Here is a 65884-nt window from a genome sequence, read left to right on the forward strand (position 1 = left end):
CTGAGCAGCAGGAGACGTCGACGGGTGATTGTCAGGGCCAAGGACAAGGTTAAGGTCACCAGAGTCATGACAGCCTGTCACGCGCCAGCAATGCAGATACCAACGGCATTAATGACAATGTGGTTTCAGGTGAGTGCTCCTGGACACCAGTACTGACATTGGTTTTGTCCGCTGGGGACTCTGGTTGTAGAGGTACATGACTTGTACAGGTACGTCTAGCTGAGTCCACTGCTCTCCAACCATAATAGTAATACAGACATCTACCAATGATATCACCGTGACATTCGACCATCGTAGAAATTCTAGTATAAGCCGCACCAATCTTTTTGGGCGAATTGCTGCGGCTTACGTGATTGTATACTCCGGAAAATACGGTATTGTTTTCTTGTGCATGTTCTTTGGTCTCTGAGACGGAGCTGTCATCCAGATTCTGGCTCACTCCAGACCTGTCAAAAGACAGCCAGCCCATTTTACCCGTGTATCAGTTGCTGTCAAACAGAGTGCCACCACTAGCACTATCCTCTGCTCTGACTCTCTACAGACAGTCTACCATGGTTTATGCTGGTCCATCCTTCTTTGCATACATGTACATGATTGTACATGTAGGTACTAGTACTTCTACTACAGTACTACTAGTCAGGGGCTCGACTCACAATGTCTATGGTGAGGTGTAGCAGCTGTTGCTAGGGTACCACTACCAGTCGGCAGTCCTCTGGCAAGGACAAAAATAATATTCGCCCCGAAGCATTTGGAGGGATCATGGATTACCGGTATGTACTGCTAGCTGGCCAGGTGTCACAAATGCAGGATACACGCACGTACAAGTACTAGAAGTAGGACTAGGAGTCAAGTACAGTAATCTGTGATTTTATACTGCTCGGCACCATTTCGAACAACGTTACGTTATAATGCGCCATTGCATGTACATGTCATGTACATGTACGTGTGGGGATGCACAGTCAGAGTACATTGTACATGATTGTACTGCCCAGCATTCAGTCGAGCATTACAGTCATAAGAATGTAAAAAGCAAAGCCTGCAATGCAGAATGTGTTTTCGACTTCCAGGTAATTACGAGTTTATTACTAAGTAGTCCTCCTGTGCATGTAATTCGAAGTCACCACACTTACATGTACATGTACGTGTACACGGAGCAAGGAGAGAGGAGACCGCCTCATTGGATGTCTGCATTTACGTGTACCGTTAGTATTGTATATTATGTACATGACTGTATACTGTGAATGCCCGATTGGGCTCCTGGATCAAATCCGAACTTCAGGAGTTGCTTCAGACATTGGAGAGAATCTTGTCCGTGTGGAGAAAAATTTGAAACAATAAGATCTGGCTGATACATTGTAAAAGCAAGACCTTTACTACTTACTAGGGACCGGCGGATTCTGCTCGAAAAGGTGGCAGATTCTGCTCGAAAAGCCGTGAAATTGGCAGAACCATACAAAACCTATGGCGGGCAATTCCTCGAATTCTGCTCCATTTCTTTATCCACATACCAAACATGTATGAAACCTACTAGAAAAAGTACCGAATTCTGCCAACTTTTCTGCCGGCAGAATCCGCCGGACCCTACTACTTACACCCAATACTGCGTGCATTTGTGGTGAGGCAGAAGCTGAGTGCAATAGTTGATTAAGTTTGAGTGCATTGGATTATGATTTAGGGCAGAAACCTTTCAGGGACATACCAGGTTCACATGTAGTGGGCCCATGCGAGCAGGGAGTCGTAAAATACCGGTATTTTACGACTCCCTGTGTGGGAGCAATGCTCAAATTACCAGGGTTACTTGTGACTTGATGAGCTATGACGTGGTGCTGGGGTCTACTCTGAGTCTTCTCTATAGCAATTCATCAAGTAGTGTGGCGACCAGGAGACAGAAACTTCAATTATTAAAGGACAAGGAGAATGAGAAAACGTTTGAGATGTACATGTACATGTCCGTGTTTCTCTGTGTCTGCGAATGGGTGCTTTCACATTTCAAGTTCTCATCCTTATTGAAGTACGCAGTGTACTGCTAATGTGGACATGATTAGAGGAATGAGTGGAAATCTTTAGGCTAGAAATCGTGACGTGGAATTGTGCTGAAGCGATTTCTGAAGGGTTCTGGAGGTCACATGGTCACGCACATCATTTTGTGTTGTTTACAGTCATTTCTGCTTCAAAACTACAAAGTTTTCAAGTTAAAACAAATCTTTTCGCTATCAAGACTTTTAAAATATTACCTCTGGCGTCAAGATACTATTCCTCCAGGGAGATGTATCCGCATAAATGTTACGCATAATCGTTCCTTCGTCCGAGACTTTACAAGAAAAAAATTGGGGAAAACGTGAAGGTAAATTAGACTGCTACTTTCTAGACCACCAGGTCATCGCTATTTTCACCTCGTTCAAACCGTAGTTAGGCACCGGCATAATTATTGGCATAATTTGAGGGTTGAAAATTTGGAGCATAACTACATGATTGTACCACAGTTCTAGTATGTACCGGTACATGTAGGCTACACTAGTGTGTACGGTCTACAATGCACCTGATCAGCTCTGGTGGTCTGCATGGTAAAGGGTTCGGAGGTCATGCAGATAGTGTTTTTAATGAAAAGCAGGGTAGAAATCATGGCAATACATTATTGTATGCTCGTCGTCTTCTTCAAAGTTCTTTCTCAAACTGATGCAGTACATGTAGCAGAAGATGCGAGTGAATCAGCCTTCATCAGGTATCCCGGGGCGGACGAGATGTGATGGGTAGTCCGCAAAACTCTGCGTAAATATACAAGTCATGACCTCTGGATTTTAGCAGCCATGACTGTGCAGGATATGGATATTGCTCTATGATAATTGAAAAAAAAACTGAGGTTTAGATGATGTTCGATCATGATGGAAGGAGAGGTGGAGCTACGGGAGAGATGAGCTGATTATTCGCAGGGTGAGGTTGACATCGGTTGGACGGGTATGACGATTACTGAGATAGTTGAACGTGATAATTTTCCAAGGGAACTCAAACTAATTTGGCAATGAAAAAATACTCAAGGTCAACTGATGAGGGGTGAATTCCCTGAAACACTGTGTATTGAGCAGGGAGTGGTGCTTTCTTGCAGGTTTGCCGAGTCGCAGGTGCGATGGACTTCTCGTGTGCTCTGGATGGCAGTCGTGAGTCAGTCAAGTGTCAAGTCAAGTCGGCGGAACAGCGCGAGCTCCAGTGTGGGAGCAAATCCATTCCTAAAAAACTCATCGCCGAGGCCGCAACCATTATTTCGTACTGTTGTGCCCAGCGCGGGCTTGCGACTAGCTGGTTTGGCGGTGACAGCGTTGTGAATGACGGAGGGTCCTCTTCGTCTGTTCTCACCGTCCAGGAGCGACACTGACGCACGCTGCTATCTGGTGTTCACGAGGTGTTCGTCGCGCTGGAAACGGAGCGTCTCTGTAAGTCTGTATCCCTGGTGATGTTTGTGCCTGGAGAGCACTATGATAAATTATTATAAGTGGTGCTCTTCAGACTTCAGGCACAATCTTCTTCAGCCTACTCAAGCTCAACTGATGAGGGGTGAATTCCCCGAAACACTGTGCATTGAGCAGGGAGTGGTGCGTTCTTGCAGGTTTGCGGAGTCGAAGGTTCGATGGACTTCTCGTGTGCTCCGGATGGCAGTCGTGAGTCAGTCAAGTGTCAAGTCAAGTCGGCGGAATAGCGCGAGCTCCAGTGTGGGAGCAAACCCATTCCTAAAAAACTCATCGCCGAAGTCGCAACCACTATTTCGTAATGAAAAATAGTTTAAAGAAATTAAAAAAATTCACGGTTCGCGTGAGACTCGGCTGGAAGCCGGGTTTTCCGCATCCGTAGGAACGCCACCACCCTTCAAGGATCAAGGCGCAGATGCAGCTCCTAAAGCGGTGGTGGTGGTGGTGCGGTTTAAAAAAAGAAGCCAACCAATGAATACTCAGAATAGAAGAAGTACATGTCATGTTTTCTCTTTTCCATGTTGATCTCTAGCATGCATGGACACCTTGGCATGGGGATACTCGTGCATTTTGTTGTACTTATGGCCACTTGCAAGTACGAAAAACGCACAATTTTCCGAACTTTGAGGCTCCATAAGTACAACAAAGTGAGTATGTACAGTGTATCCCCGCGTGCCAAAGCATAATAAGGATTTTGCGAGCATAGTGCGAGAATCCATGAAAGCACAATTCCATGATTTGGCGAGCATAATCCGCCGGAGCCTAGCCTGCCATGCTCAACCGAATTTAATAGAGGTCTCGGCATCTTCGAATGGCAGGCGCGCCCAATTGGGAGGAAAGAATAAGCATGGGGAAAAATAAGCACGGGAGAAAATGAAAGATTTAGAATAGAGGAGAAGAACTAATTTTGGCTACTCAGGATTGGCAATACCTTGGCTTGGGTCAAGTTGGGTGGGAGAAGCAAAGGCATAATCCCTATTAAAAAAAACAGATGATGGAAGTGATAGGAGAGTGTCAAATGATGGGTGGTTGGTTGGTTTTTATTTCACTTCGCACATTCAAACGGGATGACGACCCAATAAAATGACGGCGAAGGCTTAGCCTAGAAGTGGCTATGGAAGAACATAGTAAAAGCTATGGAAGCACATAGTAAGAGAATAGGATACTAATAACTGCGGGTAAACGGGGGAGAGAGAGAATACGATGTATCTGTGATACTACGTGCGGGTTACTGAACTGCACGGGGAGGGAGAGCAGAGCGATCAGCAGCAACTCGAACTACTCCCTACAGGCGTATGGTACACATGCATGCTTAAACTCAGGTAGCCGGGTAATTGTGCGGACCTCACCAGGGAAAGCGTTCCACAGCAGAGCACCAGCAACAGAAAATCTCCGCTGACCGCGGCGGCTACGGTTTGCCTGGCTAAGTAGGCCATTTGACTGCTGATGGCGGGTAGGGGTGCCTTGTGCCGGGGTCAGAAGCTGGGCGAGCACAGGGCTGGTGCGGGCGTGGATGCACCGCCAGATGGTGATCAATATTTTCTGCCTGTAGAGCTCGCTGACACGGTACAGGGAGTGAGCAGTGAGCAGCGGCTGCATGGCTGTCCGGGGCGGGTTGCCATCGATACAGCGGATGGCTCTGTTTTGCGTGGTTTGCAGTCGTTTCAGAAATTCAGTTGACCCTCTCGCATTGCGGCTGAGAAACAGCAGGAGCCATAAAGCAGGCCGGGCATTATGACCGCCTTCACATACACCTGACGAGAGCGTCTTGATAGGCTTCCGCGTGCCCGCCACAAGGCGCCAATTTTCTTGGCAACCTTGGTGACCACATAGTTTACATGGGTGTCCCAATCTAGGCGATTGTCAAGGTGAACGCCGAGGTAGCGCGCAGAAGACGCTGAGGGGAGGAGACAGTCGCCGCTTTTGACTGTTACTTCCTGTACATGCTGCTGGGGTGAGATAGTCAGAACCTGGCTCTTGGTGGCGTTCAAGATGAGGCCTCGGGACTTCAGCCAACCGGCCGGAGCAGTTGCCGCTGTGGTGAGGGTTCTGGACGCTTCCGCCGCTGAGGCCTGGGAGTCGTACAGGGCTATGTCATCTGCAAATTGTACACTTGGCACAGGCGAGGAAACCAAAGGGACATCGCGTGTGTATATACTGAAGAGGACAGGGCCGAGAACAGAGCCTTGGGGCACTCCGCAGGTGCAAGCCAGAGCAGGGCTGGTTGAAGGCGAGATGAGGATCTGCTGCTTGCGGCCGGACAAGTAGTCGACGAACCAACTAAGGGCTTTTCCAGAAATTCCAACCGCAAGGAGGTCTTGAATTAACTTGTCGTGGTGCACTTTATCAAAAGCCTTCGACATGTCTAATAGGCACAGCCCTGTGGTCTTGCCACTGTCTCTCGCCTTCTGCAGATTATCAGTCAGCACACAGAGGGCGTCTTCCGTGGAACATTTCTTGCGGAAGGCAAATTGTGTTTCGGGTAATGCCTGGGTCAAGTCCAAATGACGAACTAACTGGTGTTGCACTACCCTCTCCAGCAACTTGGACACTATTGGGAGAAGGGATACAGGTCTATAGTTGGTGGGGACTGATGGGTCACCGGCCTTGTACAGTGGCACGACAGACGCCAATTTAAATGCGGATGGAATGGTTCCAGTCCTCAGCGAGGTGCAGAACAGCACAGCAAGAGAATATGAAAGCAAGTCAGCACACTGCTGTAGCAGAGAGCCCGGTATGCCGTCACTACCTGTGGCTTTCCGCGCATCCAACTTCTCAAGGAGACGTCGGACGTCAGCAGGAGTCACAGGATCAAGTTCGGTCAAGGAGACGGGTCCAGCGGGACCGTGCGGGGTACAGAGTTGTTCAGGACGGTTGGGATCGGTGACAATGGAGTGCAACGTGTCGGCCACCTCGCTGATGCTACAACTAGGATCTTGGCGGCGACGTGAACGCCCAGTGACTGCATTTAGAATGGCCCAAGACTTCCTAGGGTTGGCCACATTTTCTTCGCACTGACGGGAGAAGTACTCGTTTCGCTTGCGCCGATACGCGTTCCGAGCAGTGCTACGTGCTTGTTTAAACTCTGCATACAGTGTGCCGTTTGTCCTATCCTTCCGCCAACGGCTGTGCAGCCGCCGTTTACGCTGTTCGAGCTGGTGCAGCTCTCTGTCAGACCAGGGAGGTATCGCCCTCCGGGAAGGCTTAGAGTTGTGCAGCGGGGCATGCTTGTCCAAAACGTACAGGAACTTAGTGTGCCACTCTTTCCACATGCGATTTACATCATTGTGATCCGAAAAATCATGTAGAGAAGCCTCAAGGATATCTTGCCGAAAAGAGTTAATGTCAACGCCACGTATATTCCTGGTCAGCCGCGACGTCGTGGATGACGCGGGTGGAACGTCAACGGCAAGCTGAATAAAGGCTTCCACAGCGCTGTGGTCACTAATATCAGTGGGCACAACCGTTGCTAGGGACACTAGCGCCGGGTTGGTCAATATGAGATCGATCATCGTGCCTTCAGGGCACTGTGGAGTTTCACGGGTCGGCTGCATGACGATGTTCTGGAGGCCAAACGCAGCACAGAGGTCGGTGAGGTGTTTGTGCTGGGGTGCCGGATGGGCTGGGTCCATATTTACATTAAAGTCTCCAACTAGGGTCACGGAAGAAGACTGCACAGCTGCTCGTACAATATCTGCTTCCAAATCTGCCCAGTAAGACACTGGTTCCCCCGGTGGCCGGTACACGCAACCAACCAGGTGCCGACCTGGTTTTCCGTTTATTTCTACCCAGACTGTTTCTGTAGATTCAGAATGCAGATCTGGGCGGGATCGAACTGGAAGATCTTGACGGTAGTAGAAGCAGACTCCGCCACCCAAGCGTTGAGTGCGGTCTTTTCGAATCAGATTGTACCCGTCAATACTGAGCTCTCCGTCTGTAATCTCGAGATCTAGCCATGTCTCTGATAGACCCAAAATGTCGTACTGACGCGTGCGGATGATGTAATAGAGATAGAAGTGGGATTTGGCTACTCAGGATTGGCAATAGCTTGGCTTGGGTGAGAGAAGCACAGGCATAATCTTCTGCCCCGCCCCACTTCCATCCAATATGCCACCGCCCCCGCTGTGCAGCATCTGATGGTTCTGTGGTATTCAGTAAAAAAATCCCGGAAGAGGCTAGAGGCGGTCAGTTGCCCAATCCCAGTCAGACTGCCGCAGGTGGGAATTCCAGGTCTCAGTCATGCAGCGGGGGAAGGACCGAAGAACATCGTTCCGAGATTGCCGGAGGTGAGACGGCCGGTGGCTCGCAATTGTGCAGACGCTGGCTTGCTGATAATCAAGCCAACCAACTAAATAATTAATTATTCAATGCACGGCAACATGCCTAGCTGCACATAATCATGCGGGTCACATGCCATTGGTTGCAAAAACCGGGGGGGGGGGGGTATGAATGCGCCTCTCTCGACGTTGATCACTCTCTGCAGGTAGGCTGGTTTCTTCTGATTCCCACCTTCCAACCCGGCAAATATTTAGATTTTGATAAAAACGATTCAAAGCCTCTCAATTATTTTGTAATACTTGAAGTATAGATATAAGAATAAGAATAATGGTTATACATTCACACAAAACAAGCTTGGTGCAGCACCAATCACGGCAGGCTGGTTTCTTCTGCTATTCATTCCTGGTCAACTGAGCAAGAACCTCCGCTCTCGACAGCAAGGACGCTGAGGGATGAGTCATCCTAACATCAAAGAATGCGTCTTGCTGCCGAGACCAGAAGGTCCAGAAACCCCTTACACAGATATCCAGACGAGCCTCCGGACGCTGGTTGATCGTGGCACCAGGGAGCGCTTCACCCTGGAGTGGGAGCAGAGGAGGCTCAATAGGCACATCGGGGATGTCTCCACTCTCCGGCATTGTACCGGAGAGTGGAGTCATGGCTAATGCAAACATGGCCAATGGCTCACCCTGACACGTGCCCTCAGCCCTCAGGAGAGAAAATCATGCCGCCGCCAGACAGAAATGGTGGGATGGATGCACGATACGCATTGGCAGTAAGGTTGGCCATTGCCATCGGAGGACAAAGGTGGCTGATGTTGTGCAATGCAGCTTTCGGACTAATTTCCTTGGATGCATCTTCGAGGAGAATTTCAGTCTCCAAACTGAAATATCGAGACTGCACCGAGACACATGTCTTGTTGTGGCAGCTTCACCAACTGAGTGTATGCCAACACATAGTTGATCTTGTGGAACAACAGCAGCAGCAGCAGCAGCAGCAGCAACGTCCGAAGAAACACATGTGAGAATGCGCGATGATCCTTCGATCCACGCCAGCAGCAATGGGACAGACGGGGTTTTTGTCCAAAGCCACCAGACCCGCAACTACAAATGCCTCCAAACCGGCACCTCTGACTTGATCAGTGCACAACTTCCGCGTGGCAGCAGCCATGGCAGCAGTAGAATTGGGCGATTGCCCGAGATGAATGAATTTGTTAAGTTCCTGGCGAAATGTATTGGGGATATGATTTTGTGCGAAGGGATTCGGGAAGCACATTAAAGCGGTCAGCGCCAAGGAATGAAATAGATTTGTATCCAGCTTGAGCCTGCACAATGGGTAAAGAAAGGGAATTATTGACTTGGCCGCGGGTGACTAGTATGACCAGTGTTATACAAATAATAAGGAAAGCAAAAGGACATACCAGTTGAGAGTAACTCTCCACCACTGTGACTAGATAATATGCACAGTCAGAAAGTGCAATAACTAGTTTTCCTTTCTACATTTATTATTGGCTCAACATCCGAGTTTCAAAACTGCACACCTGATGAGCCGTCACATACCATGCGGCGAAACGTATGTCGTGTGAAACAACTTGTTTTGTAGTCAACTAGTCCATCACATTCACAATCAGTCAATGGCATGCATGAGGAGTACTGTAGGAGTCTGGCGTTCGGCTTGTACAATTCGTTTTCGCAAAGCTTCCCCCTTCTGTACTTATCTTTGATATTTCTGAGCCACCCAAGTTGGGTGGTGTGCTGCTTTGCTGCTTCGAATTGCGGTTAGACCGCTTTGTCAAGTATCTTACTGGTCTCGTCATCGTCCAGTAACAATCAACATTCTTTGTTCCCTTGGGACTGTAGCTTGTGCTCGTTTTCGTTGCGCTTACCTTCCCCTCCTTGGCCTCTCCATAACCTTGAACCTTCCGAGTTGGAAGGCTGTTGGTTAGCGCTACGGAGATGTGTTGACGCTAGGTGTCAGGACGTCGAATGTCACAGTACTCTGTCAGTTTTGTGCCTAGTTATTGCACTTTCTGACTGTATATAGTATCAAGTCACAGTGGTCGAGAGTTACTCTTATCTCATATTCATACATGTATGTCCTTTTCCTTTCTACATTAAAATTTGTTATTGGCTCAACATCCGAGTTTCAAATAAGTAAAGTTTAGGAAAGCAACAACATTGTCACAGGGTGCGACAGAGCTCTCGGCCATTGAAGAAAATGTTGACTATCACCATTGTCACGAAAAAGAAGGAGACATCAAGCAGACGTCCCTTCAAGAATATCATCCTGTAGAAGGGGAACAGAGAGAGAGAGGGGGTGGGACTCGGGACATTTAGGATGGATGATGCGAGCTCTGAAGCACTGTAGTACAGTATGCTGTATGGTGCACCGGTGGCAGTGAGGAACTCTGTCCTCAATAGCGTGTCCTCCGCCAGTGCAGTACATCTTCAAACCACAACTACAGACTGCGCTGTTCGACGAAATCCAGTCGAGGCACTCAAGTACGCGCCGGGCGTTGCAGCCCTAGACCTACTACATAATCATTCATAACGTTATTGTTACATGTAGATTGACAGCAAGAAACAAGGTGGAGGACACTGTGTTCGGAAACAGTGACCTTACTACAACCTTCCGCGGTTGGCAGAGCCCCGGTCCCTGCGGACCATTTGAACCATATGGGTGTTGAACCCGGTTCTGACCCTCATTATGCTAGGAGGTTGGAGACTACTCCTTACGTCCGTCGTGCATTCTTTGATCGCTCCTGGATACACGACGGACGTAAGGAGTAGTCTCCAACCCCCCCCCCCCCCTAGCATAATGAGGGTCAGAACCGGGTCCAACACCCATATGGTTCAAATGGTCCGCAGGGACCGGGGCTCTGCCAACCGCGGAAGGTTGTAGTAAGGTCACTGTTTCCGAACACAGTGTTCTCCACCTTGTTTCATGCTGTCAATATAACAATATGCGTGAACTATAACAAGGTTTATCTAATGCTAGTTTTGAACTAGTATTGGGTTATATCAAGAGTAGATAAACAAGAGTGTGCAACTCCGGATCTCTCCTGCACAATCTGCAGATACCCCGCGCCCACGGCGGAATTTTTTGTTTACGTCACCTTTTTTCAGAGAAACGCGGATTCTGCCGCAGAGCAGTGTGAGAGCACGTGCTGGGCACCGACCTTGTAGTGTAAAGCCCAGCCAAGTGCACGAGGGAAAACTCTCCAAAAGGCTCGCAGCGCGTGCGTCGTCGAAAAGATTACGTCAACAAAAAATTCCGCCGTGGGCCAACCCATCCGCGAGTTGCACACTCTTGTTTATCTACTCTTGGTTATATAATACCGGTACCATACATAATCATTGTCACGTGAGTACCTGTGATCTACATAGATTTGTGGCGCATCAAACCCACAGATCCACCCCTAGCCCTCATCTGTTGAGCTTGAGCAGGCGGAGGAAGATAATTGTGTTTGTAGGGCACCACACAAAGTGCTCTCCAGACCAAACCATCACCAGGGATAGGGATACATTCAAACTTACAGAGACGCTCCGTTTCCAGCGCGACGAACACCTCGTGAACACCAGATAGCAGCGTGAGTCAATGTCGCCCATGGTGGTGCCGAACTAACGCTGAGGACCGTTACGTTGTTGCCTCCAAACTAAACCATCTAATTCGCTAGCCGGCGCTGGGGACATCAGGCGCGTGCGCCGGTGCCGTTCAAGGGGGGTTTCCGGGGGACCTCCCCGGGAAATTTTTCAAAAAATGAAGCAAAATCCTGCATTTTGAGCGAAAAAACGGGGGGTTCCGGGCACCCATACGGGGCACGCGCCTGGACATAACATCAGTGGGAAGAAGAGGTTGGTGCGACTTCGGCGATACTTTTACCAGAGAATGGTGTGTTACTCCCTGCGTAACGTTAGTTTGGTATGTACGGGCTTCTAATCATTATTTTGCTCAAATCAGTCTGCACCACTGCCAGGGAGTCGTCAACTGTTACTTGACGACTCCCTGGTCTGCACCACGAAAATAAAGTATTAAGTACCTCTGTGTATGAAAACACAAAAGAGAAAAAAAAAGAAGGCACTACATGTATATGCAGAGAGAGTGTGGCGAGTTGAGCATGCCACTTTTGTTCCAGTTGTGATGCTTGCGAGTGGAGGAATGGGAAAGGCAGCAACAACCGTCTACATGTACATATACAAGCGAGTGGCCTCCCCATTAGCAGCCAAGAAAGGGTGATGTGACGTGATGTCTTTTCATCAGGGCAAGATATCATTCTCCCTCTTGTGGTCCTGCATCATGTGCCTTCGTGGATGCAGAAGGCCTTTAGCCAGTCATCTGTATTGTATTTTGTATTTTCAATGATTGTATATTTTTTAAGGATTACCCAGAGGCTCTAGGCCTGTCAAGGGAATCTCCTACTCACAGACGTTATAGTATTCAGGAAAGCCACAGAATACAAAGAAGAGAAGAAGACACAGCAAACTCTCTCTCTCTCTCTCTCTCTCTCTCTCTCCCTCCCTTCCTCCCTCCCTCCCTCCCTCTCTCTCTCTCTCTCTCTCTCTCTCTCTCTCTCTCTCTCTCTCTCTCTCTCTCTCTCTCTCTCTCTCTCTCTTTCTCTTCTCTCTCTCTCTCTCTCTCTCTCTCTCTCTCTCTCTCTCTCTCTCTCTCCCCATCCTTCTCTGGCTCTCACTCTTTCAAACAGTCTCTCTTCTCTCCCCCATGGTGCGTAATGTGCGCCTTGATCCCGAGACCATTGGCATTGGTCGGGGGAGCGCACTTCGCCTCATCTGCACAGCTTTTATACTAATTATAGCACCTAGTGGTCTGCATTCGCCACTAATGTGTAAAGGCATAGTGGTGGCCTGCGGAAGCGAAGGCTATAGCTTGTGTGTTTCTGAACATTCAAGTGATGCTAACGCGGATCCCGCGAATATTATTATTATTATTATAAATTATAGCACCTAGTGACCTACATTACACGCCCTTCGTAGTCTCCTAGCCCTATGTTCTCTTGCTGCACTGTTGTTGTTGTTGTTTTTGTTGTTGTTGTTGTTGTTGTTGTTGTTGTTGTTGTTGTTGTTGTTGTTGTTGTTGTTGTTGTTGTTGTTGTTGTTGTTGTTGTTGTTGTTGTTGTTGTTGTTGTTGTTGTTGTTGTTGTTGTTGTTGTTGTTGTTGTTGTTGTTGTTGTTGTTGTTGTTCTTGTTGTTGTTGCTGTTCTCTTCCATTCTATGTAGTGTAGGCATGTGCACTTTCTTAAAAAAATACATGTACAATGTACATGTACATAACAAGTGCGTAAATGCAAGGACAGGTGTTGGGATACCATCATGATAATTACGACTGTCACTGTTGTGAGTGTATGGGCGAAAAATGCAGGAAGAGGGAACGTTTGAATTCGTGGAGACAGGTCATAGTCTAGTCATTAGACATACATGTACATGTACATGTACATGTAGAAGAGAGAGATGGGGGGTAAACAGACTTTCTCTGTGCATTGGCTGTGGGTGATACCTCTGCTGCGCTAGCGATGGCAGAAGCCCAGTCGTGATAGTGCATGAGTGGCATCGTTATTTGACTGGATTTAATACCGTATTAAACTTGCTGCTGTTTACCCTAGTAGTAGTAGTAGTACTAGTAGTACATGTAGGTCTGTAGATATACAGAATAATTATTATGCTGTTTGGCTTTATTTTTAGAACTTACTTTGAAAAGAACTCTTCCTCTCCTCTCCTCCATGCGCTCTCACAGCCGACTCACTGCTACCCTCGGTAGCCATTACACACACCAACAGCCATAGAAGGAAGGGTTGCAGGTAGATACTGAAATTCCTCCTGACAGCTGTTTCGCCTTCATAAGGCTCATCAGAGGTGATATTGAATAGGATGATATCAGCTGGAGATGGTCAGATTTATACTACAAAACCTGCCATTTTCTTGGAACCCTTGGCACTGCGTTGCTGGAGAGGTTAGCAGCTTGTGATCGGATTTCTCACCTGCCATTTTCTTGGAACCCCGGCCCTGGCACTGTGTTGCTGGAGAATTGTAACTTCTCATTCTCACACTTTGCCCGTGATCTTGCGCCCATGTTTTGTAGTATAAATCTGACCATCTCCACCTGATATCATCCTATTCAATATCACCTTTTCTGATGAGCCTTATGAAGGCGAAACAGCTGTCAGGAGGAATTTCAGTATCTACCTGCAACCCTTCCTTCTATGGCTGTTGGTGTGTGTAATGGCTACCGAGGGTAGCAGTGAGTCTGCTGTGAGAGCGCATGGAGGAGAGGAGAGGAAGAGTTCTTTACAATTTATTGGCCGAATAGTACCGTTCACCATCTGAAACAAACTTACTTTGAGTTGACATTTTGTGGAACACTTGGGAAAAATAATCATTGACACGTACATTGTACATGCACATGTGCATGACGAGAGTGGATTGGCAATTACCATGATCATCACCCACTCTCTTCACATAATCATTGGCGGGTGTTTCCACGGCGGGGGGGGGGTACGGCCCGGGTCTTGAGATGTAATAAAATAATATAAACAAGGGTAATAAAAAATAAACAAAAAAATGGTCATGGCATGCGTACGCGCGTAGACCCAGGTACTCGAAGTCCGTACACTTTTACAGTGTGTGTTTGTCGAGCTGAAACTCACACTAGCAATGATCACTTGCCAGAATCCTGCTCGTGGATGGAAGGTATCTTGTCCAAGTTTGTTCTGAGGCCAGGCTCGATTGAACCAGGCCATCTTTCGATCCGATCTGTTTCTCTGGAGTTCGCTGATTTTTCATATCAAATTTTTGTGTCGCGGAGGGTACTCTAAGTCCGTACTGATCAGAGGTGACTCGAAATACACACATATTTCTGCTAATTGCTAACTTGCAATCCCTCGGTTACGACGAAAGCACCGAAGGGATATGTTTGGCATGTGCCTCCACCAGTATTTCTTGCAAAAGCGTAGTTTGTTGCCGAACTGCAAGCTGTTTTAGTCGGCTCAGAGAAGAAGCAGCTGCGCTGTGAAAACCGCGGGAAAACAGTGGTGGAGATGCCAGGAGTGTCAACCTTTCTGCAAGAATTGGTGGTTCTCTGTAAATTCTTCTCCTCTGGCCATTGTCAGCTCTAAGCTGGCTCTTGATGATTGAGTGAAGGTCTGTTTGACGCTGTGTCCGTTCGAAATCGGTCTTGGCAAAGTTGATTTTTGCATGAAATGTAACCCAATTTGTATTTCGTATGGGCACTCGAAAACCCACTCGCGTGGTATGGGACTTCTGCTTATCGTAGATCCCTGAAAATTGCTACGCGAGGAGAACATACCACACTGTCCCCTCGATAAAATATTTGAGTCGAATACAATAACAGAACATGAAATTATGGGCGTACGAACTTAGGATACCATGTACGGACTTCGAGCACCTGGGTCTACGCGGCAGAGTCTTGACTAGTCGACTGTCGACATAATTATAATAATAATGTCGGCCATGTCTACAACATGGACAGTTAGTCAGTATGATGACTGGCTGTAGCATGCCATCACTCACACAATCGTCATCACCATGATCACGTCAAGTCATCATGCCATTTTTATCACTCATAATAATCAGGGTACCCGTACCCCCCCCCCCCCCCCCCCTGGCCCTGTCAGGCTTCGCGTATTTTTTTTACTCATAATTATCACATTCACAGTCGAAGCTGCGCTGCATGCTAGCTGCTTGCATGCATGGCCGTTACGTCGTGTGGGTGCTGCATGTGCGTGATGCGCGATGCGTGGGATGTCCACTACACAGTCATTACCATGATTACCGTCATATTGACTCATAATCAAAAACCCCTTCACGGCTTCAGAGTACAAGATCTGCGCCGTAGAGCTACCATGGTGCGCGCATGGCTGTACTCCATGGTACTCACAACTCAGATATGACGCTCGAGTCATGACATGAGTCTCAAGCCCGAGGCATCATCTACAGTAGCTCTACAAAAAAAGTACAATGTCAGCTAGCTTGGCTTTAGACTTAGTGTATGCTGGTGCATGCTCGCTCTTGCACACCGATGACAACACTGCAACATGCACAGTGCAGTGCAATGCAAGCGGGCCAAGCGCACACAACGGGAAAAAAAACGTCCATCACTACTGTGTAGTACTGACACTAGTCTGTGTAGATCTACCATGCATGGTGTACTGCCACTGCACTGGATCGAACGTCGTGCACGCGTAGCAAGCAGCTGTACAGTACAGTACTATACTGCATCTGAGTCACTGCACTAGTCAGTGCCACTGCCAGTATGTACGCATGCATTCCGTGTCATGCGCTGTTCATCCGACTTCAAAACAACCGAGTTCGCCTCGCTAGCGTACAGTTTGGACCTGCCTCGGCTCAGAGCAGAGGAAAAAGCGAGCATGAGCTCTCGCGTCAGTGGTGTGAAGACTAGCGACTCAACGAGAGTTGGTCTTCCGAGCAGAAAAAAAGGTTGCTGGTGTGTGTTTCCACGAGCTGACTAGTAGGCCGAGCGATCCGACTGCAGCGCTCCTTCCGTCGGGCTGCTGTGAAGCTGATCGAGTCGTTTCCTTTTCAAGGGTAAGCGAACCGACTCTCTCCTTGCTATCGCTCTCTTGAAGTTTCTTTATTGTTGCATCATTATCTATGCATGCGTGCAGTTGTCTGCCGTGCACTGGTTGTGGTTCTGCTGTACAATTCGTGAATCTGATCTTCGTTGTAAACTTTTCGCTCGGATTCATTGGGTGAGTATTTTCTACGGGTACAGGATCGTGGATTTGTATCGACGCCTTTGCAGCCATCAGCCACCTTCGCGGCTCTATTGTTGTTGCTCGGTGCGTACATATGCGGCCTAGCGCAGGTGAAATCCACATGCCGTCTAGCCGTCTTTTCGTTCATATTCGTACCTTTTGCTCGTGTCGCGCGCTCACGCAAGGCTTCTGTTTGTTTGAACCTCTGCGCACACTTGTGCGCGTGTGTGTATGTGCGCATCAGTGCGGCTGAAGACAGTAAAGGTTCACTCTGTGCTTGTGGCCCGTCTACATAGTTGCGTGTGCTTGATGACAGTAGGATCATAGCCTAGGATGTAGTCTGCGCCGTCTGTGTATGCGGAGTGTGGGCGACGCATGCATGCAGCTCACGTCCAGAGCTAGAGCTGGTAAGGCTATCACTTGACTTGAGTCTTGAGTCTTGGGCTGTCCTCACGCTGCTGTCAAGGAGTGTTTGCTTAGCTTGTCTTGAGTTCGAGTTGTTCTCGAAATTTTTTTCGGGGCTGTACGTAGAGTTTTAGGGAGGCATGGTTTGTGCTGCGCGAGGACTCCATGTAGGTTCCGTTTTCCTCTTCTCTCGCGCACGTCCTCCTGGCTTTTGATCTGCCTCTGCTCATGGGACGATCCACTACTAGCAGTTAGACTGCTACCAGGTTTGCAGTGCAGGATTGCCTAATGCTTTCCGCAGGCTCTGTTCAGTGCTGCAGATGTTCAGTCTTCAATGTTGACTCTTGCGGTGGTTGCATATCCATTGCAGCGGCGTAGCTTCTTGGCTTTAGACTAGTTCTCTAGTTTAGGTAGCTGGAGCCTGGAAAGGAGCTGTACTGTCCGGCCACATCGTTCTATGTTCACGCGTGTGCGTCTGCATGCGGATTGTGAAAAGAGACGGTCGTGTACAGGCCAGTGGATCTCCCGCCATGTCTAGTCCGAGCTCATGTCCCGAAGATTGAATCCACTTGCGGCAGTACATTGACATTGTGCTAGGCATACAAACTGCCTACTTACCCGCTTCAGCAGATGGACATCATATTCATGGTCATTCGAGAGGGAATTTTTTCGTTCAAAAACTTACCCGATGGCAACCTGTCACAAAAAAATAATTAGGGAATGGAGAGTTGGTCCAGGCCAGGGAGTAGATCTACGAGTCCTTCATCTTTTCCTTGCACGTAGATCTACGCCTGGACTGGACCATGGAGTATGAAAATGGCTGTATTGTTTGTACATAAATCTACATGACTGTTCTACTACTCTACTAGTACTAGTAGTAGTCTGTCATTGTGAGAGTGTTGCGACAGTTCGCGCCCATTCACTCACCAGCATGATCATGACAGACCAGGGAAGCGTGACGGTGAAGATAAGCTAAAGATCTACATCATCTGACTCCTAGTCCTAACCCGGTTCGAACGAAGTAATGTTCTCTGGTTTAGGGGCGGTGTGTGGAATTAGTCGTCCAGTGTAGTAGCCGCTTCAGCTTCGTCGAGATGGCTCAGCCGACCTGTCCGCAGGTGAGACTTCGCTTCTTTGGTGCTGCTGAATGTTCGGGCTGATCGGAAGAAGAGGGGAAGAATTGCTTTCCCGTAACCCCTGAAGATACTGCGCGTTCTGTGTGGTACTCATTTTAGCTATTTCGTACTCTGTGCACATGTGAGACTTACTCCGCGTGTTGTATGTAGCGATTACGATTAGGGGAGACGACGTTCGGGCGGCATGCTTTCTCAAGTATTCTGGCACGTACCCTTAGGCCTTACCAGTCGTCGTCTCTCTACTCTACATCTAGTGCCTTTGTTTTCTGACTGTGGCGACCATTTTTTTCCTCGCGTGGATAGATGTTGTGATGTACCTGCACACTCTAGTACTCTGTGCGCTGTGTCGTCCTGGGGAACACGCTGGGCGTTGCGGGGGCGGATGAAGCTTTCACTGTCTTCTTTTCTTGTGTTTTTGCGCACATATTGTGTGTATTCTAGTGCCCTTCACTGGCATGGGATAAAATGTAGGTCCATTGTGAAAATAATCATGGCGTACAGCTGCCCCCTCCACACATACACCACACACACACACACAAGCTGCTCTCAAGTGCCACAGGCGCACGCATGTAATGTAGAATTGATTGTCCCTGGTTTGAAAGTCTGGGCTTGGGCACACGGCCACACTTTTAGAGTACTTTGCAATTCATGGTGAATGACTATGTGCTTCGACGTAATGGTTAAATGCACATGATTAGTACAGCATCTGAGTACGTCCTGGTCGCACCATCCATGTCTAGTTCGGAGTTTACAAAAATAAAAATATCAATCTCAGTGCTCATTAGAGTCACAGGAGACAACATGATAACCGCTGAAATGGAGCTTGTCTCTCATTTTCGCTCTATGTCGTGACATATCCGCATCCAGCTGGAAGGCGATGTACACTAGTGATGCGGGGAACCAGTAGCGCATCCTCGGGACTATGCCGTGGAGAAGCCATCCCGACAGCTTACTTTGACAACCCGGAGGGATGAGTAGATTCCTGGAAATGAGGACAGGATAAAAATTGGCAACAGTGAAATATTATTGAAATATCCTCAACTCATCATCATCGTAATGATATCAGCGTTTTCGCGTTGACATTGCCAAGGAAGCTTGCCTAGTCTTTGTGTAGGCCAAATGGAATGGAGAATGAGGAACGAGCGGGGTCAATGAGGTGCTAATACGCATGCAACAGCAGAATAGGAAACGAAGAAAAAATATCCTGAACTAGTGAATGTAAATAGTATAGTCTGACTCAGTCGTCGGACTTGACTCAGCCACCTACACTGAGCTGACTGTTAATAGTATAGTCTGACCCAGTCGTCGGACTTGACTCAGCCACCTACACTGAGCTGACTGGACAGGACTGATAGGACAGTTGCTCATCTATACACGCGTCACGTGCTCGTATGGCCCAGGAACGACCTGCATTTCTAGCCCGTGCTCTATTACGGCACTGCGAAAAAGCAATGCGGACAGGCCAGTGTACATACATACATGTATTCTGCGCCGTGCATGCACGGCGCTGGTTACCTTTTCACCTCTTCTACGCGCTCTGGTCTCAAATTTTGCCATGTTGTGACTTGCAACCAGAGGCATTGGATCTGCCCGTTCTCCTTTTCTTGCGTGCGTGTATGTTTGCAATTTTTGTATCTATTTTGGAGCTGTACGTGTGTCTGTACGTGTGTCTGTTGTTGTTTTTGTTCTTGCTTTATGTTGTATACTGGTGAAGGAGCACGTGAACGGCTCATCTGTTGCAATGCCAATGAGATACCCTTTTCAGGAACTGGCAATTTTTGTAGGACTAGATTTCTAGAGCAGACCTGCTCTTTCTCATTCACTCTGCAACCATATCAAACTCGTTTATCAATTAGTTGTCACAACCTTTCGGCAAATTGCCCTCATCAGGTGTTCAATATTCACCAAGCTTTGTCTCGTATCTCCATTTTATTTTTTCTGTAGGGCGCCCAGAGGAAGCGGTTACACTGATGGCGTTGATGCCGATTGCAGGCGGCCCCGACCTGCAACAGGTGCCCGATGCGACGCAGACGCGTCCCACGCTGGACCGGCTGACCCAGATAGCCCGGGACCTGCGTGATCCGGCGTCCTTCAACAACTGCATGAACGAGCTGTACCAGTGGTGCAGTGACGAGCGTGCCTTTGTGCCCGTCTACGAGGAAAAGCTCATGACATGCCTGACGACCGTACGGGAAATCGCGCTCAGCTCTCACAGCAGAGCTGCTTTTGCTCTGGGTAAGAAACCTCCGTTCTCTAGCAGCATGGCTGTCAGTATCCATGTTGTTGTGCAGTGTACATCTTTCTTTATGCTCCAGATGGTGGTGAAAATCAAGAATTTGCAGTTAACCCTATTTTGCGAATGTGCTGAGAACATTTCGAGAGCACTGCAACTGGGTTCACAGTGTCGCTGTGAAAATGGGGCTTCAAGCTCAGATCTATTTACAGCGAGAACATTGCATATACCAACACCATTTCTTTATCACAAACATTTCTTTCTACATGTGCCGTGCACCGTACACTTTGTATAATAGTGATGATGCTTTACATTTTACAATATGGAATGGTTTCTTGGACAAGCTGCTAAGTTCAAGCGCAATTGTGTTTTGTGTGGTGGTGGTGTTTGTGTGTGGGTTTGTGTGTGGGTGTGGGTGTTTTCTACAGCTGCCCAACTATTCAGCGTTGTGAACAAGCATAGCGACCGTCTATCTAGAGATCACGTGGCTTTGTTCCAGAGGATGTGGAACGAGATGAGACACATGGTTCAACGCCTACAACACCTTCAGCAACAACAGCAGCAGCAGCAACAACAGCAGCAACAACAACAGCAGCAACAACAGCAGCAGGCACGGCAGCAAGCACAACAGCAAGCACAGCAGCAGCAGCATGGAAGTATGATGGATCCCTTGCATTCGACGAGCGGAGGAATGATGATGCGAAATGACCCCCTCGGCCAGCTCCCGTCTATGCAGCAGACGCCAAATCGACAAGTCTCTGTAATAGCAACCATTTGGGATTTCAACACCACGCAGAATTCCGCGCCCATGACGACCTCTGCCGGCCACACTATGTACAACCAATCAGGAAGCTACCCGCAGAGTCAAAGCAACAATAACAGTTTGGCCGAGCAAGCTGCCGCGGAAGCCTCTGTAGAAGCCGCAGCAACCACAATGGGCAGTGGACGGTTTCGTACATCGGCACCCGGTGCTTTTAATCACGGCAATCGTCCAGCGGGCATGCTGGGCAACCCACACATGATAGGCCAAGGCCCGGGGCAGAGTGTACGCGACTCTCCCGCTAACCTACAGGTGGGCAGCAAGTCCATTGTTGCGGCAACGGCGGTCGCGGCAGCGACGGCCTCGGCAGTGGAGCGCCTCCATCAGCCGCAGCAAGCCGCAGGTCTCGGCATTGATGGCTGGAACGGAGCAGGTCACGGCGGCGGCGGTGGCACTGGCGGCGGTGGGCCTGCTCCCAACGCCACTGTGATGGGACCCGGAATGATGCCGCCGCACGGTACGCAAGGACAGCCTCCAAACTATCGAATGCCATCGTCTGGCTACCCGAGTGCTGGACATGGCCTGGGGGCAGGTCAGCATCAGGTACGTCTAGCCACAACGTACTGTTTCGCTTTGTAGACGTGTCTCATCCGTACCCGACCTGTGCCTGATTGTGACAGGATCACTGTGTGTCTGTGTGTTCGCATGTTTTTTGGGGTGTGTGCCCTAACCCTGACCTCAACCCCTGTGAATGTGTGTGTGTGTGTTCGCATGTTTTTTGGGGTGTGTGCCCTAACCGTAACCTCAACCCCTGTGAATGTATGTGCGTGTGTGTTTGCATGCTTTTTTTAATGTGTGCCCTAACCCTGACCTCAACCCCTCAATGTGTGTGTGTGTGTGTTTGCGTGATTTTTTGAATGTGTGCCCCTAACCCTGACCTCAACCCCCGTGGATGTTGTGTGTGGGTATGTGTCCTAATCCCCATGTGTGTGCACGTGGGTGAGAGAGTATATGTAAAGAAGTGTGTGGGTGTGCGTGCTTGTGTTTTAATCCAGCCATGCCGTTTGTCCTGTTTCCGTACAGTTTGCACCTAATGCAGCAGGTGGTCCTTCTGGTCCTTCTGGTCACTGGGGTGCCAGTGATCTCCAGCGCGCAGGTGGTGTGGGACCGGCTCTTGGCCGCCAAACGCCGCAGCAGTCAATCCCTAACCAGCATAGCTCGTATGCGCAACAGCAGCTGGCGTTGAATGGAGGCCAGGTATGTCCTGCTACAGCATGTGGTATGTGTGTGTGCATGTGTGCATGTGTGCATATCCAATTTCACTTTCAGGCACCAGTGCATAGCGTCTGCTTCTATGCGCTGTTTGAACAGTAGTCCTTTTTCTGCCTGTATCCATTTGAAGAGAAGGCAACGAGAGTGTTTGTGGAATCTTGAAATGTTCCTTTAATAGTTAGAGCAATAGTAAACTAGCCCCCCCCCCCCAGGAGTGTGCAAGTCTAGGTTCCCTTGTTATGGGGTTTGCCGACGGTGGAACTCACATCACGTGCTGCAGTGTTCACATTGTACGTTCCCAACCCGATTTTTAGCAAGCAGCGGAGTAGTAGAAATAGTACTCTCTGGCAGAAACCCACTCAGTTTATGCGATTCATGATCATGATCATGGCAGATATTCGTACTGTGCTCAAGCTGACCTGCACTGTGCACCACACGGAACGTTATTTGAACGCGTGATCTGAGTGTTTGCCGTCGGAGACCCCTAACGCAGCGTCCCACACTGTTGGATGGTTATGTACTCTTGGTAGGTGCCTGAAGCTTGTGTTATTCATTAGTCTCGTACGGTATCACAATGCTTGCTGTCATGTTCTATCTTGTCCATGGCTGCACTAGCTAATGTTATGCTATTCATGTTGGCATGTGCTGCCACTGTGTGTTGGCGTGCAGAGCTTGGCAGACACTGGACTCCCGGATAACAGGTTTGGTCCCATAGCTACGGCTACTGACCCGCGCGCACGCCTGAACTTGGAAGCTCGCCGCAGGATGCAGCTCTTAGCCGCGGAGCAGCAGCAGCGGCTGAGAGTGCAGCAAGCAGGTAACGCTTCGGCAGCAGGCCTACTCGGCAATGTCGGGCAGCAAGCACAGCAGCAGGGCCTGGATGCTCTCAGCGCTGCGTCCAACCAGGTCGGACAAATGGACGGACGAGGCCTGCCTTTCTCCTCCTCTCAACACCAACTGCCTCCCTATCCAGGCGCCAACTCTTCCAGCATGCAAGGTACTTTAGAAACTGGCAATGTATTACGCTGTGCATATCATTGTGACGCAGGCAAAGGGGAGCTTCACTAGTTACAGCACCACCGCCACTACAGTACTGTTGGGTACAGAAGAACATGTAGTGTCGAAGAACGAACAGGCTAGAACTTCACCAATCACAGCATACCAATGTATACACGGTGACTCAACTGTGCATAGACTGTAGTACATGAAAATGAGAAGGGCCTAGGCTACGAGGCTGATCCCCTACCAGTTCGTCGGAACCCGACAGTGCTGTAGGGGAAGTATCATCGCTAACTGAAACATGTCTCTTGCGCATATAGGGCGAGCCCAGCGATGACGGTGAGCTCATTGAACTGTTTTAGGCCCTAAGTCTGGCAAAATGAGAGCTGGCTGATGTTTGCTGTGGCATCGTCCATGGCGAGAGAAACCAGGTTGCATGAACAATCATAGATGGATAGTAGATGGTTTATCTGTTCTGTGGCTCCGCCGCCTTGCTGGGTTTTGTAGTGTGCCATGCATCCTCATTACAGCAGTGGTTCTTTGCTGGCTGTGAAGTTTTCGGTTTAGCCTATGCGCTACCTATTGTTCCTTTCTGCTCGTAGACTCGAAGCAAGCAATGATGCAGCAAGTACTGCAACAGAGCCAACAGCAACCTCTTAGGCATGGTACTCCTTCTTTGGCAGCATCCCTGCAGCAGCAGCAGCAAGCTCAACACCTGGGCCAGCAGACAGCAGTATCTCAGTCCGGCCTGCAGGCTGGCAATATGCACTCTCACCCAGTTGCGGCGACACACCAGCAGTCCCTGACCTCGCAGCAGCAGCAGCAGCAGCAACAGCTGCAGCAACAGAAGCAGCACCTCGCGGCACTGCGAGCGCCTGGTGCATCCATTGGCGATGTCTCCGCCCTGCTGCGATCCTCACAGCCAGGGCAATCTGGTCGCATCACGCCATACGGTTCAAACCCAGTTTCGTCTGCTTCCAACCCACCAGTTAAAACTGAGCCAGAACCATTGTTCAATGTCACAGTGCCGGATGGTGTGCTTCTAAAGCCATTCAAGGTGGAACGCGACACCATTCCATCGGAGCACAAGTTCACCCTGAACGAAAAGCACTTCTCCTACCTTGCGCACAAGTAAGAATTAGTGTTCTTTCAGTAAACCTCACAAATATTGCTACATTTGTACTACCGGAATTGTAGTGGAATTGGTTTTTTGTGGTGCTAAATTGTCCGGAAACATTCCCTCTATGGGATACTCGGGTATTGAGCCAATAATAAATGTAGAAAGGAAAAAGGACATACGGAAACGAGTTTTGTGCCTAGTTGTTGCACTTTCTGACTGTATATAGTATCTAGTTACAGTGGTGGAGAGTTACTCTTAACTCATTTCCATATGTCCTTTTTCTTTTCTATGGGATACGCGCAGACTTTGCGAAAGCATCTCAACTGATCATGTAACCTGGCATCCTGTATTTGCCTGCAAGTTAGTTAACCCTTTAAGAGCCACAGGAAATTTTCAAAAATCTGCATTTTTTCATGTTCCTCGGATCATAGCTTCAGTTCTACTCACTCAATCCTCACAATCTAGGGCTCCCTGGAACGGTCTCCGCGAGAGGAAGAGAATGAGGTCAATCATGATAGCCAGCACACCGTCTATCCAGCGCTAGATCGCAGCGACAGTACGAAAAATGCCCCAAATGCGTCCAATTGCGTCCCGCTCCAGATATTTCATTCTACTCGATCGTGGAGTTCCAATTTTTTTGCTGTGTACTCTTGACAATATCAACAGTGAAACCCGTGCAAATTCGAGTAAACCAGCGTGACGAAAAGTCTCAAAAATCTCAACACTAAAGTTGCACTGCGCGCTTTTGAAATTGCCGCGATCGCGGCTCAACTTACGAGTGATTTATCTCGGGAACCGTTGCTCGCAGCGCTTCGCGGATTGTTTCTCCCGACAGGTGAGAGTTTTCTCTTCGCCCTGGATATTTCGATCGATGGATTTGAGCAAGATTGGACTGAGTTACGATCTTTTGAAGTTTTGCATTTGAATGCGTCGTTTACGACGCATTCAAGTATGGGGCGGCTCTTAAAGGGTTAAGGCTAAAACATGATTCTAACTTGTTCCTGTGTACTGTATCAGGAAATTTTCAGACGGAAATATTTTCGGACAAAGCCGATTTTCGACCTTTCGTACGGATACTATTTTCGTACAGCGCTGCATGCTAAATGCATGACTGTGTTCGCATGCGGCACACATGTATAGTGTACATAACTTCACAAGAAGTGAACCCTTGCCGCTCGCCTTGTGCAACGCTCACTGCTCTTGGAGCATTTCGAGCACTCTTGGCGGGGTTTGCAGCTCTTTATAAAATGCTTTGCTTCACGGAAACGTATTTCATTGCGAAGAGCTGCGCTTCGGTCCTCTGAGCTGTGCTGAGGAGCTCTAACAGAGCGAAACAGTTGCTGTCCACAGATTTGAGTAACTTCACAGGAACAAATTTTAGTACGGAATTAATTTTAGCACAAAAGAGGCCGTGACGAAATCGTACGAAAATAAATTCCGTCCGAAAATTTCCTGCTATAATAGTACTTAAATGTGTAGGAGCAAACCCATTCCTATACCGTAGACTACTTCATAGAAATAATTACCTTTCGTCATTGGTTTGAGGCACCCAAAAGGGGAAAGGCCGGAGGAAAAACTGACTACCCCACCGGGAGTATCTTTCTTTCCCTGTTTAACCTGTTATTCTTCCCTTGCGATATCCACAGCGACACAAATCTATTTTTCAAATGCTATCGGCTGGAGGACAGAGAGAGAATCCCAGTGTGGCCAAACTCCATTACTGTGACGCTCAACAACAAGCTCATCCAGCTGGATCGTGGTGCTCCAATGCCAGACGATGTGAGTACCGTGCAGCGTGTGTGTAGTGGCCGCCCCGTGGTGTAAAGACTGCCGGTCTCTGTAGGCAGGTGGTCTTTCAACACAGGTTCAATGGTGTGTAGCAAGAGGGTCTGGGTTCTGAAATGACCGGTCTCATAAGAGAGGTAGTGTCTCCACACAGGTTCTGCTTCTAATATATGCAGCAACATGGCTGGGGTCCTGAAATGACCGGTCTCAAAAGACAGGTGGTCTCTCATCGCAGGTTCAAATGTATAAAGCAGAGTTGTATGCATGTAGCGATATGGTCAGGTCCTGAAATGAGGCAGGCGGTGTCTTAGTACGGTGGAAAGGTGCTGTTGTGAGTGTACGTGGCAAAATGTGTGTGTGTGTGTGTGTGTGTGTGTGTGTGTGTGTGTGTGTGTGTGTGTGTGTGTGTGTGTGTGTGTGTGTGTGTGTGTGTGTGTGTGTGGTGCACTGTTGACAGGCCCGTTGCCATCGTGCAGCCAAGGCCGCTCACATGAAGCACCACATTCATCAGAACCAGAGTCAGACTGGCAACACGCTCCAGATCAAGGATCTCCAGCACAGCGCCGTAAGTGCAAGTTCTAAAAGCAGCACAAGCTCCTGTGCAACTAGGCGTGCAGGGCGTCAGTGTACGTGTGTGTGTGTGTGTGTGTGTGTGTGTGTGTGTGTGTGTGTGTGTGTGTGTGTGCGTACGTGCGTGGGTGCGGTTTCTTCGAGGTTGTCCTCGGTATAAGTAAACTTTGTACTACCAGCATGAAGTAAGTTTGGAATGAAAATGGACTTAATGTTCGTTGCTGCCTTGCTTTTCCTGCCCACTTGACCTGGTCACTTTATGTAAGGAGCAACAAACTCTTCATCTACTGTTGCCGAATCTGTTACTGCTATCAATTTTCCTGAAAAACGAGTGTTTGCCAATTGGTATCTTGAGATTGGGAAGGGTTTACTCCGGTGATAATATTAGAAGGGAGAATGCAGCTATGGTTAGCGATTGGCCAGACAGTCCTCCTGTTGATACCTTGCCGTGCCCCGCGGTTGGATGATTGTATAAGCTATTACCATTCTAGGCGACTAGGGTATTGCTTGTGTCTATGCCAGCGTATTGGTGGCTAGTCCTGGCTATGACAGCAGGTACAGTAGTACTGAACTGCACAGAGGTTTAGATCATATCTAGAGGCGAAAGATGGCTGAATCCATATGGGTTCGTCCAGCGGCGAAGAGTGCTTTTGACAGCTGAGCTCCCGTGTGTGTGATATGGATAGTAGTGCATGATTGTACTCTTGTCGTCACGGTATCCACACCCATGAATGCTGGCTGCTGTATGCAATCTTTCACCGGCTCCTGCCTCAGCCTTTACGGTGATTCCAGACTATCACTTCATTATCGCTTTGCCTGTGTTTCAATCTCAATACGATGTGTATGTGATGTGTCACCTCCCTTCAAAACGCAGGCTTTTGCCTTTCAAGTCTATATCGAGAAGAAGGTTTCGAGATCATCGGCAAAGGCAACGATTGCAAACTCTTTGAGTAAAATTGAAAAGACGGTGGAACGAAGTGAGTACAAAGAAACGGGCCTTGCTCCTGTTTGGCATACTAGTTATGTTTTGTGTATTACCTGGCACATCTGTGTGCGTGTGGATGTGGGGGAACGCATTGATTCATGTGTTGCGGCTCTCTGTCTCTCTCTATGTCGCTCTCTCTCTCTCGCACACACTCTCTCACACTCTCTTTCTGTCTTTGTCTCTCTCTCTCTCTCTCTCACACACACACACACACACACACACTCCCCCTCTCTCTCTCTCTCTCTCTCTCTCTCTCTCTCTCTCTCTCTCTCTCTCTCTCTCTCTCTCTCTCTCTCTCTCTCTCTCTCTCTCTCTCTCTCTCTCTCTCTCTCTCTCTCTCTCTCTCCTCTCTCCTCTCTCCTCTCTCCTCTCTCCTCTCTCCTCTCTCTCTCTCTCTCTCTCTCTCTCTCTCTCTCTCTCTCTCTCTCTCTCTCTCTCTCTCTCTCTCTCTCTCTCTCTCTCTCTCCCGTCCTTCCTGTGTTAGCTATATTGGATATATAATACAAGTATGCTGAGCTGACCTAGATCATGATGCATTTCTTCTACAGGTGATTGGATATGCATAAGGCCAACCATGCTCATGACACTAATTATTGCCTTCTGTCTATGCCTTCCGTTCTGTACAGTCCAACGTGAATTCAGAAGTCGAGAGGGCATTGAGCAGACAGCACTGACCGTAAGGAAATACAAAACACACACACACACTCACTCTCTCTCTCTCTCTCTCTCTCTCTCTCTCTCTCTCTCATGTACACACACGCACACACACACACACGTGCACACGCACATACACACAGTATTTCTCTTTCTCTTACTGACGAAGATTTGCATGGTTTTCTACATGCTTCTTTCTCTATAATGCTATAGACAGTATGGTATGTGTTATGCCATATCACTAGAACAGGAGTAGCTGGGAGAAGGGAAGTTCTTTGCATTGTTGAGAGATATGCTTGTTCTGCGCAAAGTACTGCCCAGCATATTCTGCTATCAGAGACGGAACTTTATCAAGCCTACTGCTACAGGAGATGCATGCAACCGTCAACTCTTGACCGTGTTGCCGCACCAACCACTAACCTTATGTAGCGGGGCTAGTACTGAACCTCTTCATCTGCTTATTGCGTTCTTTTGGATTTTAATTTTATTTCTGACTCGAAGGCTTGAAGCAATCTTGCTGAAAACGGTGCCACTTTACATGGCCAGCAATCGAGGACATCTGAGAGTCGTAATTTTTGTACTCCTGCGAGGTGTGATTTTTGGCGTGCTGGGCCAAGCACAAGGAAGCCATCTGCAAAAAAACTGTAGAAAATGGTTGTTGTTTGATCCTTTGGTGTAATCTTTGTTTCTAGTCGAAGCTAGTTGCTGTTTGGAGCAGAAACGCTGAAATTGACTATTTTCTGCATGTACTCATACATGTACTCACGTACTCAGGCATGCAGTCTCACTCGTATTTTAGCTCTTTTTCTGGAATGGATGCTGCTCTGCGCCCCTTGGTGAACATTTCCTGCGCTCGTGGAGCAGCTGAAAAGGACCACTGGTATGTCTGGTTCCTGGTTTGAAAGTGGAGAGTCGACTTTTGTGTCTTGAAAAAGGAGTAGAGAGCGATAAAGGTACGTCTGTGGCTGATTTTTGAGTGCTCCTCGTACATTTTTGATCGTGATAGAAATTCTCAGCCCAAAGTCAGACCAAAGTCAGCGCGATGATGGTCGTACAGTTTTCTTGTGGATTTTTTAGTTGTTTCATCTCGTATCTATGTCAGTATCGTGATGGTGAAGTGGAGAGGGTGATTTTCTTCCTCTAGGCTTCGTTCGGCCGACTTTGCTTCGTCCTCGTTGAAAAGTGATCCTGAAAAAATGTTGATTCGCAAAATTACGTTGATTTTCAATGTACGTGATGACATGCGATTGCTGGCTATGATCTCACCCTGCGAACAAATTGGTTAGTGGTATTATAACTTTTTTTAATTTCAATCTTGTTGTCACAGGTGCCTTTGCTGTGCCCGATAACTCGCAAGATTATCAAGCACCCAACGCGTGGCCGTACCTGCGCCCACTTGACCTGCTTCAACATGGAGGACTTCCTCGACATGAACTGCTCCAAGGAGGTCTGGAGATGCCCAATCTGCAGGTATGTTGTATCAACAGTCACAGTGCGCATCACAGTACTGTCGGGCGCCGAAGAACTGGGGGGGGGGGTCAGCCTTGTAGCCTTATCCGTTCTTATTTTTGTGGACGAAACTCAATGTTGCCCTGTATACATTGGTATGCTGTGCGTGGTGAAATTCTAGCCTGTCCGTTCTTCGGCGCTCCGTTCTTCGGCGCCTGACAGTACCGTAGGCAAGCATATGTCACGAATATACGGTGCGCTTGTCTGTTCTAATCACATGCGGACACCTTGCAATAGAGCCTTGGTAGCATTGAGTGCAGCATCCGTAGTCTTCTTCGGTTACTGAATAGTTCAGCTGCAACACGGTTACGCAGTCATGTTGGTTATAGAGGTTGTTCTATTTCATCATCAGCTGAGATGATTAGGCGACGCATCGGCACAGCGATGCGAAAGTAAAACCGCTCGGGAGGGCTGACCTCAGTTCAGCACTTTCATTGAGCAGTCCGACCTGTTTCCAAGGATTTCCCCAACAACAGAATACGCACAATCAGTCTCAGGTAGAGTAATATTTAGCTCTTACTCTACCTGGCAAAGATACCTAAGTCCTTTACGTGAGCATATGGGTTTTGATACTTCACTTTGTGCAATATTGTGCAGGAATGAGCTAACTGTTAACACCATGGAAATGGATCAGTGGCTCTGGAGTTTGCTCAAGTCCATCAGTGACAGGTAAGTGTATATGGCAGCTCGTGTGTGTGTGTGTGAGAGAGAGAGAGAGAGAGAGTGTGTGTGTGTGTGTGTGTGTGTGTGTGTGTGTGTGTGTGTGTGTGTGTGTGCATGCGTGCATGCATGTGTGCGTGCGTATGTATGTGTGTGTGTGTGTCCTTGGCTACCCAAAAAAAGAAGAAAAACAGCTGTGTTCTCTGGCAGACTCTCTTGTAGTGGATTGCATAATATACATGTACTTTAGTATAATTGCAGTGTAAATCCACTTTTGATGCAAACTTCCCCTCAAACACGATCAGATTTCATTCAATGTAAAGACCAGTATGAACACCGGTATACAAAAACTTGTACAGGTCGTGGAATCCTGATAATTCGAACCTCAAAATGCCAGGAAAAAACTTCCAATTATCTGGTCATTCTGATTATCCAAACATGAACCCACAACACAAAATGTATGTCAAAATGCTCTCATGGTCACGCAGAGTTGCGCTATGGACCTAAGACACAGATTTCACGGATACTGAACTGACCGACACAGCCTGCTCATGCAAACTGAACTGACCAGTACAATGTACAGTGAACTTCGAATTACACTTTGCTAACTTCGAATTATCAGCACAAATCCCACACATTTTCTATGTAAGTGGAATCTGTGGGACTTCTAATTAACCAGACATATCCAGTTCGAGGTTCTAATTATCAGATTTTTTATGTGGGAATCGTATTGACAGAAATCGGTCCTGGAAAAACTTCTAATTAAGCGGTATGTTCGAATTAAGCCATATTCGAATTATCAGGATTCCACCTGTATAAACACTCCATTCAGGGAAGAAGCTTAGAAGCATGAATTTCTCCTCATACAGCCTTAGTTAGTGTCCTGAGTAACCAATTATCATTCTCTGTGTGTTGTCTTCTGCTTCAGTAATTCATCTGCGGAAGACCTCATTATTTCTGCTAATGGTGAATGGAGTGTGCCATCGAGAGTTAAAAGCGAAGGTAAGGCTGCCGCTGATGACTTTGCATAGCTTTCTCGTGTGTTTAATAAACGCTCTGGATTCTGCTCGTATGCAAGCATGATCGCTGAATGTGCTTTGCATCGGTTACAGTCTACTCGTGATAAGTGACGCACTTTTCAGTCACGCACTCGCGACAAGACGTGCACGTTTGAAATCTGGACACTATATACTTTTGTATATGCTCAAATCTGTGGACAGCAACTGTTTCGCTCTGTTAGAGCTCCTCAACACAGCTCAGAGGACTGAAGCGCAGCTCTTCGCAATGAAATACGTATCCGTGAAGCAAAGTACGTTTGTATATGTATACAGTACAGAACAACAAGGACAACCAAGGCTTGTTTGCTGCTACTTCAAGTTTCATGCTCTCGCAATAAATAACCGTAGATGACATTCGTGTTTGCATTGTCTGTGTTTGTTCAGATGGTGCACCATCAGCCAAGATATCTTGCATCAGTGGCACACTCCCTATACTCCCTCTTCTTTCTGGCAACCAGGATGCTAACTTACAAGTGTTTCAACATCAGCAGGCAAAGGGCCTGGCGAATGCTGCTGCCATGCAGAACAAGGCAGTGGGCTCACCCCAGGCAAATGCCGCAGCTGCGAATGCTGCGGCCGTTTCTGCATCTCAGTCTGTGGTCTCGTCTCTCCAGCAGACCTTGAGCCAAGGTCCAGCTCAACAGTCCCAGTCCTTTCAACAAGGTGGTCCTCGTCAGCAGCAGCAGCAACCGCAACCAGGTCACCATCAACAGGTCCCTCAGAGTCTTGCCCAGCAACTTCAAGCTGGAGATAACCTGCAGTCTTCACAGCTTTCTCAGGAAGCGCAACTACAGATGCAACAGCAGAAGCTACAGCTGGGTCAGCCATCACAGCAGCAGCAGCAGCTGCAAGCTTTGCTGAGCCGATCATCTCTACCAGGTGCTCAAGGTGGCGGCCTGCCGCAACAGCCACAACAGCCGCAGCAGCAGCAGCACGCTCTGCACCAGCAAGCCCAGCAGTTGACTCCCCAACAGCAGCAACAACTGATGGAGATGCGTCACCAACAGAAGCAAAACCAACTGCAACACCAGCAACGCCTCCAGAGTCTGATGCAACAACAACAGTTGACGCAAAATTCCCAATTGCAACTACCATCTCAGCAGGCACATGTGCAACACCAACAACAACAACAGCAACAGATTCCACTGCAACAACAGCAGCAGCCTGGGCCACAGCAAGTACAGCAACAGCAGCAACAGCAGCGGCAATCTACTCTGCAGCAGCAACTTCAGGCCAATCCTTTTCTTCCCTCTGGTCGCCTCACACCGCAGGCTGCTAACAACTGGCAGGCCGGACAGAACTTGCCCAACCCTGCTGCAATGCGGCCTCCATCGGCGCCTGGCTCTGTTGCCAACTCGGCAGTTCCCAGCAAGCCAGCTGCGAAACCATCAGGTGCTGGCAAGAAGCAACGTCCCCCATCCAGATCTAAGCAACAGGCACAGCAGCAACAGCAGCAAGTCCAAATGCCAGCTTCGCCTGCAGTTGCCGCAGCATCCACCTCGAACCTGTCTGCCACCAGCCAGTCGTCGATTACAACTAGCCCTGCAGCAGCTCAGCAGCAGCAGCGCACTACCCTTCAGCAGCAGACCAGTACAAGCAGTGTGCTGGACGTTGATCGACCACGATCTAGAAGTGCTCTCGAGATCACCGCCTCGCCACGCTCAGTTCAGCCAGCCAGTGCCGCACCTACAACTGCTGTTGCTCCAGCTGCTGCCGCCCAGTCACCAGCTACGGCCATGCAACAACAGCAGCAACAACAGCAGCAGCAACAACAGCAGCAGCAGCAACAACAGCAGCAGCAACAACAACAGCAGCAACAACAGCAGCAGCAGCAACAACACCAACAGCAACAACAGCAGCAGCAGCAACAACAGCAACAACAACAGCAGCAGCAACAACACACAGCAGTTGCAGCTTCTGCAGCCGCCAGTGCAGTTGGTGCTGGTTCTGGTGGCGGCGCAATTGCTGCTTCCTCCAATCGAGCTGGCCCCGGCTCTGTGAGTGCAGATACCGCCGCTGCTGCTACTGGTCCCGCTACCAATCCCAACACTCCAGCCACGTTAACTCTGCCTGGTTCTGTTCCGGCACCAGCGTCCAACACTAATGCTCCTTTTGTTCTGGACGAACTGTTAGGCCTTAGCACGGGAGATGAGCTGTGTGCATTCGATTCTAGCACCTTTGATCGCGTAAGTATTACTTGGAGAAAACATCTGTTTTGCTTTTCTTCTCCTTGGAAAGTGGAGCATGTTGTGCAAAGCATGTGAAGAGTACTGTATTACGTGCTGAGTAGCATGCAATGTCTGTGTCCTGTGACACCGAATTGGCATGTGCTGTGTTTGTGCGTGTGTGTGTGAGTGTGGGTGTACTATATGTGTGTGTGGGTGTGTATGTGTGCCCGTGCGTGCATACGTGTGTGTGTGCGTTTGCGCTGTGTGTGTGTGTGTGTGTGTGTGTGTGTGTGTGTGTGTGTGTGTGTGTGTGCGTTTGCGCTGTGTGTGTGTGTACAATATGTGTGTATTACTGTTATGTGCGGTGTGGTTACGTGCGTACGCGTGTGTATTCATGCATGCCTCTGTGTGTGTGTGTGTGTGTGTGTGTGTGTGTGTGTGTGTGCGTGCGTGTGTGCGTGCGTGCGTGTGTAGTCTAAAACTGCATAGACTCTTGATGGTAGCTTCGTTAAAAATGCTTTAACCCTTTAAGAGCCGCCCCATACTTGAATGCGTCGTAAACGACGCATTCAAATGCAAAACTTCAAAAGATCGTAACTCAGTCCAATCTCGCTCAAATCCAGTGATCGAAATATCCAGGGCAAAGAGAAATCTCTCACCTGTCGGGAGAAACAATCCGCGAAGCGCTGCGAGCAACGGTTCCTGAGATAAATCACTCGTAAGTTGAGCCGCGATCGCGGCAATTTCAAAAGCGCGCAGTGCGACTTTAGTATTGAGAATTTTGAGACTTTTCGTCAAGCTGGCTTACTCGAATTTGCACGGGTTTCACTGTTGATATTGTCAAGAGTACACAGCGAAAAAATTGGAACTCCACGATCGAGTAAAATGAAATATCTGGAGCGGGACGCAATTGGACGCATTTGGGGCATTTTTCGTACTGTCGCTGCGATCTAGCGCTGGATAGACGGTGTGCTGGCTATCATGATCGACCTCATTCTCTTCCTCTCGCGGAGACCTTTCCAGGAAGCCCTAGATTGTGAGGATTGAGTGAGTAGAACTGAAGCTATGATCCAAAGAACACGAAAAAATGCAGAATTTTGAAAATTTCCTGTGGCTCTTAAAGGGTTAAACTCTAGATTAGAGGGACTTGAATAGCTGTTCTCCATTTCTGATTGTCCGTACACTCCAATGAAGCGACTCGCACATGTGTAATGTTTCACTTTTCCTACTAAAAAAATGGCCAGGCTGAAAATTTGGTGAAACGAAAAGATATTTGCAGTGAAGAGACCGGTTTTGGAGGTGAAGAAATGAGTTATGCGTTCCTCCATTTGATTGGCGCACTCTATTCTGTTTGTGCTGCTTTGCTCATAATTAAATTCAGCTTTTGTTTGTGTTCCTGGCTTCTTGCAGCTACTGAATCAAACCAGTGACGACATGCTCATGAATCCCGACCCAGATCAGCTCCTTCCCTCCGGCCTTTCAACCAGTGAGGGTGACGAGTTGCTGAGTAATTTCATTCCCTTTACTTAATAGTTCTGTGAGTTGCCAGGTTTGTATTCCGGTTGCGCAACTGTTCCTTGTCCAGTCAGTGCCCAGTGAAGGAAAGTCTTGAGTCACCCATTGGTCTAGTCATGCCCACTTACTCAGCCTTGCTAACGTTTCCCCACTACCCACTACAACTAATGTCTAAAAGTTCACCCACCACCTGCCATGTCAGCGCATGCCATTTACACTGAAAAGAAACCAACGTACTATCTCGAGCGGCGATATCAAGCAGCCTTTCCATTAGCAGCGTCCAGCTGAGCTATGTAGAGAATGGTCTCCGTAATCGAAAGGTTGATATGAGCTTATCGCCAGCACCAAACATGAATGTCACAGGAATACGAGAGCTCTAACCACTTGACAAAGCTCATACACAGTATACACACTGTGCAGTGTGCTGCTAAACCTTGTTAAGTCATCTATTATAAGACGGCATCTATTTCGGCATCTATTTCATCGTGTGAACGTTACTTGCCACTGATTTTTTTGATTGTCTCTTGACTGAGCTGCTGCGTGTGATTTATTTTGGTACGGTCAGTGTTTCTTATTTCTGTAAACTCTTCTCAAAAAGGAGTGATTGCCTTCCTGTGTGTATTCCACCGAGGTGACCACTGAAGTCTTGATGTTGCCTAGTCTGCCTCTCTCCTGTGCACCCTAGTCCAAATATCACCCCTTATGCAGTATCCGATGATCCACATGTTCTCTGACTCTGATTTTCTATTTTTTTGGATCTCCCAATAATAATTTATCCACAGTACAAATTGGCCGTGGCTCGCCGTTGGAGCTCTATGGTCATCCATACACAGTCACTCGGCATCGCTGAATCCTTGCGTACCCTTCTAGTCTTTCCGCAATGCTCAGGTCTAGTCTCTTGTATTGGGCCCTGGGAATTCTCTAGACAGAACTGACCTACTTTTGATATTCTCTCTCTCTACTGATAGGTTTTGATGTGTTGAGAACCAAGTCCACTGAACTTCTTATCCTGTACATATCAGTCCGAAGTCTTCTTATTCTATTTTCCGTACTCTCTCTCTCTCTCTATTGTGTGTTTTCCCATGTAAATACGTTGTCAATAGGCTCATGCATCCTATTCCGTTCCACCGTCTGTATATATCTATCTAACTTCAATCACCAGGAACCACAACCCTGCCGCCTTTCTTCACCACGCTGCATCTGTTTGTCTTTTTTGTGTGACAGAGCTTGAAAAACGTTTTCAAAACAAGTGAGCGTTCGATGGACGTGTGTGTGTGCATGTGTGTGTGCGTGGGGACTGTGCGTGGGGACTGTAACGGTGACACTACATGGTTAACCTTCACTTACTGTGGTGGGATGGTCGGGTCATCCTGGCCTGCACCCCGACGACCACTAATCTAGTCTTTATGTATGAGAGGCTATGCGAATAATGACGTCATGGTGATGTCATGGTGGTGATTCAGCGCAACCACCTACGGGCGATATGTACATGTAACGTTATACAAGTGGGCCGGCCGGCGGTTTCCATGGTTTTTCTTGAGCTGCATACATGTACATGACTGTATAGTGCATTGGTGTGCTGCGACTTACTTTGACAAAGTATCTCCACCGATGATGTAACCGAATGCCCTCTACACCCTTCCTCACAACAGCTATTCATGTACAGTCATGTACAAGCAAGAGTCCATAAACAAGAGTATGCAACTGTGATCTCTTTTCTATGGGCCAGATGCGCGGCGCGCTGCCTTCATTACATCATTCAGCTGCAGTCCGCGCACTGCGGAAAATCAAACACCGCATTTTCCCTCTGGTCTGAAATGAACTTTCGTACGGAACTGGAGTTCACGCGCCAGAATTCAGAGATCGCGTAGGTACTGCACGAATCGAGCAAAAACGGATGGGCTCGTACGAGAAATTGTGAGTTTGAATGGATGCTTTCAGAGCGTGATGAAGGCAAGTTACGTAATGAAGGCAGCGCGCCGCGCACTGGGCCATAACCACAGTTGCATACTCTTGTTTGTGCACTCTTGGTACAAGGTTAAGTAAGAGTAAGACATGTTATTATAACGAGTCGCAAATGCACGATTGTCCAAAATCCATAGATTAGCGAGACGATACGTTAATCTTGCAGTCTTCAGGCATGCCCGCACATAACACATATGAAGCATTACAGCCTCACCACACCTACATTGTAATTATAATGAAGAAATGTCACTCATTAGAAACGTTAGATTTACATGCCTTACGGTATCTGATAGTCATGTACCGCTGTAGATGCACGCTGCACACTCAGCCTGAAGTGGTACTACAGTAGCGGCTCTGCTCCATGCCCCCATTTACACAGTTCTGGGCATGCAGGGAGTAGTAAAACACCAGTATTTCACTACTCCCTGGTTCTGGCATGTACAGTCATGTACATGTCATGCACAAGCCTTGCTTGGTACATAATTATACACGTAACAGCCAGCATTACCACATCTACCATGAGTGCGACTGTCTCGCATGCATGGCTGCAGTCAATATTAATATTTTGTATCCCATTGCATGTACAATGTACATGTAGATCACTCCGCAGTTGCATGTACCATGGTTACGAACTGGTAGGGCCGGGTCTCCCATTTTAGCTGCACTGTTACAGTTACATGCACGCTAACCAGGCTCCGGCGGATACTACGCCGGCATAAATTTTGGCATAAATATTGTGGTGATTGAAAATTTGGAGCATAATTTGGCATCCTTTCGGAGGAGCATAACTACATGATTGTACAACAGTTCTAGTATGCAGGCTACACATTATTGTGTACAATGCACCTGATCAGTGCTGGTGGTCTGCACGGTAAGGGTTCGGAGGTCATACAGACAGTGTTTCCAGTGAAAAGGAAGGTAGAAATCGTGCAATACATTGTTGTATGCTCGAGCTCGTCTTCTTCAAAGTTCTTTCTCACGCTGATACCGTACATGTAGCAGAAGATCGAGTTAATCAGCCTTTAGCAGGCATCTCAGGGCGGACGAGATTTTTTTACAGAATGCATCTCCTACTGATAGACCATAACAAAGAGAGGAGAAGAAGAAGACAAAAGAAAATAATGATCGAGACATCAAAGGAGAAAGACAGACAATGTACTAGTAGGGGCTCTCAGGGAGCCTGTACCGGTGTGGTGGGACTAGCAACGCCGGCCTAGGGTCTCGGCGTTAGCGCTATCCAGCGCACCATGGACGGGATTACGAAACACATGTAAATAGATAAGTGAGGGGGAGGGAGTTGATTGTGGGTATATGGGTGTTACAGCGAGTCTGTAGCCCAATACCAGCGGCTTTGTCGTAGGTGCGGATGCACCTTGCCCTTGAACGACTGGAGGGACGTCAGGCGTGGCGGAGACCGCAGCACAGTCGGGGGCAAGTTGTTCCACTCGTCAATGATGCTGTAGGGGAAGCACCGTCGCACGTAATCAGGAGAGGAAGCCGGGAGGACGTTCTGTAGCTGAGACTCGTGGCGCACCGAGTGGTCGGACCGAGTTCGAGGACATGTTCGTGGAGGAAGCTGTGGGGGGATCAGCGATGTTAGTTGCGGTGGCCCTGCCAGACACATCAGTTATGCTGAGGGTGGCGAACAATCTCCTTGCTGCCAAACTCTGGAGGAGGACATCAGGGCCAAGAATGTGGAGGGCGCGTCTCTGCATTCGATCGAGAAGGCGCAGATGGCTTGAAGCTGCTCCCATCCATACCAATGGCGCATACTCTAGGACTGGCCTCACAAAACCTCTGTAGACGGTTCATTTACCAGCACCATCGAGTACGCGAGCAGCTTTGCGCAGGAAGCCCAGGCGAGAATTCGCCTTGAGTGCTGTGTTGTGGAGGTGGGTCTTGAAGGAGAGGCCCGAGTCAAATGTGATGCCGAGGAGTTTTACCTCCGATAGCTCAGACACAGTGTGATCTCCAAACGTGAGGTCCATGATAGGCCACCTGTGCCGCTGATGGGCTATCGTCATGAGCTGTGACTTTGTGGGCTCAAACCTGATCCGCCACTTCTTGCCCCAGTCATGGAGCGCATCCAGGGTGGCTTGTAAGCTTTTCTGACTGTTTGGGAGCAGTTCCGGTGATCCAATACAGGTGTAGACCGTTGTATCATCGGCGAAGGTGGCCAGTGAACATCCAGGAGCTAGGCACTGCTCCGCATCGTTTACATAGATGAGGAACAGAATTGGCCCCAGTATGCTCCCCTGGGTACTCCCGACTCTAAGGGTAGGGCGCCGAACTCTGGCCATTCACAACAGCCTGTAGCTTCCTGAGGGACAAATAATCTGTCAGCCAGGTCAGGGCTCTGCCACGGACGCCGAGTGTCTGCAGCTTGTAGGTGACTCCGATGTGTGATACCTTGTCGAAGGCGCCTGCGATATCTACCGCAAGAACCATCGAGCATCCTCCACTTCCAGTGGTGAGAGTCCACTCATGATTCAAGGCAGTGAGGAGGTCGGCTGTTCCTAGGCCTCGTCTGAAGCCAAATTGGCGTGCAGAGAGGAGGTGGTGGCGCTCAAGGTAGTTTACTAGCTGGTGATTAATGATTCCTTCCATGACCTTAGAGCAGATGGACAAGAGGGATACTGGGCGATAGTTTGCTGGCAGGGAGCGAGAGGCCTTCTTGTACACTCGTACCACATTCGCTGTTTTCCAGGCCGCTGGTTGGACACCGGACCGAAACAGAGCGAGAAGAGAGTTGACAGGGGACGTGCTAATTCATGGCAGCATTCCTTAAGGACACGAGCTGGAATTTGGTCGGGGCCCGTAGCTTTCCCTGGGTCGAGTCTGGACAAGTGTTTACGGACAATGGGAACCCTGAAGTGCGCGTCCATGAACTGATATGGTGTAGGTGGAATATGGTCTGGAATGTCAGTAGGGCAAGTCGTCACCACCAAGGCTGCACTTCTGCGAGAAGTAGGTAACGGAGCACTCAGCCTTGGAGCGGGCTGTGAGATGTTCACGCTGGTTGGAATCAACAAGCGTAGGAATGTCAGAGTGTCGTTCCTTCCCGGCGGCAGCTTTAATGGTACTCCACCACTGTTTGTCCCGCAAGTTGCCTGTTCGAAGCTTCTGCTTGAGGTGTTCCTCCCAGGAAAGTTGGGCTTGCTGCAGAGTTGACACAGCATTGGTAACTGCCTGGACATAGGCTGCTTTCAGTGTCTCACTGGCTTTTGAGCGGCTCCACATCTTCCACGCTGAATGCTTTTGTGCGATTGCACTACTACATGCCGGTGTCCACCACCTGGGATCAGAAGCTCTGGTCACAAGTTCCTTGTGAGGAATAAACCGGTGCATACCATCATGTATTCTAGACGATATACTAGCCCATGCGGTGTTAGGATCATCGCTGGCAGTGGTCACAGCTAGCCAGTCTGTGGAGCGGTAAAACGCTAAAACGAGATATCGACGGGTAGTCCGCAAAACTCCGCTTACATGTACATTATGCATGATACGAAGCCATGACCTTTGGATTTTACTGGCAGCCATGACCTTTGGATTTTACTGGCAAGCATGACCTTTGGATTTTACTGGCAAGCATGACCTTTGGATTTTACTGGCAGCCATGACCTTTGGATTTTACTGGCAGCCATGACCTTTGGATTTTACTGGCAGCCATAGCTCTACAGGCTATAATCTTATTGCCAACTCCCATCGTATGCGGCACTACTTGATCCAGTGGATATTACTCGGAGAATTATTAGGAATTTAGGAGGCATAGTTGATGTTCGGTCATGATGGAAGGGGAGGTGGAGCTGCGGGAAAAATGAGCTGATTATCTGCAGGATGAGGTTGACATGTTGGCGATGAAAAAATTGATTACAAAAGAAATCAAGTAATGAATAGAAGAAGTAATGTATAGAAAAGAACAAGGGCCAAGGAACTACAAGTTTAATACGCCATACTGTCCACTAACACCACCAGTTACTAAACACCGTCAGTCACTGTTGTGTAATGTTATCGCATGAACTGATTGATTAGTAACTGGTGGTGGACATATTATGGCGTAACTTGTAGTTCCTTGGTCCTTTTATAATTTTAATTTATTTTATCCTTGGCTCTCCATCCAAGAAGACTTATTTTAATTTAATGTTTCTCTTTTCTATACTGATCTTCAGCATGCATGGACACATTGGTATGGGGACAAAGTTACTAGTACTCATGTTTTTTACTGTACTTATGGCCACTTGCAAGTACGAAAACGCAATTTCCCGAACCTAGAGGCTCCATAAGTACAACAAAGTGAATACTTATATAAGTAGCCCTTTCCCAAAGATGCCATAATTTTTCGCAACTTCTGCTTTTCGCACCCGTGCCAAAACAGGTGCTAGTTGCTGAAATCGCATCTATATTTTCAGAAAAAGCTCAAAAGTGGCTAATATTGCAACTTAATTAAAATTGCAGAGTTCTCGTGCGAAAACCACCAAAAAAAGGAGCAGAAGTAGCAAAAGTGCAGCGACAGCAAACTTGTGCACCCCTTCCTGCTGTGAACCACCACTTTACACAATGCCAGTAGCCTGTTGCATGTAATCTACATCATTCCAGTGCACGGAAAAAAGTCGCGATTTCTTCCTAAACAACGAAAAGTTGCGAAAAAAAGTAGCGAGCATCTTTGGGAAAGGGCTACTTGTAAGTATCCCCACATCCCCAAAGAATAATGAGGATTTTGCGCGTATAATACGAGCATCCATGAAAGCATAACTCCATGATTTCGCGAGCGTGATCCGCCAGAGACTAACGCTAACATATTCAATGGTAATGATTTGCGCGGGCGTTAGCTCAAATTATGCACATAGATAATGCGTCATAACAGGTAGTATGCAAGGGTTATGGGATAGCTTTGGGATGGCTTTGGGATAGCTTTGGGATAGCTTTGGGATAGCTTTGCTATGCCAGAAATGCACAATACGGCTTGAAAGCGGTATGTCATGACAGCCCAGAGTCAGGACAAAGCGGACTTTTGGATCCATTATGGTCCAGTTTTGTATGGATGGATGAGACGTTTGTGTATTTCCCTTCATACTCATAGCATAAAAAGTGGTACTTCCACTGCTACAGTCCATTTCAAAACTATAGACGCGTAGGGTTTTGAAATATTTCAAATTTGGCTGGAGCTTTTTGAGAATAGTTTTCGGAATATTGCTCAGGACCGCTCCACAATTACTCTCATGTAGTTTCTAAACGATTGGATAACAGACACCAATTTAGAAAAATTTATGCACAAAGTGATCACAGATTTTATGTGGTATAGATGCTGGCATAACGGTTTTTGCCTAGGTACGCGTCTATAGTTTTGAAAAGGACTGTAGTCACTGGACTGGGCCCTCCAGGTCAGGGAACCACTTCTGAAAAGTTCTGATACAGAAAAATATCACCTACAACGTACAGTCAGACCTCGCATAACCGCAAACCTCCGTTTCCACAAAAAATATCCGGATAGGCGAGAGAACCGGATGATCGAACACACACACACACTGTATGTACGCATGGCATATGCTGTAAATCGGTAACCAGCGATTTTCTTGCGGATTGCGAGGGATCCAGACAGAAGAGGACCGGATAAGCGAGGTCTTACTGCACATGTACGTTGTACATGTGAGTGCGACACGAGGGGTCCACCCGGCACATCCCGTACTTCACCATGGGCAGAGTGGATCCAAAAGTCGTTATGGCAGGAAATTCCTCGATTTTTGCTCCCCTTCAGTTCTACATGTACATGTAGATCAGGGAGTCGTAAAATACAGTACATGTAAAACCTTTCAAGGCGACCACTCGGATAAGGCGACCAACTGTCCAAGGGGACCACTACCACCAGGACCAAGGGTTGTTGATTTCAGTCAATGGCCCTGGATAAGGAGACCACCTTTGCCGACATTCAAGACCAAGGCCTACCATCACCTCCGCCAGACCAATTGGCTATGGGCCACTGAAGTCCACCAGCACTGAGAATAACCGGTTGTCTCTATTATTATCATTTTCTGTCTCTCTCTCTCTCTCTCTCTCACTCTTCCTCTCCTGGGAAGCTCCTCATGCTCATTCTCCCTTTCTCTGTCCATTTCCCCTTCCTGATGCGTAGACCAATTGTTGAACCCGAGACCACTAGGTCGGGGGAGGTTGACCTACCTCATCGGCACGCATGCCACGCTCCTCTGTGTTGTCAAAGTTCGCTTGTCCACTTTTGTCTACCTCCCCTTTTATGTTGCTGGCCAGTGCTTTCTAGTAAAAAAAAAAAAAAAAAAAAAAAAAAAAACACAGCGACCACATTTCATATTTTCAGAAAAAAACTCCAAAGGTTGCTAACATCGCAGCTTAAAATTGGAGAGTTCTTGTGCAAAAAAACACCAAGAATTTACCGACATTCAAGACCAAGGCCTACCATCACCTCCGCCAGACCAATTGGCTATGGGCCACTGAAGTCCACCAGCACTGAGAATAACCGGTTGTCTCTATTATTATCATTTTCTGTCTCTCTCTCTCTCTCTCTCTCACTCTTCCTCTCCTGGGAAGCTCCTCATGCTCATTCTCCCTTTCTCTGTCCATTTCCCCTTCCTGATGCGTAGACCAATTGTTGAACCCGAGACCACTAGGTCGGGGGAGGTTGACCTACCTCATCGGCACGCATGCCACGCTCCTCTGTGTTGTCAAAGTTCGCTTGTCCACTTTTGTCTACCTCCCCTTTTATGTTGCTGGCCAGTGCTTTCTAGTAAAAAAAAAAAAAAAAAAAAAAAAAAAAAAAAAAACACAGCGACCACATTTCGGAAGGTCCCTTGAGCAGTCGCCTTAGACAGCTTTCACTGCAGTGTCTTATGACTCCCTGATGTACACGCATATCCCTGACCCTACATCCACACGAAGCATACCGGAAAATGAGAGAGTGCACGTCTACGAAAAGCAGGACTCTCTTCATTGCACACGGTCAGCTTTCTGGATAACGACATTCGTGCTGGTTCAGGAATTTACTTGCTATTCGCAGGGTAAAACTTACAGCCTGTTTGGGCGTGTTCCTGTCTAACGAGTAGCCCTTTCCCAAAGAAACTCGCCACTCTCTTCGCAACTTTTCGCTGTTTAGGAAGAAATCGCAACTTTCGCAACTTTCTTCATTTTCGCGAACTATTACTTAATTTTCCCGCCACCTTGACCCCATGGCATGGGGTCAAAAGGTCAAGTCACAGACTACAGGTCGGACAAATGCACACTCGCCCATTCCTCGCCTGCCTTCAGACTCATTTCAGAGAAACAGTAGATCAACGGTAGTTACGATAATGTGCATTCCCTTTTCCGTGCACTGGAATGATGTACAATCATGTACATGTAGGATACACGCAACTGGCTAGTGGCACTGTGTAAAGTGGTGGTTCACAGCAGGAAGGGGGTGTACGAGTTTGCTGTCGCTGCACTTCTCCTATTTCTGCTCCTTTTCTTGGTGTTTTTTTGCACAAGAACTCTCCAATTTTAAGCTGCGATGTTAGCAACCTTTGGAGTTTTTTTCTGAAAATATGAATGCGATTTCAGCAACTTGCACTTGTTTTGGCACGGTTGCGAAAAGCATAAGCTGCAAAAAATTATGGCATCTTTGGGAAAAGGGCTACACTCGAGTTGAACCTTTGAACCTTTCAGTTGAACCATAGTGTGAAAGGTGTAGGCTGCGGTGATCAGGTGATCAGGTGACTGGGGTACGCATAAGCATGTGCATGCTTGTTCAACCATGTTCGATTGGGAATAATTCCGAACGCTGCATCGCAGCCTTCTCGGACCAAAACCAGTCGACTCAGCTTCCAAAAGACTACAACATATGGGCCAATCGCGTTCATCCGTGCTTTTATAAGAACGAAATGGCGCTTCTAGTGACATTTTGCACACAAATCCCCATCTACAATAGTCACCCAGTTTTGGTGGAGTGACGAGTTCGATTGGGAATAAAGGAGAAAGGGAGCATCTCAGCTTCCTCGGACCAAGACCATTCGACTCAGCACCCCAAAGACTAAAACTGGTGAAAATTTAATTTCAGGCTTAACTTCCCCTTTAACACAACTCCTTCAAAGTTACGAATCATCGGAAAACAACAACGTTGAGGGTCGTGCAGTCAGATGCATGTGCAGCAGCGTGGGGCTCCATCCAGCGACCAGTCATTAGAGAGGTTCCGCACTACGTAAAGTTGAGCAACTTTACGTTAGTAGGCAGGAAAAACCCGTAAATTCGCGAGTTTGCACTCCGCTTACAGAAAGTTGTCTGCGTAGAGTACGTAGATAGGGCTCTGATAACGTAGGTGCTCCGTAAGTGGCATGGGGTACAACATTTATGACTCTCTCCTCGGGTCGATCCGGTCGTACACTGCCGCGTTCGGAGTTGCCAAGGGCAGCTACGTGATTTGAAAACTCCGTATGGCGTAACACAGATCCGCATGCAGTTTACGTAAGACCTTCCGTAGATCGACTACGTTTTGCTAATATAATTACGTTTTGCGGAACCTCTCTGGTCTAGTGTCTACAATTGTAGTCTCCATTCGCAGGTAAGTACGAGTAGAGTATAGTAGATCTACACAACGAGGTTACATTAACTTACAATGCTTAGGCTACCTGTTTCCCACATGTCCCCTTCTCCCAGCTCAGGAAGGGACGCACTCACGCAGCTGCTGGACTTGAATCTTGATGGCAGCTGCCACATTGTCATCGAAACTGGTCGAATCACGAGCCGGCCGCGGTTAGCTTCTCCGTCAGCCCTGAAGTCAGTGATGAATAGGGTGTGGTTCTCTTTCGGTGCGCAAGAGTGCTCGCTAATTTCGTTTGTTCATTCTGGAGAAGAACAGAGCATGCATGCAGTCCATGTTGGCCGAGAGTTGTGATGTGAGAACTACATGTAACGTTAGTATTATCAATACGAGCGATAGAGAAGCAAAAACTAAGACTTTTTTTTTCTCGGTCATAATTCAAGAACGGAAAAGAGGAAGAAATTCACGGAACGGCAACTCACTGGTTTATCTGAAGAGCATTCGTGATTGGGGCAGCTTGAATATATCGTTGTCACCGTCGCTCCTCTTACAAAAAGCTGACAGTGGACGAACATTCTGCAGTACTTCTTCTCATGATGCTGCTCGCAGGCATAGAATGAGCTCGAAGACTTCGCTGCAGCAGCTGAGCTGTATATACGTATACGTACGGACGTCACCGTAGAACAACGGTGGTAAAAAGATACACCAGCCTCGCGAAATCAAAATACCGGTAATGGCGATAGCCAGCAATGCAGAGATAGGAGCCTCTCAGAGTGGAGAAAACTCAGACACGACTCACTGCTGAAAGTTCTTGCAAAGCAGAAAAAGTGTCCCATCTCCGCACTGACAAAAGTGAGAGCCGCCAACAACTAAAAAAAGTTGTAACTACCGGTAACTAATTACTTGCTCCCGTCAGCATGGTCAGTGAGTTAGCGCCTGTTGCCTCGTCGATGGTATCGGCCTGGCCGCGCCATGCATCAACAAGGCGCCATTCACTCGCAGGGTGTGACTTTTACCACCGCAAAGGACCAAGGACCACTACTATCCAGGTCAAAATAGTAGGGGGTGGGCGCCGGGCATGGGAAACAGTTACCCTATATATCCCATTTTTCCACTTTCCAATAATTATTGTTTTGCCACGCCAAATGCAACGTATACGGGGTGAATCCCTGACTTCACCCCAGACAAATGTGCCTTTATGAACCATCTATGCAAGAAAAACACGAAAATCGGAAAGTGAGTAGGGGGGCGGCAATTTTTCACAGGGGGGTGCGCAAACAGAGTAGGGGGGCGCTGCGCCCCTACTTTGGCTAGAACCCTGCTATCCCGCACTTGGCTCAATGCCATTCTTCTCACAGATCACACAGGAGAGAGAGAGAGAGAGAGAGAGAGAGAGAGAGAGAGAGAGAGAGAGAGAGAGAGAGAGAGAGAGAGAGAGAGAGAGAGAGAGAGAGAGAGAGAGAGAGAGAGATCAATACGCTCAACCACACACACATCACACCACATGCAGGCGCACACACACATCACATGCAGGCGCAACACAGTCCAGCACACATAGCCAACGGGTGCTGAGGTGACCAAAGACAGAAAGAGCAGTGATTACACTGAGGTACGAGACTTAGTATTGAATGAAAAGCAACTAATAATAGGATTACATGTAGGCACATCGGACCAGTCAGTAGTATAAACAGAATTCTCATAATAGGAATCCGGACAAGCAGGACACAACAATCAATGGGCCACCATACCGCACAAGACAACAAAGCGACAAAAAACGAGAAATTTGAAGCGGGTAATGTACAACGATCAGCATCTCTGTGAGTTGCAGTAACGAAGGCAATGAGCACGATTGCAGCCATTACAATCAACTGAAGTGGGCCAGAGCACAAGAACAACAGCAAACAGCAACAACAAGAAAATATAAAACCAGCAGGTTCTTGATTTCGTACGAGACAAGAGCTGTTGGCGTGGAAGCAACGGTAGCTTAGTGGAACACTGACTCAAAAACGGAACATCCGGCTGAGCGACAGAACACGCATAAGAATAGCGCACCGTAGAAAGGATACAATAGAGGCAATTTCCAAAAAAAATAGAATTCAAAAGCGAGAAACACCAAGAAATGCGCACGGGGCGAAGACCGGCGCATATTTGGAACTCAAGACAAGAGCCATTGGACTTGGACAGATAGGAGTAGAGGAAACAGCATGGCAGTAATGTCGGCCCTATTCGTGTGCTAGGTGTCGCAATACGGCGCACTACAGCAGCTACAACTATTACTACCGCTACTACACAGCACAGCAGAGCCTATAGGAGTGGGCGCGTGGCGGTAGCGTAAGGAGCAATACGAAAGCCTAGACAGGAACGGTAAAGCCTAGACAACGGAGAAATGGCAACAGGCGCTGGACGTTGGTGGGCTACGGCTAACGCACACCATGGCAAGGAAACGGAAAAAAGTGCATTCGGAATATAGTGGCACATACTACTGAGTCACATCCAGTGAGGAGCTTGGTAGAAGCGCTTGCCGTCAGGAGAAAGACAAGGCCGACAAGATGCGTGTTGGTAAGAAGGAGGGAATAGACACCATTCAGGCAGAACTGCTAGCGACGAATAGTGTTAGCTGGTACAACTGCTGTTGAGGCGTGCAGCACAGGATCAACATGTCACGCTCCATGTTGACAACAGCAACAATTTGGTGGTATTCGAGTAAGAGAGAGATAGAGTGAGAGAGAGAGAGAGAGAGAGAGAGAGAGAGAGAGAGAGAGAGAGAGAGAGAGAGAGAGTTTTCAGCAGGAGGGAAGACAAAAATCAGTTTGCATGTAATCAAATATCTTAGTGTATCTACAGCGGGGCTGCTGGCAGTCATCATCAAGGACAAGGGGGAATATGAGCAGCGACCTTGCGAGGTGACTCACCCGACAGTGGCATAAAATAGAAAAAAGGAAAATTTTAAAAATGTCATCTCTTCCATAGACTTCTAGCTAGCTTCGGCAGCAGATTCCGGTGCTTTCGCTTCTGCTTCCTCTCCATCACCATTTCTCGTCACTGCTGCTGTTGCAGTACCATTTTCTGCAGCTACTTCTGCGTTTGCTTGACTGGCACTGACGTCAACATTATCGTTCTCTGTTCTTTGAGCTTCCTCCGATAATACACCTTGCTGATGGCAATTTGCACCTGCTGATGCATCGCCCTCACCGTCTTCCTCATCCTCGGGCACAACACCCTGAGAGGAACACAGTCATATCGCGCGCGCGCACGCGCACACACACACACAATGGCCATTGGCAAAGCAATGACACTGTACTGTACAAGCAATGCTAACGTTAGACAGAGCAACTGGTGCCAGGGATACAACTAGGGGTGAAACGGTTACATGTTTTTTCGTGTTTGGGCACCCTAATGCCAGGATAGTTTTACACGGTTCGGGTATCGGTTCAATGCACTCTTTTCTCCTGACCGACAAAATGCGTTTGTGACAACTATTTTTTAGAAAACATTTTTACGGCCAAGAAGTGAGACATGAGAGAGTCCATGGGCGAAGAAGATAATACCTAGGAGAACCATTTGGAAGAGTGGTGACCGTAAGAGTAGACTTGACTTCAGTAGACTTGACGAGTACATGTATTTGTACGAGAATGAGATTTTTCGAGTTTCGGTTCGAAATTTGACGGAACGGGTACCCGATTCTTTTCAGATTGCGGCTCCAAAACCGGCTCCTTACCCGAACCGTTTCACCCCTAGTTACAACACATTACAGCTTGGCAGGCCGACCTATTAAACATAACTACTTTAGCATAGTACCAAGAGTAGATAAACAAGAGTGTGCAACTCCGGGATGGGTTGGCCCGCGGCGGAATTTTTTGTTGACGTAATCTTTTCGACGATGCACGCGCTGCGAGCCTTATGGAAAGTTTTGCCTCGTGCACTTGGCCGGGCTTTACATTACAAAGTCGGTGCCCAGCACGTGCTCTCACACTGCTCTGGGGCAAAATGCGCGTTCTTCTGAAAAAAGGTGACGTCAACAAAAAATTCCGCTGCAGGCGGAGATATGTGCAGAAGAGATCCGGAGTTGCACACTCTTGTTTATCTACTCTTGATAGTACCAAGAGTACATAACCCCCCAAGAGTGTGCAACTCCCACATACCCTGCTGTCCCGACGGAATTTCAAGTTGACGTCATTTTTATGATGCACTGCGCACTGTACACGGATTATCAGACGAATCCGTAACCTGTGGTGGACCAAAGCCCATCTGATCCTGCACAAATTATTGCAAAGAAAAACGTGTGATGCGTTGACACCCGTACACATGTTGCAAATCACTGGTGCAAGGAGCATTGCATCATAAAATAATGACGTCAACTTGAAATTCTGTCGGGAAAGCAGGGTATATGAGAGTTGCACACTCTTGGGGGGTTATGTACTCTTGATAGTACCAAGAGTATAATTAGGCCAAAACAAAAAATAGGCTTGTTTCCGGTCGGCAACCCCTCAAAAAGGAACTCGGTCGGCCGGAATGAAACTTTTTTTGGATACTTTTTTTGGTTCCTCAATCGTTGTGGTATTGATGGACAAGAGCACCTACACAATGTACATTGTGCATATATCATGGCAAGGGTCAATGTCAAAGTTGACTGACTCACTGTTCTTGTACAGCATGTGGTGTATTCCTGTTTTCGTACATCCTGAGAAATCAAGCAAACAGCTCGAGTCCTTCCAGCTTCGTTATTCTAGCTCGTATCGGCCCCGGAGGTTTTCGAGCCGACAGCTGAGAATCTCTGCTACCTTGTAGGTGTTTCGATTGTGGAATTCGGTTGAGATTTGACTGAGTTGTGACTCGTTGAGTGCACTTGCACACATGGCATTGCCACCATTTGTATACATTTGGGACCAAAAAAAGTCTCAGAATATGGGAAAAATTGGCCCGGTCGGGCGACCGGAAACAAGGTCATTATTTGTTTTGGCCTTATGATCTCCCAAGAGTGTGCAAATCTGCATACGGGGTCTCCGACGGCGAAAACTCACATCACGTGTCTCAGGAACGTTCGTACAAGCAAAGGATAGCGTGCGCGCAATCCAAATATCTGCCATGATCATGCCGCAGATTAGCATATGCGCAATGAGTTTCTGTCAGAGATTGCTTGCTTTTTTTATTCATCCGCTGCTCGCTAAAAACGGGTTGTAAATGTACAACTGCAACACTACACCAAGTGCTGTGAGCTCTCGCCGTCGGCGTACCCCATAGAAAGGATATCAGGAGTTACACACTCTTGGGAGCTTATAATCTTGATAGTACTGCACCACACAGCACACACGGTTACTTGCACACATACCTGCTCACTGTTAGAGACTGTTCATGTGGGTAACTAGCTATTGACCCAGTCCAAACCGTAGAGTATGCAGAGATGCTGCTCCCACAAGGTGCATGCCAGTAGCAATATTGCCTACACAAACACAGCTTTCCGACCTGGGCAATATTCTTGCTGTCCTTGACTCAAACATGAACGTCATCCAGACAGCCAACAGTGCTCGTGTGTGGTACGTGGATACATGTACTTGATGGTACGGGTGTCGTCGGGTAGTCTGAAGAGGGCCTAAGGTACAAACAGCCTATAAGTCACATTTACATAGAACTTTCCAAGACTATTACAAGAATCTGACGGGAAAACTAGAAAGCTGCCCAATCCTTTCAGGGAGGATGCGGACCCTTGTACAAGGCAACTTTCCTGCATTTATGGTACTTTCACCAGGCAGTCGTACAAGGGTACAAACTTTGTACGCTTGCTTGCTGCTTAAACGAATCTCCTTGCGCGCCGGCCACAGGGCCTAGGGTCAACGGTTACCTGTATGTTGCATGTAAAATGTAGTCTGAATTCAGTCTTGGAAAAAAGGTGCCTTTTAGGGTTTATGTGATGTTGCACTGGATGTTCTATGTACTGTAGTGGACATGGAAATCCAGTCGATTGACCGGGGCCGGCGCCCTCAGCGCGTACAGAATGCTGCGTGCAGGGCACATGTTGATCCAATGCAACTAGTGCGCTGCAGTGCATAAAATGCATGTGTGTACCGCTTATCCACGGCTGCATGGCCGGCACCCTGGGCGTGCGACCGGATTTCCATATCCACAACAGTACGTAGTCTGTAGAGGGCCTCGCTGTGCACTTTTCTTTGTGGCACAAGTGCACACTCACTGTACAAATGCCGTGTAACAATCCCGCTCGTGCAATGCCGTGTAACAGTGTGCACGTGACTATGTCAAAAAATACCCGACAGGGTACCCGTGCTACCCGGATAGAAATACGCGAACTCGTTACCCGATCAAACCCCTGCCCGTTGCAGCCCCGCTTGATTGCCATGTCAGCACGTTACAGAAAATCAACGAATTTTGACAGCAAGCTCAGTTCATCTAATTTCAGGCTGATGTTCCATAAATAAACTCTGCGGTTCGTGCGAGACTCAGTCAGACTGAACTTTCCCTACCCGCAAGAACGCCGTCACCCTCAAGGACAAAGGCGCAGATGCAGCTCCTACGCCAGTGGGAGGTGACTAGATCAGCCCCATGACAAAGTGCAAGTTTAGTGAAACCCTGCCGAGTTCACGCGGCCACAGACTCGCAGTGCATGCCTCGTATGGTTTGACTCATGATCTCCAGAAAAGGTGACGTCAACAAAAAAATTCCGCTGTGGGCCAAACCATCCAGAGTTGCACACGCTTCTTTATATACTCTTGGTGTGACACACAGACACGCACCAACACACATACTGACAGTTCGAGCATACCTTCTCAATTTTTTCATCGAGCATCTTGAAGAATTCTAATTGTGATGATGTCACAGCCCTGAACAATGAACAAAGGAAAGAACAAACACCATATTAACCTTTTGAGGACCATAGCACGGATACCGTAAAGTCGCGGATAAAAGCCGGGTTTGCATACAAGCACATCGCGGATAGAAGCCTGAAAATCAAACGGGTCAAATGCATATAACTATTATAAGCCTGTCGCGCGTAGAAGCCTGGCTTCTATGCAAGCGCGGATCGGGTAGGCCAAGAGTGCATGCGCTATGTACAGTGCATAGTAAAACTGCCGCCATACCGGTAGTCAGTGGTAGATCTACGTGTGTCGCGCGTAGAAGCCTGGCTTCTATGCAAGCCCGGATCGGCTGATGTGCATACAAGCCTGGCCAAAATATCAGTGGTGCATATAAGCATGTTTTGCATACAAGCCTGGTTTGCATTGAAGCCTGATGCAGAAAGCGGCTTATGTGCTTATAAGCCCGGCTTTTATCCGCGACTTTACGGTATATCCGTACCAGTGTACAGTGCATACTTTTCAAAACGCAACCTGGCGTAACTCGACCGTACCTTGACCAAATCGGACAATCAAAACGTCTATCAACATTAGAATTGTCTCAGCTATCGGCTCGAAAAAAGCCGAAGGCGATCCGAGGTCGGAGACCGGAGTTATGAGACTCGAACTAAATTCGCTCAGCACAGCAACTCGGACGCATGCATTTCGAACTCGTTTTTGGGGGTTTCCCCGGACTCGCGGCCCACGCAGCCACAGATAGTTCACGTCATCGTAAAGGCATGTTATTCAGCTCTCATCAACGATACATTGCTGGCTATCGCTGTGTTCCTCTGGCCAAGAGCTTTCCAGAAAGCTCAAGATCACCAAAGTTACGACCAGATAAGTAACTGCAGGGCGCGAAATAACGGTCGGACATCGGACAATTTCCGACCGTTTACGGTCAGTTTCCGGATGTTTTGTACACATTCGGACAAAGTGTCCGCACACTTTTTTTACAAAGTACAAAAAAGAAAAGGCACGTCAATCCTTTGTCTCATAGTCGCTAGTGATGTCGTCTGGCAAGAGGAAGCCAAGCACGGCTGACTCCGGGTGCTCAGCTTGGAAAGAAGCCCAGAGCAGTCAAGACGACCACTTGTTACAAGTGGGTTGCTGAGTATGATAGGGAGCTTTCAATTTACTTCTGTTTGGCTGAGCTATGAGTATGAGCGCAATCCCTCAGATCGTAGCGTTGTCGAAAATTTGAAGTGTAAGATGTGTTCCCGTTTTGCTGATAAAATTCGCAGTATCAAGAATTTTTCTGACTCCTTCGTCGTTGGCTCAAGGCACCTGAAAACATCAGCCTACAAAGATCATGCTGCTTCTGAAATGCATCGCCGTGCCATGGCATTGTTTGGCAAGGAGCTTAGTTGAAGTGGTGTCGAGTGGCGACTCGAGTGTTCCTTGATCTTGTTGCGATGGCTGCGGACGCCAGAGCTGTTCGCAGAGCACACGCGGCAGTCATTGTGTACAGCTAGCTCGAGCCTGGTGGGGAGTGGATGCTGAAGTAGCCGCTGAAGTTCAGAGTGAGGATGAGACGTTCTTTGGTTCCGACATCGATGTCGACAGCGAGGCGGAATCACAGCCATCATCTCCTGCTGCGTTGCGGCTCAAGGTGGTCGATGACTCGTCAGAGTCGGAAGATGAGGAGTCATCACCTGAGATAAATTCTGAGTCTGGGGCTAGTGACGGCAGCGACGTCGTGTCGTCAGCTGCGCAGGAAGAAATGGAAGACATTGCGGAACGACTCCACGCAGGATGCAGCTGCAAATAAGTCGATCATGTCCCCGCACTCTTCCGCTATTCTTTGTCATTCTAGCTGCTTACTGCACTATTTCAAAGGTATTTAGGCTGCCTACCCACCTTAGAATGCTGAATATTTATTGTACACATACATCGTATACATACATTGCACCAATTTGGAGTACACCTTGTATATTGGTGTATACACCCCTTTTGAATCGGAATTTTGAACTTTTTCTTGGCTAAGGTCCTTCAGTAGATGTGTTTCAACAAATTCCTAACCAAAAAGGAATTTTGAGAAAGTTGACCCTAAGGGCTGTTTTCGCTGGTTGAGGCCCACATACCCATTCGACCACTACATATAAATGATGTGCATCACACATAGCAAAAGCTGAAACTTGGGTCAACTTCTGCGACGGTGGCCCGCGACTGCATGCGACAGGCATTTTCTTTGTCGCATCGCAGAAAGGGATGTTGTGAATCGCCATTTAATGCACAGGTCCAGCTTGGAGTGTAGGGTTCTCTATATCAAATCGGGAGAGAACCTCCACACTAAAGGCTGGTCATGCGCAATAAGTATTAAACATGCAGAGTCGAAAGCTACATATACAGAGAGAGAGAGAGAGAGAGAGAGAGAGAGAGAGAGAGAGAGAGAGAGAGAGAGAGAGAGAGAGAGAGAGAGAGAGAGAGAGAGAGAGAGAGAGAGAGAAAGAAAGAGAGAGGAAAGAGAAAGAGAGAGCCAGAGAGTGAGTGTGTATGTGTATGTGTGTGTGAGAGAGAGAGAGAGAGAGAGAGAGAGAGAGAGAGAGAGAGAGAGAGAGAGAGAGAGAGAGAGAGAGAGAGAGAGAGAGAGAGAGAGAGAGAGAGAGAGAGAGAGAGAGAGAGAGAGACACACACACACACACACACACACACAGACAGAGACAACACAGAGAGACTGACAGACAGAGACAGAGAGAGATTTACTAGAAGCAAATTAACAGCACTGGGCCCCAAAAAGGTTTAAACTTACACGGCCTGTTTGCGAGGATCCTGCACACGGTCAAAGCGCAAAGGGAATATTCCATGAGAAAACAAGAGAAGAACAACCATTAGTGGATGCTAATCAGAACAAGAAACTTATCCAGTTAAGTATCAGATGAATATGATGAGGGCAACGAAAAAGTATTCTGATTTAATTTTGCAAGGTTTATTTTACAATCAGTGAGAGTGATTTTTCCGCAACCGCAAGAACGCTACCACCCTCAAGGACAAAGGTGCAGGTGCAGCTCCTTGTGCAGTGGGAGGTGAATAAATTACACCCATCACAAAGCAGTCAACGACCGAAAATTCCATTCTCAACACCCAGGTTATCCGTGTGCCGGACCACAACTTTCCAATCAACTGTGTGTCACAGCATGGTTGGAAAAAACCTTTCGCTCCCAAGCAGGACTTGAAACTGGTACTCTGCTTCTCTGGCATGGTCTTAGAGTAGATGTGAAACGAATATACCGGATATTCGTTTGGCTTGTCACATTCGACCGGATATTTTTCATGGCAAAGATTCGTTACTTCACATAGAATGCAGTGCGTGCACGCCAAGTATAATACAGTGCAGTGCGTACAACCCGCCCTGCGACTTCGTACTGCAGTGGACCCACAACACATGTGTGCACATACCGGTCTGCCAATGTTGCACAATATATGAACTTTGCAGTAGCCTTATGTAGCAGTACATTTTACGTGGCACTACCATTCCCCATGCCTAATATCAAGAGTATATAAGCTCCCAAGAGTGTGTAACTGCTGATACCTTCTCTATGGGGTTCAGCGGCGGCGAAAACTCGCATCACGTGGTGTAGTGCCCTAGTTGTATATTGCCCGTGCCCGTTTTTAGCGAGCAGCGGAGTAATAAAAAAGCACCCTCTGACAGAAACTCAACGCGCGTATGCGACTTGCCAGCATGATCATGGCAGATATTCAGATTGCGCGCACACTATCCTTAACCCTTTAAGAGCCACAGGAAAATTTCAAAATTCTGCATTTTTTCGTGTTCCTTGGATGATAGCTTCAGTTCTACACACACAATCCTCACAATCTAGGGCCTCCTGGAAAGGTCTCCGCGAAAAGAAGATGACGGGGTCGATCATGATAGCCAGTACACCGTCTATCCAGCGCTAGATCGCAGCGACAGTACGAAAAATGCCCCAAATAGGTCCAATTGCGTCCCGCTCCAGATATTTCATTTTACTCGATTGTGGAGTTCCAATTTTTTCGCTGTGCACTCTTGACAATATCAACAGAGAAATCCGTGCAAATTCGAGTAAACCAGCGTGACGAAAAGTCTCAAAATTCTCAATACTAAAGTCGCACTGCGCGCTTTTGAAATTGCTGCGATCGCGGCTCAACTTACGAGTGATTTATCTCAGGGACTGTTGCTCGCAGCGCTTCGCGGATTGTTTCTCCCGACAGGTGAGAGTTTTCTCTTCGCCCTGGATATTTCGATCACTGTATTTGAGCGAGATTGGACTGAGATACGATTTTTTGAAGTTTTGCATTCAAGTATGGGGCGGCTCTTAAAGGGTTAACGTGCCTGAGACATGGGATGTGAGCTTTCGCTGTGTTAACGAAAGAATATTCGGCAACTGGGTTTTGATAATCGTTTCACCATTATCTTAGACCATCCTGCTATGAATGAATGCTACAAGGTTGAAGTACAAACCCTCCACAACAAGCATCATGTTATCGCCCCCAAGTGACAATCCCAGCAGAAACGTTGCAATGCAGAATTCCACTCCCGCCTAATACAAAGCCCACACCGATGCTTGAAGGTGGCAGTGAGGAGGCAGTGTGGCACTGACAACAGTCCATACTGTCGATTGTCCCACGCCGCACAGACAAACACAAGATAGAGCACACTTGCAGCAGCTAATAAACTCACCAGAATCTCCCGGTGTGGTGCAGGTGGCAACGTGCTGCCTTCGACTGACTTTCGGCGCGGCTGCTGCTGAAGTACTGGTCGATTGTCGACGGGAACTTCGACACCATCCGGACCCACAGTCATTTCTGGACCGGCTTGAAAGGAGCCTGAGTACAAGAACGTCAGTAAGATCATAACAGAGAAAGTCAGAAAGAATAGCACACTATCAACGAACACACTAGCTACAATAAGCTACACCATACAGATAGGATAAAAACAGCTGATATGACTTGACTATGATTATGGAAACATTTCGACTTCGTTGATGCTTGGTGATGACTGCAGAGCTAATTCGATTTATTGTTATTGTAAAATGACTTGCATCGGAATAAATGTCCTTCAAGTATCAGTGTAGACATCTCAGTTTGAGACACAATGACTCTCTATCGACAGGTTTCGGGACAAGCCACATCGCATACAACCGTTGTACAAGCCATACGAGTTGAGATCAGTACGCAACCACATGAACACCAGAGGCCAGCAATGGTAGCTCATGTTTCTACAGTACTCGGTTGCATGAAAGAGTCCATAACCCCTAGAGCATGCACCTGTACATCTCTTTCGTTATGTACTTTTGCTTGGACACAACTTTCTGCAACAGAACATTGCCCTGAAAAACGGGTGTTGCAAAAGGTTGCATGTGGCTTGGCAATCTATCTACTGTAAGCCAATAAATATTCGGCGCATATTTATTTTCGGCCTGGTCATGTTTGGCCGAAAATTTGCTGCGACCGAAATTTTGTTTTGCAATGTTCAGTGTGACAGTGTAGACAGGCGGTAGCAGTACAGGCCGAACATTAAATTTTGATACGGCCAAAATGGGTTTTAGCCCTGGGAGGCCGAAAATTAGTAGACTTGCAGTATGTGCTATCCAAACACACACGCACACACACACAAACACACGTGCACGTACAAACACACACATGCGCGCACGCACACACACAAACGCACGCACAGGAGCCGATCTCGATGCAGAAAACAGCTACAGATTTCCTATTTTGGCACTTCTACGCTATGCTAATTAGACAATAGCAAACAATATGATTGGGGAGTCCTGTTGCTGCCTCTGTTACCATTGTGCAACTGCAATGGCATAGTGATTTTCAGTAGCAGTGGGGCAGGTGAGATACAGGCACTCAGCGGAAATGCACCTGACACAATTCCGGACTAGTGCTCACACGCTCAAGCAGAGGCGTACACACGCCACTGATACTAGCTATCCATATCGACTCCACACATCCCGTACTGGAGTGCGTATGCTATTGTTGAGTATCAACAGACTACACAGATATTGGTAGTATTTGGCAAGCAGTGAACGGCAAAACCATCACCCTGTGGTGCACTGGGAGTCCTAGAGTGGGGCACTTGATGGAGAAAGTGGCCCGGCTGCTTCTCCCAACACAGTGGAGAACAGATGCCACCAGCTTCAGGATAAAGTCAGAAGATGATGACAGTAGCTGCAGCAGCAGACCAGGTCATCTGTTGCACTACTATGGCTAGATGTACTAGTACTACCCAAATGCACTGCCTGCCCAATACTGCCTATTTAGATTACGAGTACTAGTACAGTAGGTAGAGGTCGCCAGGAAATAATTAGGAAAAAAAGGATGTACTGTACTAAGCTAAGGTAGCAATTAGTACTAATACATGATACATAGTGCAAGGTGCAAGGGTGGCTCAGACTGATACTGTATGTACCGGTAGTCGATGTGTGCCTTGTTTACTCGATTCTCATGCTCTCTCTGCTGAAGTTCGTCATTACTTGTTTCAAAAGTTCGCACCAGTTTAGTCTGTGTAGCCCAGGGCTTCGTTCGACAAACATGCACAAAACAAACACTCGTAATCGTCGTATAGCAGAGATGGCACAATAACGCACTGCAGTTGACTAGGGCCACAAGAGTTTCATACCAAACGTATGACATTCAATGCTGACTTACTTTTTCTGGTATTTCCTCGTTGTTGCTCACTGCCGGCCTTGGAAACACACTGGCCCATTCCCTTGGATCGTTTAGCTGACCTGCTTTGGCTCCAGGAGCCGATCAGCTTTTTCCACAGCGACTCAATGGCTGTGCACAAGTGAAGAGAAGCAAACACAAGTACATGTACCAACAAATAAAATTAGAAGACGAATCAACACACATTTCGAGTTCAGTGGAGTTGTCTTGAATACAACAAACTAGCTGCTTCGACAAATCGCCTGGCACCAAATGACACGTGAAGCAAGAATAGATCGGAAGAGACGTGTAAATGAAAACGGTGACAAGTCATCATAACCAGTATTCCCTCTCATTGACAAAAATGAAATCCACCTTGGACAGGCTAGAAAGCAGCCCAGAGTGTCGCGGAGATCACCAGCGATGGTTTGCTTTTGGAATACACAGCCCAGCCTCTGGCAGGCAGCAATTACTAGTTCCTCATCTGCACAACTTCAACGAATCTCGTGACTTTTCCTTCACAAGAACTGCACCACAAACAAAGGTGACATTTTCACTGAGTACAGTTTCGTACAACAAACGGGAATGCAAAAGAGCACACGAATATGCAACACTGGCGATCTGCCAGAGGGTTTCACATTGGACCATCAACGATCCATGTACATCTTAACTACACTCACACACGCTCCTCTGCTCACCTCTAATGTAGCTTCCGACCAAACGTCCTGGTAGCAGCACCGACGTGCTGGACTGGCTTTATCCAGAAATTCAAGCTCGGAAAGAGCCTGCGCCCAGAGATATACTACCAGCAACCAGCCAGCGCTGTTGAAATCACTGCTCCAAATAATTACTATCGTCAAGTCAACTTGTTTCCATATGACAAGAAGAACAAGAGTCACTCAACAAATCCACAAGATCAAACAAATGGGAGAAGCTCTGTTGCTGAAAGGATGCCTGCAAATGCGATGGGCATTGAGGGACAAGCTCCCAAACAGACTACTAGTACTACTGAGTCCTCCTCCACCGCGCTTGAGCCACGGGTCTTGGAGTTCCCTTCTCCCTGTAGGCTGCAGCTACACTGGAAACTAGTGACTGGTTTGCACTGAGCAAGCCGACATCAGCTCGTCGGATGGACAGGCGCTCTCCTTGCTGCACTGCCCTCCATAGAAATTTTGCTTGTCGCTTTTTTGTCTTGTGTGTGTGTGTGTGTGTGTGTGTGTGTGTGCATGTGTACGTCTGTGTGTGCGCCGCCCCGTAATTTTTGGCGTCACCAGTGCAGTGAGTTACCACCATCTACCGGTATGCTCACTGACTGACATGCAGTGCAAGTGCAGTGGTGCCATTGTGAGCTGTTTCAGTGATTGCAGTGGCAAGCATAGACCGCCAGTACAGTGCCAGTGGCATGTGCACTGCACACACACACCCGTGACCCCAGCCAGGCCCACACACACGTCGACACACACTGCCACAGTGCAGTGCCAGTCACTGGACTCATCCTGACCTTGCTGCTTGCAGCTTGCGCCTGTACAAAAAAGGCATGGCACAGAGAGTCCACCACGGGAATCTACTCAATGGATTTCCTGTCCCTCCAGGAAATCGCGATTCCACGGATGCAACAAATTTCGCGATTTTCGCCCAAACCCGCGATTTTCAGGAAAATCCGCGATTTCCCACGTTTTTTGTTGTTTTCTGCACTATATCTCACTTTTTTATGCACTTTTCACGCAGTGCTTTCCATGATCCTGTAGGTTATTTGCACAGTACGACTCGTACTACTCCTAAGTAGATATACGATGCAACAAATGTCGTGGTTTGGCCCAAATCCGCAATTTTCTGCAAATAATTCCGCGAATTCCTGGCAAGTTCCGCATCATTCCGCACTTTTCGTCGCATTTTTTGTTGTTTTCTGCCGCAATTTCTTGCGCAAGTTTTCGAGAGTTTTTTCCGCAAATTCCCGCAGGGACAGGATTTCGACCAGGGACTCGTCTACTCAGGGAGTATGGCGGATTTCGACCAGGGAGTATGACCCTACAAAGTAGTCTACTTTAGATTTCGACCAGGGAGTACTAACAAATCGGTATTTTAGTACTCCCTAGGCCTTTCCCTGAGGCTGTAGAGTCGACATGTCGGCTCGTGCACAGCGGTAAGCGGATTATGCTCCGAAAAATGACCAGATTAGGCCAAGTAAAAAAAAAAGCTAGATGATCGTCCCCGTCCGCCCCAGTTTTTGTCAGCGCCCCAAGAAATATTTTATTTTTTAAATCGTGAGTTTTTGCCGAAATCGTTGGTTTTTTACCGATCGCGGATGCAGGAAACATGTGCACGCGTTTTCCGTGACGAACTTACTTTGTCAAAAGTAAATTGTTGGTAGTTGCTTCGCGATGTCGAAGTTCTTGACTGTGTTCCAGCTTGACGCAGATCTGTAGAGTGAGTTGTTGTCCTCTGTTTCGAATCATCTGGTGCTGTCGAAAAGAAAAAAAAAGAAAAAAAGAGAAAAAAACCTTGATGTTGTTGTGTACACTGTGTGCATGAGAGGGTAAAAAGTAAAAAAATAAAAATAAAATCCTCCCGCCCTCCCCGATTTTTCCAAAAAAAAGGACGATCATCTAGTAATTTTTTTTACTCGGCCTTATGCTCAAGCGGATGATCGCAGGATGCTCGAGAAAACAGCACTCCGATATGATAATTATGCTTTTACATGTACTGGTATAATGTATTATGCTTCACCAAAAAGGCCAAAAGACTGACAGATAATCGTCATGAAAAAAGGAAAAGGGTTTGCTCCCCACACCAGAGCTCGCGCCATTCCGCCGACTTTACTTGACACTTGACTGACTCACGACTGCCATCCAGAGCACACGAGAAGTTCATCGAACCTTCGACTCGGCAAACCGTTGAGAGAGCACCACTCCCTGCTCAATACACAGTGTTTCGGGGAATTCACCCCTCATCAGTTGAGCTTGAGTAGGCTGAGGAAGATTGTGCAGTGAAGAGCACCACTTATAATATTATAAATAATTATAATGCTCTCCATGCACAAACATCACCAGGGATACAAACTTACAGAGACGCTCCGTTTCCAGCGCGACAAACACCTCGTGAACACCAGATAGCAGCGTGAGTCAATAGACATCCTTAGGGACCATCGCAAAAGTTCAGGGCTAGTACTTGTACAGAAACACGTGGGCGCCATCTTGGTTCACGTGACATGTGTCACACCATGCTGTGTACAGGGAATCTTGCCGTACTTCGCGTCGACTCTGGCCTGTTCAAATCCACGCAAGTGAGCCACAGTTCTCTCTAGCAGGCTGAGATTTTGCAGGCACCGAGTTCAGATGTGGGCAAAGGGATTCACCGAAGGATTTTTTGATTTTCGCAATTTAGACTTCAAATAACACCCTCAAACTCGGCAAACGTGTCCCACCTCTAGGATCGTTTTGGCGAAATTCGCTTCGGTGAAAGTATGGAGCATGTTCTACTGAAAATTTTGAGCCATCGATTGTCAAAATCGGCTGATGTGGAGCTCACTTGTGTCGTTTTGAAGGACGCCGCGCCACGCGACTTGCGCTGGTTCTTTCACAAACGGAAGACACCAGTCAGAACTGCAGACTGTGACAGTGCAGTGCGCACGGCAAGGAAAAGAAGGAGACGTGCATTTTCCATTTGTTGCACTGTGTCCTTTGCTTTTATTGTTCACTGATACCATGTTCGCAAAATCTTGAGCTAGAGAGAAGACTGACTTACAATCTTATTCATCTAGGCTTCAGCGTGATGCACGTATTCCAGACCATAGGAAATATTGGGAAAGGAACCGGGAACCACGAGAATAATTTTTCTGGAGCGAATCCAATTATTACCATGGTTCCTTGTTCTTGAACACCGCGCTCCACCACATCGTCAATGTTTCTGCGAGGTAAGGATTTCAGGACTACTGTCGGTTTGTTCGACCTCGGGGCGATCTGATCTACGTCCAGCTGGCCATGATACTGAGCCGAACTGGCCACTAGTTCGCTTCTTTCTCGACTCGGGATAATCAAGCCGGTCAGAGTGCGATTTCCTACCCTGGATGCGATCCATGGTGCGGACTGAAAATAACTACTGAACACCTCCTTGTACAAGCACTGACATACAAGACCGGTGGTGGATACAAACTGACCACAGGAAACCCTAACAGCACCCGCTCTGTCAAAGAAAGTCGAAGGGAAGCAGTTCGAACTAGTTCAAGCACCACCAAAAAATAATAAAAACTAGCACTTGCTCTTGCAGCTAGGTCAAAGATCTGTACTGGCAAGTACACTTTTGCGCAGTCGCGACCTCGCGGCCCCGCATCACGTGCGGGTATCTGATGACGTAGCGTGATTCAAGATGGCCTCTGACGTGTTCCCGTTTTGTGATCCCAAATACCAGCCCTGAAGTTCGCAGAAGCCCCCGAAACGAAGACCGTGAGTTTCGGGCCTGACCCCCCCCCCCTCCCTCCCCCCTCAAACGAAACGACAGTCACAATATGGGCTTCATTTTTTCACTTGGATGCTCACACATAATAATTATTATAATAATACTACACAAGCATTGTTGTATCAGTGTGTAACAATGTACAGCACTTTATAAATGCAACGATGATATCACCTTGCAGTGGGTGATCTAAGAACGAGAACAGCTAGAGCTATGCAGTTGTATCCTTTGAGCATTACAATGAACGTTGATTGGTGTATATTGCTTTCACATTCAAGCGATCTACGCCGGCTGTGATGGCATGCTAATCCTACAGCTCCTATAATTATGTCGTCAATACTTTTTTGAATTGAAGCCCGGTTTGCGATTTTCGCACCGACTCCCTCCCCCCCAAACGTATGCTCTTCGTTTCAGGGGCTTCTGCGAACTTTTGCGATGGTCCCTTACGACCTTAGCAAAAGTACGATAACGCTAACTTTTACGGTACTCACTCCCAGCCGTGACAAAAGACGTTATCGGATAACGGAAAAACGTTACAGAGCTCAAATAACGGGCCGGCCGACGTTCGTTATGGAAATTCTGCAAAAAATGCAAAAACTCGCATTGTTTTGTAACTGGCGGGAGATAAAAAGCACGTCGTGCAGATCGAGATGAGATCGAGAGTCGAGATTGCTTCCTCTTGTGACATTTAGCTTTTTTGGCGAGTGTTGCCTTTCAGTTGACAATTTCTGCGTTTTCTGCTTCGTGCCTTTCTCCCTCTATCCCATCTGGGAAACAAAGGACCAGTTCCACGGCACTCCTGAGGAAGAAATTCATCAGCCTCTCCCAGACGTGCTGGAGCTGGAGAACCCTTACAGTCTTCGGTGCTGCGTTTAGGAAAGGGTTTCCAAGGACCTGGGAACAGCGAAAACTCATTTTCGCCGTGCTTTTGCTATTCCAGAGTAAAAGACCTCGCCAAGGTATTCTTTCGGAACGACAGCAAACTAATCCCTGGTTCAAAATTTTGAATTTCCCGCAGCTGTTTCCACGAAAATTCATATCGCCATGGTTGTCACGACTACTTCGTCTCAACTATAACGTACTTTGTGCTAAGGGAAAAGTCAGCTTGAACGATCCGAAGTACGGAAAGGTTTGCGTTTACGTTAGCGTTTTTTTAGCTAAGGATATCTATTGTCGCTCCTGGACGGTGAGACAGACGTCGAGGACCCTCGGTCATTCGCAACGCTGTCACCTCCAAACCAACTAGTCGCAAGCCCGCGCTGGGCACAACAGTACGAAGTAGTGGTTGCGACTTCGGCGATGATTTGTAAGAAAAGGGTTTGCTCCCCGGCCCACACCGGAACTCGCGAACTGTACCGTAATAGGAGTGAAAGGAGATTGTCAAATGAAGGGTCCAATAGGGTAGCAGTGGAGATTGGCTACTCAGGAAGTATCCACATACCTAGCCCTTGGCGGATTACGCTCGGTAAATTGCTGAATTATGCCTTCCATTATCATTGTCTGGAATTATCATTGTCCAAATTATGGCAGTGAGTATGCTACATTATCAGTGCTGGAATTATGCCAATAATGGTGCTATACTATGCTGCGGTCCAATCTAATGGTACGGTGAAGTCAGTACAAACAGCCCTTGGCGGATTATGTTCGGTAAATTGCTGAATTATTCTTTCCAATATGCCAGTGATTATGCTACATTATGCTGGAATTATGCCAATGATGGTGTACCCTTGCACTCCTGTTGCACTTGGCAACGTTACGTTACATTTACGGTTACAACGACTCTGGGACCATGACAGCACGGCTTATAACGGGTAACATTCACCAGCGGTTATTTCCTGTAACATGCCTAGTACATATGCCTGGAGCATCAATCTTCAACCCATCATCGTAAGGTTATGCCGACCCTCTGGTCTCAGAAGTCCTTTTATGCCAGGGCATAAGTTTTAGACAAAATCTGAAGATTGTGCCAGAAATTATGCCAGCATAATCCGCCAAGAACTATACATGTACGTACATACACAATTTGCATGAAACATTTCTCTCTTTTTTTACTTGAAAGCACACAACCACCAGGAAGCTGACAAAGAAGAGACAGAAACAGAGAGAGGAGATGAGAGAGAGAGGAGAGAGAGAGAA

General features: G+C 47.8%; 2 protein-coding genes and 1 long non-coding RNA gene across 4 annotated transcripts; 1 reads left to right on the plus strand and 2 right to left on the minus strand.

Annotated features, from left to right (window-relative positions):
• Nucleotides 1-16072: 16072 nt before the first annotated feature.
• Nucleotides 16073-36563, plus strand: LOC135823965 (uncharacterized). Of its 2 annotated transcripts, none has more exons than XM_065336842.1 (15): nucleotides 16073-16315; nucleotides 19971-20261; nucleotides 20688-21622; nucleotides 22103-22276; nucleotides 22961-23288; nucleotides 23893-24421; nucleotides 26057-26189; nucleotides 26653-26760; nucleotides 27640-27742; nucleotides 28377-28426; nucleotides 29732-29874; nucleotides 30511-30582; nucleotides 31502-31575; nucleotides 32016-33817; nucleotides 35210-36563. In XM_065336842.1, exons 2-15 carry the CDS (start codon nucleotides 19997-19999, stop codon nucleotides 35327-35329), a joined length of 4836 nt encoding a protein of 1611 aa, XP_065192914.1. In that variant the 5' UTR covers nucleotides 16073-16315; nucleotides 19971-19996; the 3' UTR covers nucleotides 35330-36563. The 2 variants fall into 2 exon arrangements, with proteins under 2 accessions (XP_065192914.1, XP_065192915.1); XM_065336843.1 differs by lacking the exon at nucleotides 16073-16315 and adding an exon at nucleotides 17878-18008.
• A 7131-nt stretch (nucleotides 36564-43694) lies between these two features.
• LOC135822858 (uncharacterized) lies at nucleotides 43695-46447 on the minus strand. The gene is made up of 3 exons (XR_010554562.1): nucleotides 46301-46447; nucleotides 45893-46122; nucleotides 43695-44030 (listed from the first exon to the last, which is right to left on the minus strand). It is a non-coding gene; the product is annotated as an uncharacterized LOC135822858 (long non-coding RNA).
• A 940-nt stretch (nucleotides 46448-47387) lies between these two features.
• LOC135823966 (uncharacterized) lies at nucleotides 47388-60480 on the minus strand. Its single transcript, XM_065336844.1, has 6 exons — nucleotides 59995-60480; nucleotides 59300-59428; nucleotides 57324-57469; nucleotides 55416-55435; nucleotides 52594-52651; nucleotides 47388-49038 (listed from the first exon to the last, which is right to left on the minus strand). Exons 2-6 carry the CDS (start codon nucleotides 59355-59357, stop codon nucleotides 48793-48795), a joined length of 528 nt encoding a protein of 175 aa, XP_065192916.1. The 5' UTR covers nucleotides 59358-59428; nucleotides 59995-60480; the 3' UTR covers nucleotides 47388-48792.
• Nucleotides 60481-65884: the final 5404 nt, after the last annotated feature.

This window comes from Sycon ciliatum, chromosome 8 (genome assembly GCF_964019385.1).
Source record: "Sycon ciliatum chromosome 8, ocSycCili1.1, whole genome shotgun sequence".
Classification (NCBI taxonomy): domain Eukaryota; kingdom Metazoa; phylum Porifera; class Calcarea; order Leucosolenida; family Sycettidae; genus Sycon; species Sycon ciliatum.

Coding starts and splice junctions, on each gene's coding strand:
- LOC135823966 (XM_065336844.1), bottom strand. CDS start 59,357: ATGGGCCAGTGTGTTTCCAAGGCCGGCAGTGAGCAACAACGAGGAAAT. Junction 57,470..59,299: donor ACGAGGAAATACCAGAAAAA/GTAAGTCAGCAT, acceptor TCTTGTACTCAG/GCTCCTTTCAAGCCGGTCCA. Junction 49,039..52,593: donor TCGATGAAAAAATTGAGAAG/GTATGCTCGAAC, acceptor TGTTCCTCTCAG/GGTGTTGTGCCCGAGGATGA.
- LOC135823965 (XM_065336842.1), top strand. CDS start 19,997: ATGGCGTTGATGCCGATTGCAGGCGGCCCCGACCTGCAACAGGTGCCC. Junction 24,422..26,056: donor TTCTCCTACCTTGCGCACAA/GTAAGAATTAGT, acceptor CGATATCCACAG/CGACACAAATCTATTTTTCA. Junction 27,743..28,376: donor TGAAAAGACGGTGGAACGAA/GTGAGTACAAAG, acceptor CGTTCTGTACAG/TCCAACGTGAATTCAGAAGT.